Raw genomic sequence first — 71,874 nt, forward strand, 5'->3', positions numbered from 1 at the left:
CGCCAGCTGCTACCCAGCCCGGTGTCGGATGAGGAGTGGTTGTCATCCTCCTCCTCATCGGAGGACGAGATGAGAATGCGGGCCTTGCGGTCAGCTGGCGGGGCTCGGCGCTGCGATTGCCTGAAGGCCAATATGGCCTTCTTCCGGCCAACACTACATCCGGTTCCGGTAGCGTGGGAACCGGAAGCAGTGGGTGGAGCAGAGGGCCGGCGCGAAGGTGGGCTGGGACTACTGTTGGGGGTGTGGTTGGTACCGCCCATCAGAGTCCCACCCAAGGGTGTGCCCACGGAGGTGGGAGGGAAGGATCCCGACGCTGACGTAGTCGACGCTTTAGGTGGGAGGGGACTCGACGGAAGGGTAGAACCCGACAGTTGATTAGCACCCGAAGGGGAGGAGTGGAAAGAGCCGCCATTTTGTGTCCTGTCTTTATAATTTTTCTCTCCCGCCACGTGGCGGGCACCATCTTGAGAATTAACAAGTGAACCGGGATCTAAACTGGGGACAGGGGGTTTAGGTGCAGGGCGACGGGACGATCCCTGCCCAGGGTGGCCAGTCCCGGGCAGAGAAAGGGACTGAGTGGGAAGGGAGGTGGCAGGGAGCAGGTGGCGACCCTGTGCCGGTTGGCAGGATCCAGCACCCAACGCACTCATAGGGGAAGATGGGTTAGGACTGAGGGGGGTGGGAAACAGGGAAGGAGAACTGGGGTCCCCAAACTCCCCCTTTGCCTTGACGGCGCTGTAAATTAAGTCAAAAACAGGAAAATATTTCCCAACCCTATAATTCCCCACAACCTGTAACTCATATATCTTTTTCCCCACTTTTCCCCAAAATGAAACTGATTTAATGTTCTCCCGATTGACTTCAGGAAAATGTTTGTACAGAAATTTAACAAAAGCCTTCAAATCCCCCTTTTTAAAAGAAATGTTTCCCTCAACTAGGGTGGAAGAAACTTGGAGATAAATCCCCTGCTGAGCCACAGTCAGGCGATTGCCCATGGTTATAAAATGTGGCTAGTGGTGTCCCTCCCTCTGAAGAAATCGAAATAAATAAAACTGTCACTCACTCCGAGGTAGAAAGGGCCTTCAGAGGGGCTGGTGGGCTGCTGCCGGTCTCTGGATGCCTGGAAGCTTCCTCGAAGCCGCAGTGGTTACTCAGGGCCAGAGGTTGTCGGCAGCCCGAGGGGAGCAGTCCTCCAAAAAACGAAGGGGGAGCTCGTCTCGGAGCCGGCACCGAACGGCGCTTATTGTCCAAAAGTCCTTGGGTCACAGATCCGAAGGGCTCTGGAGTCGCTCAAGGGGACTTGGGGGATGCCCAAGGTCCCTGTTCGGGCGCCAGGCTGCGGGGGTGTTGTGTCCTTGGGCCGGTCCCGACAGGTCCCTCTGCTGGGAGCCCTCGGCCAACCTTCCGCCCAAGCCCGGATAATATTGATGCCTCACCAGAAATAATGAGCAGGAGGGCTTCTTGCTTGCTAGGTCCGGAGGAGTTTATTCCAAGGAAAGAAGTAGCAGGGAGCAGGGATACAACTCTCACCGAAGGGCAGCAGAGGCAAAAAAGCCCCGACCCCGGGAGGGGTTCGGGTATATAACCAAGGGGAGAAAGGGGTGGAGTTTGGGGAGGAGTCAGGGTGCGTTAACATGACATAGACCAATGGGAAGGAGGGAAGGGAGTGGTTTTGGGCAGGGGACCAATGGAAGACAGAGAACTGCAGAACTTTCTGGAACAAGGGAGTGGGGAGCAGGTGAGTGACACACTGACTGACATGCGGGGACTGCCTCACACACACGTTGTCTCCCAAGGCATCCCCGAGGCTTCTCTCCACCCACCTCCCACAGGCCAACGCTACTTTGGCCGCGTTGGCTGATCTGCTAGCGGACAAAGAGACCACCAGGCATGCAACCCTCCAAAATCAGGCCGCCATTGATTACCTTTTACTCGCCCATGGCCATGGCTGCGAAGATTTCGATGGACTCTGTTGCTTTAATTTAACATTGAGGAGCTCGTCCATTCACAAACACATCCAAGACATCCAAAACAGAGTTTCCAACCTAATGACAGAACTGCAAGCGCGTGACCCCATGAACAATCTGCTCGCGAAGTGGGGTGTTCCTGGCTGGGCTGCACCCATCCTGGAAGGCCTGATTTGGACTGTCATCATTTTACTGATAGTCTCGGTGGCAATCAGGTGCTTTAAAAGAACCATGAACAAGGCGATCAGTAACGTTTTTCTAATAAATAGAAAGGGGGGAGATGTGGGAGGCGGCCTGACAGGGGAAGGTTCCCGCCTACCTTGGGAAACCACATGTGTGTAAGTTCTGTCCATCACCCTGTCAATCCCGCTGCCGATCACATTCTCCCCAACCCCTTGTTCTGGAAAGTTCTCCCGTTCCCATTGGCCCACTGTTCGGAGCCACTCCTTTCCCTTTACCCCATTGGTCCCTTGTATGTCACCCCACCCTGACTCCTCCCTAAACTCCTCCCATACTCCCAGGACTCATATACCCGAACCCCGCCCGGGGTCGGGGCTTCTTTCCACTGCTCCCCTTCAGGAGAGGTCGTGTCCCTTCTTCCCCTCCCTTCTTTCCTCTAATAAACCTCACTGGACTTGGCAGACAAGGAGTCCTCTCACATTTATTCATTTGGTGAGGCATCGACGCAGGGCCTGGATGGAAGGTTGGCTGTGGGTGTCGCCACAAGGTAGCCTGGCAGGACTGGTCCAGGAAGAAAGAGCAACCCTGCAGGGATCCCTTTAAATCGAATGAGTTCCCCCACTTTATAGCTGATTCCATGACTTCCCAATCCCCCCAAAGAGCCACACTCTCCTTCGTGATGTGAGAAGTAAAAGTTCCTGCAGCTAACCCAATGGTTGTCTGGAGGGGCATGATCCAAAAATTAACCCCACTTAATGATGAACCCCTAGAATTTAAGTTACTTGTTTCCTCCAAAGGTTCCTATTGTGTTCAGTTTATGTTTAAGCCCGGCCCACCAAGTAAGTTATTTCATCCTGTCCTGCAGCACAAGAAAAAACATACCGAAAATTTCTGGTGTACTGGTGGCCCACATGAAGATGGCCTCAACCCTAGATTATGAACCCTTCTCTCTCCCCACCCAAGGCATGCTTTTAATTTGTGGGGACCAAGCGTGGGCAGGCATCCCCTCTCGCCTAATCAGAGGTCCATGCACCTTCGGACAGCTGACCCTGTTTGCACCCAATCAAACCCAAATCACAGACTGGCAGACCAAACATAGTTCTCGTAATTCAGTGCATCCTAAAAGAAACCTGAAAAATTTGAACCCAGACTGCGATTCTAAATTTTTCATTGGTCGAAACCAAAAGGTGTTGCAGTTACGGTGTTCTTGCCTTGGGTGGCTGCAGCCAAGGCTCTAGGTGAACTGGCCCACCTAGAATGATGGCGACGAAACAGGCAAACCTTACCACAGCCGCTCTTTCGGATCTCCTATCAGACAACGAAACGACCAGAAAAGCAACTTTAGAAAACAGGGCTGCTATTGACTTCCTTCTCCTACAGCACCACCATTGGTGCAAGGAATTCAAAGGTCTCTGTTGTCTAAACCTGACCACCAAGGCCGAGGACATGCAAAAGACCATTGGCAAAATGCAAGACTTTGTCCAAGACTTGAAACAAGAGACTGCGGATTGGCTGGGGGACATCTTTTCTCGGTGGGGTCTGTCAGGATGGGCCAGGTCTGTTTTAAAAACTGGACTTTTGGTTCTTTTCATTATTTTAGTGGTCTTTATAGCTTCCAGTATCATCTGGAGGACGATAGCTCAGCTGTTAGACAAAGCTCTCTCTCCACCAAGTGCCAACCAAGTGACTGTCTCCGAGACAGCCAAGGACAATCAAAAGGCTTTGGCCCCAACAAACCAACCGTGGTTTGGGGACCTCTATCCAGACTCAGAGTTCAATAAAAAAATTGAGTTTTGAGCATTCTAAAGACTTTACTTTCCCCCTCTCCCTTTTTGTTCTGTTTAAACTAAAAATGGGGAGATGTTGTATTGTGGTTTGTCTGTTTCAGTTGTAGTAAGTTATGCCTTGGTTTGTTCCAGAGTTCTCCTGTTACAATGGTTCTGCCCCTGTTGCCTCCTCCCTCCTCTTCATTGCCAATCTCCCTGCACCCTCCCCCTGTTCCTTAAAAACTGCTACGTCACTCCCACAACCCCTCTCCGGTGTCCTGTCTGTCACTCAACAGCCCATCCGTTCCCTCTAGAAACTTCTACCAAGGGCATCCATTGATAGGTTCAGGCACCAGGGCTCCTAACCCAAATTACCCCCATTGGTTTCCCTAAATGCCTGTTTCCCTGCTCCCCACGCCCTTCTGTAACCCCACTGCCAGATGGCTGAGCCCCTCCCCTGGTTCACTCCCCCCTTTGTAACATACATGTTGCACAACCCATTCCTGGGTCTTCAGCTGGCTGGTCCCTCTGGTTTGAGGATCTCCTTGGAGCTGTCCAATAAACCTGGACTTTACCCCCAATTGGAGTCCACTCCTCCTTCTACCAACATCGTACCAGTGCCTCATCAGCACAAGGCCTCCCTCCCATGGAATGGGAGAGTGTCCCCCACCATCCGCTGTGCCAGAACAAGCCAGGCTGACTCCAAGAGGACTCTTGGAGGGGCACAGTGACACCCTGCTGCTAAATACCAAAAACCAATCTATATGAGAGATGTGTCACCTAATGACAAAACATACAACCAATTTAATTGGTACAATTACACCAGCAGCACACTTTCCGTCTCCACTTGTCATCCCAGAGTGCTACCCCAGGGTGTGTTCCTGATCTCTGGGGACAGAGTAGGGGCCAGGATTCCCTCCCATCTGCAAGGAGGTCCTTGCACACTGGGCCAGCTTACCATCCTCACCCCAAACTCAACAACTATTACTGACTGGCAGAAAAAGAACGAATTGGCCCGCCAAAAACAAGAGCTCACACAATTAGATGAAAATTGTGACAGCGAAATTGTCAATTGGTCATATACCAAGAGGGTGGTGATGTCCATCTTCCTACCTTGGGTTTCTGCCGCCAAAGCCCTCGGTGAGCTTTCTCACCTGGAGTGCTGGCTTTGTAAGCAGGCCAACCTAACATCCACTGTGTTGAGTGACCTCCTGACTGACGAAGAAACCACCCATCACATAAGACTCCAGAACGGGGCCACGATAAGACTTCTTGCTTCTTGCCCATGGACATGGCTGTGAGGAGCTCGATGGGCTGTGCTGCTTCAATCTATCTAGCCATGGCGAAGGCATCCACACCCACATCAAAAAACTCCAAGACATGGTCAAGGAACTTGTGGGAGGTGGGTGGAGAGAAGCTTCGGGGATGCCTTGGGAGGCAACGTGTGTGTGAGGCAGTCCCCGCATGTCAGTCAGTGTGTCACTCACCTGCTCCCCACTCCCTTGTTCCAGAAAGTTCTGCAGTTCTCTTGTCTTCCATTGATCCCCTGCCCAAAACCACTCCCTTCCCTCCTTCTCATTGGTCTATGTCATGTTAACCCACCCTGACTCCTCCCCAAACTCCACCCCTTTCTCCCCTTGGTTATATACCCGAACCCCTCCCGGGGTCGGGGCTTTTTTGCCTCTGCTGCCCTTCGGTGAGAGTTGTATCCCTGCTCCCTGCTACTTCTTTCCTTGGAATAAACTCCTCCGGATCTTGCAAGCAAGAAGCCCTCCTGCTCATTATTTCTGGTGAGGCATCAACATTATCCGGGCTTGGGCGGAAGGTTGGCCGAGGGCTCCCAGCAGAGGGACCTGACGGGACCGGCCCAAGGACACAACACCCCCGCAGGAACTCAAAACTGAGAAGGAACCCCAGTGGTCTGAGGACATCTTTGGAAGCTGGGGACTACTCAAGGGTTGGGTTGGTTCTCTTCTTCAGGATGTTTTTTGGGCTTTTCTAGTCATTGTTATCTCTATATGCATGTTTGGTTCTTTAAAAAGACTGCTCACCAAGTCGCTGGGGGAGGCTTTCTTATTGAATAAAAAAGGGGGAGTTGTGGGCGCCAAGGAATCAGCCAGCAAAGGAATGGTTGCTCTCCCCTGGAGAGCCAACCCTTGAACAAGGCACATTCTATTTAGGGTGAGAAAACCCTCCCAACCAAAATCATTTGCTTGTTGATCCATTGTATCCCATTGGTCCTTTCCCTGTCACCCCACCAAGTTACTTACATCTTATTCATTGCCAGCTTTTCCCCACCCCTCGTGTTCCCCATATAAACCCAAATTTTTCCTGTGAAAAGAAAGCTGCTGTCCCTGGCTCGCTTCACAGAGGGCTGCATTTTTATAAAGGCCTCCCCTCTGTGGAATTGCCAAACAGTGCTCTAGTCAACTCTTTATCTGCATCACTAGCATTGCCGCTGAGCTGAAATCACTCGACCAGGTGGGGGGATTGTGCCCGTGCCCATGGGACATGTTTATTAAGACCCTTCTTTGGGAATGTCACAGCAACTCCTGCCACCAAAACTGGCGCAGCAGGCATCACCTGGCATGTGAGCAGCGCAGTGTCTGCTTGGTGTGAAGAGCTCAGAGCGTGCCTCGCTTCGGCTGGTGCAGTGCAGAAAAGCACTCTGGTTCAAATGAAGGGACTAGGAAGAATCCCAGCAATGCAAGACTGCAAAGGATCTGAGTAGTCTGCCTGAGCAGGAGCAAAGACTCTGATCAACCACACCAGGAGTGTGGCTGCAAGCCTGCCGGCTTGTCCTGCCTCTGTGAAATGCACACAGCATGATTCCCAGGGATGGGGGAGAAAGAACAGGGCCTTGGGTCCTCCCAGCATGGCAGAAGCCCAGAGCAACCCTGGGGACATTTCCAGCTGCCCCAGGTCACTGCTCCCTCCCAGCCACATGTGCTCAGCTCTCCTTCTCCCACTAGGCCATGTCTCCAACACTGACCTTCATCCTGGCCCTGTTAGCCACTCATCCTGGGCTCAAGGTCTCTCATAGTTTTACTTCAACTTGACAAGGATGAGGTTGAGGAGATGCAGCAGTATCAGGAATATCTCCACATAGTGGTTTTTGGTTAGGATGTCCCAGCCCATGCACCCACGGTCAGCGTGGGCATCACCTGGTGTGCGAGCAGCGCAGTGTCTGCTTGGTGTGAAGAGCTCAGAGCGTGCCTCACTTGGGCTGGCGCAGTGCAGAAAAGCACTCGGGTTCAAATGAAGGGACTAGGAAGAATCCCAGCAATGCAAGACTGCAAAGGATCTGAGCAGTCTGCCTGAGCAGGAGCGAAGACAAGCTGTCTTCAACCACACCACGAGTGTCTGGCCAGGGAACTGGCCATGAACTCATGAACACTCTCACCAATCAACTGAACCTTACAGGCTGGACTACGGGCAGCCATGGGAGGGGCCAGAGGAGTTAAACCCCCAGACACAGACTGAAGCTTTTTCCCTCCTACTAGACAGGGTGGAAGTCCTAAGCCGGCATCATAAGGCCATATCTCCAATTAGAGACTTTATAAAAACAAAACCAGCATAAAAGAATCTCTGCTCTCAGGGACATAGTCTACTCCGCTCAATGAGTCTTTGATCTCTGTGTTCCCGCTTTCCTAATTTCTGTTGAAAATGAAGTACAAATATTTTTTAACTAATCTTTTTATAATAAATTACTTTTTTGTTTCAATCCAACAAATGCCCTAATTCCGAACACTGGGCTTCATCCTGGCCCTGTCAGCCACTCATACTGAAGATAGAAATTCAACTTCAAAAGGATGAGGTTGAGGAGATGCAGCAGTGCCAGGAATATCTCCATGTGGTGGTTTAGGTTAGGATTACCCAGACAATGCACCCATGGCCAGCGTGGGCATCACCTGGGCGTGTGAGCAGAGCAGCGTCCGCTTGGTGTGAAGAGCTCAGAGCATGCCTCACTTGGGCTGGCGCAGTGCAGAAAAGCACTCAGGTTCAAATGAAGGGACTAGGAAGAATCCCAGCAATGCAAGACTGCAAAGGATCTGAGTAGTCTGCCTGAGCAGGAGTGAAGACACGCTGTGATCAACCACACCAGGAGTGTGGCTACAGCCCTGCCGGCTTGCTCTGCCTCTGTGAAATGCACACAGCATGGTTCTGAGCATGGGTGAAAAAGAACAGGGCCTTGGGTCCTCCCAGCGTGGCAGAAGCCCAGAGCAACCCTGGGGACATTTCCAGCTGCCCCAGGTCACTGCTCCCTCCCAGCCACATGTGCTCAGCCCTCCTTCTCCCACTTCATCCTGGCCCTGTTAGCCACTCATCTGTGGGAGGTGGGCTGAGAGCAATGGGGTATTCCAGGGTGGGCCACTTCCATCATCAAAAGCCTAATCTGGGTGGTTCTCATTCTTATGATAGTCTCCATAGCCATCATGTGTTTTAAGAAGACCATAAATAAGGCATTCAAAAATGTCTTTTTAGTTAATAGAAAGGGGGGAGATGTGGGAGGTGGGCTGAGAGAAGCCTCGGGGATGCCTTGGGAGGGGACATGTGTATGAGGTAGTCCCCACATGTCAATCAGCGTGCCAATCACCTGCTCCACACTCCCTTGTTCTAGAAGGTTCTACAGTTCTCTGTTTTCCATCGGTCCCCTGCCCTAAACCACTCCCTTCCCTCCTTCCCATTGGTCTGTGCCATGTTAACCCGCCCTAACTCCTCCCCAATCTCCGCCTTTACTCCCCTCGGTTATATACCCGAACCCCTCCCAGGGTCGGGGCTTTTTTGCCTCTGCTGCCCTTCGGGGAGAGTTGTACCCCTGCTCCCTTCTACGTCTTTCCTTGAATAAACTCCTCCGGACTTGGCAAGCAAAGGAGCCCTCCTGCTCGTCATTTCCTGGTGAGGCGTCGATACTATCCGGGCTTGGGCGGAAGGTTGGCTGAGGGCTCCCATCCGAGGGACCTGTCGGGACCGGCCCAAGGACACGACACCCCCGCACTCATCCTGGGCTCATAGTTTTACTTCAACTTGACAAGGATGAGGTTGAGGAGATGCAGCAGTGCCAGGAATATCTCCACGTACTGGTTTTTGGTTAGGATGTCCCAGCCCATGCACCCACGGTCAGCGTGGGCATCACCTGGGCGTGTGAGCAGCGCAGTGTCTGCTTGGTGTGAAGAGCTCAGAGTGTGCCTCACTTGGGCTGGCGCAGTGCAGAAAAGCACTCGGGTTCAAATGAAGGGACTAGGAAGAATCCCAGCAATGCAAGACTGCAAAGGATCTGAGTAGTCTGCCTGAGCAGGAGTGAAGACACGCCGTGTTCAACCACACCAGGAGTGTGGCTGCAACCCTGCCGGCTTGCCCTGCCTCTGTGAAATGCACACATCATGGTTCCCAGGAATGGGGGAGAAAGAACAGGGCCTTGGGTCCTCCCAGCATGGCAGAAGCCCAGAGCAGCCCTGGGGACATTTCCAGCTGCCCCAGGTCACTGCTCCCTCCCAGCCACATGTGCTCAGCCCTCCTTCTCCCACTAGGCCATGTCTCCAACACTGACCTTCATCCTGGCCCCGTTAGCCACTCATCCTGGGCTCAAGGTCTCTCATAGTTTTACTTCAACTTGACAAGGATGAGGTTGAGGAGATGCAGCAGTGCCAGGAGTATCTCCACATAGTGGTTTTTGGTTAGGATGTCCCAGCCCATGCACCCACGGTCAGCATGGGCATCACCTGGTGTGCGAGCAGCGCAGTGTCTGCTTGGTGTGAAGATCTCAGAGCGTGCCTCACTTGGGCTGGCGCAGTGCAGAAAAGCACTCGGGTTCAAATGAAGGGACTAGGAAGAATCCCAGCAATGCAAGACTGCAAAGGATCTGAGTAGTCTGCCCGAGCAGGACTGAAGACACACTGTGTTCAACCACACCAGGAGTGTGGCTGCAAGCCTGCCGGCTTGCCCTGCCTCTGTGAAATGCACACAGCATGGTTCCCAGGGCAGGGTCTTGGGTCCTCCCAGCGTGGCAGAAGCCCAGAGCAGCCCTGGGGACATTTCCAGCTGCCCCAAGTCCCTGCTCCCTCCCAGCCAGATGTACTGATCCCCCTTTTTTATGGGTTCTCACATACTCTGGGTGTTTTTGAAGCAAGACAGAAAGTGCCATCAAGGCTGAGGACATTTTTTGTCACTGGAGTAACATAGTTTTAGCAAAGTCAGAGGTCACAAAAAAGCTTCATCTTTTGTTTATCACATTCCCTCTTGTTTCTCTAAGCTGGTATTTTTTAAGTTATTGCTGCGTGTTTTCTTTTTTTATACACTCCTTAACAAAGCATATAATTAGATCACTGGCCACAATAAAACAGCTCATCATTAGTACAAAGCAATACGCATCAACGTATTTGGCAAGCATTTACAAAAAAAATCTGAAGGCAAGTATTCCTTCTGCTTCTCTAACTGCAAATATCCCCTGCTTTTCTCTGTTCTCTCAGTTAACAACCTTGTCTTCTTCCTTTCTGGGGTAAACACAAATCTTACCTACTTCTGCTAACTCAGTCTTTTGGGTCACAGACCAGATGTCAGCCCCCTTCACATCAGCTCCTGCAGGAGACTGAGGGGAGCAGTGGCACCGTGGAAACACTGCTCTCTTCTGCACTGCATCAGCTGTTTTGGGTCACTGCAGCAGCCCTGGTTGTGGTTCTGGTCACTGTGGGCTGGTCAGGAGACAGAAGCGTTGGCTCTGCCAGCGGCAGGGAGCAGCAAACATTGTGACTAGCAACTACTGCAGCAATACGATGGATGCTTCCAACTAGCTTGTTTTACCACAGTCTACAAGAATTAAAGATGCCATTTGTTCCAGCAGACATTTTGCAGGCACACACAGCATGAGAATTCATTGATTCTAGAGGCACTTCACTCACAGCATCCCTCCAACAAGGAATTCTAAATTAATGACTACATCTGGGAACATATTGAAAAGCTGCGCACTTAAAACTTGTAAACCAATTGGATTTGAGCGCAGCTAAGAATTCTGGCAGTATTTTGATGTGTGTTTCTCTCAGGGCGTAGAGAATGTAGGAACTTATTCTCCATCAGGATACAGCTTCAAGGATGTATTACAGGCTCTGGATTCCCACATACTCTGCTGTTTTCCAAGCAAGATGTAAAACGCCATCAAGACTGAGAACATTTTTTGTCACTGTAATTACACAGTTTTGGGGAAGTCAGAGGTCACAGAAAAGCTTCAGCTTTTGTTCCTTACATTCCCTCTTAACTCTTGTTTCTCTAACTGTTTCTCTAACCTTAAATTTTACTGTGAAATGCAAACACCACAAAGAGAGAAAACCACCTCCTGAAAAAAATCTTGAAATTTGTCTCATTTAGAAGCACTGGGCTTTGCTGAATTTTCCTTAACATCATACACAGATTCAATAGGAGTGTATCTGTCAGGTCCTATTTTCAGACCTTAACTGAGATACACTCCCAATTCCTGTAGTAGCTGGAATAGTTGCTAATGGAATATCAAGCCTGCATGGCATATTTAACCATATAATTTCTTTTTCTCTTGTAGGCAGAAGACGACATCAGAGAGGCTATTCATGTCTACAGTACTGCTGCTGGTGCCCATGCAGCTGACAAGGCTGATGGCCCCTGGGCTGTCCCAGCCCTGGTGTGGCAGCAGGAGCAGGGCAGTGCTGGCCCTGTGCTGGCCCTGCTGAGGCCACAGCTCGAGTGCTGTGTCACCTCTGGGCCCCTCACACAGGGAATGGAAGGGCTGGAGCGTGGCCAGAAAAAGGAATGGAGCTGGGGAACAGTCTCAAACACCAGAGGCTGAAGGAGCTGGTCACAGGCTGGACTCCATAACCTCAAAGGCCTTTCCCACCGTAGTTCACTCTGTGAACACAAGTCACTTCAACCTAGATGTACTTCAAATCTCTACAAATAGAGATCTACACAGGATGCCCGATTGCGTCTTAAGGCTGTCGTTTTAAGGCTGAAGTGTAAGTGCACTACGTAATGCAGACCGACACCCTGCCCAGCCGCTCCCTCACGCCGCCAACGTGGCGCTGCCGCGATCCCGCCCGCGCCGCCGTTATTATATGCGCGCGGAGCGAACCAAGCTGAGGGCGCATGACGGGGGTGCGACCCCCCCGCAAGGGGCCGTTGGACCCGGCCGTGAGAGACGTGGCATGGCGCGGCGGCGGCGGCGCGGAGGATGCTGGGAGTTGAAGTCCGACGCTGTGCCGGCCGCGGCCTCCTTTCGTGTATCCGTGGGACGGGAAAGGCCGGGAAGCGACAACACGGGACGGAAGGGTCAGTCTCGGTGAGGGCGCTTTTGGCGGCGGGAGGAGGCGCAGCGTTGTGACCCGTCGTTGTCGGCGGCGGGGAGGAGCGGCCGGAGGGCTGGGCCGGGCGGTGCCGGGGCCCGGAGCGGCTGCGGGAGGTGCGGGGCTCGCTCCTCGTGTTCTGACCCGGCGCGTCCTTGCAGGGCTGCAGCGGCTCCTGCGCTCCGAGGGCTGCCAGCAGCGCCGGGCTCTGAGGCTCGCTGTGAGGTGAGGGTCGGGGAGCAGCACTGCGCAGAATTCCCGGTGGGATTTATCCCGGTGATTCGCCGGGTCGCCGGTGCCGTCCTGCTCCTGCCTCAGGCCGGGTTTCCTCCTGCGTGGAGAGTCTGGGTGCCGGGCTGTTCGGAACCCTCAGGGCACCGAATTCCAGCCCTGCAGGGAGGAATGGGAGTGCTGGTCCTGTTAAAAATGCCTGCGGGTTCATCCTCACCTTGTGTTAATGCCGGATGGAAATAGTGCTTCAGGAGCCTTGTTGCTTTATTGTGGTGTCTCTGCAGGCATAATTTGCTCTTTATGTGATTTATTTGGTTTTATTATGGTATTTAAAAAAACCACATTGCTTCTTTTGGGAGAATACCTCTGGAAGTGCTGGATCTGTTGCATCACGTCCTGTGATATCCATACCCTGGGAAACGATGGGTGCGGATTGTTGGGATGGGCTGGGTCTGGCTGTTTCTTGGGTGCTGTTATTTCATGGTGTTGTGCAGCTCCAGATCCATAGTTCTCCCACTGCGACCATCACTGATCTATGGGGTTTCGAGAGGGTTTTGTGACACTGAAATATTTGATAGCAAAGGGAGGAGGCGGGGGGAGGTGTTGTCTGCTGCAAATCCTGAGGGTTGACCATGGCATGAAAATGTGCAAAATTAAATAAATGGAATTCTCATGATTCTGATGAGGTCAGACAGCTTTTGGAAAAATGGAGCTTGCTGGGTTTATGATGTCTGTGGAGTCTGTCAGTACTAGTGACAAGGGAAGGCCAACAGCCCTTGCTGTCATGCCTGGTGTTTCTAGCTGTCCTGGTGTGTGTTAGTGCTCCTGCACACTGGTGAAAAGGCTTCTTTGGTGTTGCTTTTTAGGTTTCTTTTAAGGTGAAAAGGTAATGTGGGTGCTGAGGTTAATATAATTTACATGATGAATATAGAATCACAGAATGGTTTGGGTTGGAAGGGGCCTTAAAGATAATTTTGTTCCAGCTCCTGCCATGGGCAGGGACCCTTTCCGCTATCCCAAGTTACTCCAAGCCCTGTCCAGCCTGGCCTTGGACACTTCCAGGGATCCAGAGGCAGCCACAGCTTCTCTGGGCACCCTGTGCCAGTGCCTCACCATCCTCACAGTCAAGGATTTCTTCCTAATATCTGACCTAAACCTACTCTCTTTTAGTGTGAATGTTTTTCATTATCTGCTGATCGTTCAATACATCAGATTCTGCACTAAGCTATACCACAAAATATGTAAATTAGCATATCATACAGTTATTTAATTTGTGGATTTTCCAGCTTATGTCACATCTTTGAAGTGCCCGTGTTAACTTGGAGGAAGCACAGCTTAAACGGAGCCCCAAAATAATATGTGCACAGCAGCATTTACCTGGTGCAATCAGCTTCATTATGGATTGGGAGGAAAGTTGACTTAGCTTCAGTTTCCTCCTCTAAGGCCTTAATCATGAAAAGTTATCTGCCACCTCAGTTTCAAGTCAAGGGATCACCTCACACACAGGTGCATTGTTTGAGATACGACATCCATAAATAGCACAAAGTCTCAGAAATCAGGTGTAGGAGAGTTCTGGGGGGTTGGCTTGTTGGGTTTTTTTGTGTTGTTTATCCCCTCTCCTGATAGATTACCTCTCTTAAAGACTTTGGACTTTGGAACCAGTCGTTCACACGAGGTGATTAAACTGATGGCCTCTCTGTGCACTTTCTTTGCACAGAGAAAAGTGGTCTCCTTAGTGCTCTCCCTTTCTGAAGTAGAGAGAAAAAAAGAAAAACAAAAAAAAAAAAACAAACCCCAAAACCCAAAAAAACACAAGCAAAAAGAAAACAAAAAAAGAAAGAAAAAAAAACAAAACAAAAAAACGAGGAACTTTTGAGATGAAAGTTTTAAATGTACTCAGGGCCCAGTTGACTGGTTTGGTTTCTTTATTTTTGAAGAGTGTTGTCATTTGCTTGGTGTTAGCTGCCCCTTATTCTGGACAGTTGTCAGCGTGTGCTTAGCCACGAGCAGCGTCTGCAGCATGTGAAAACTTAATTAAAAGTTACGCCTACTGTGATTAAAGTCAAAACGTTTAGTGGCATTTCAATTTAGTGTTGCAGCTTAGTGGTTATGTTTCATTTTAGGCTCTATTTAGAGAGCAGTTTCCTCTCTTGGGGTGCTTAAATATATTGTGGTTTCTTTTTGTGGGTTTTGGGAGAGTTGTTTTTTTGTTTTGGTTTTTTGTTTGTTTGGGATTTTTGCTTTTTTTTATTAGCAGGAGCACCTCTTGAAACAGAAGAAGGGATCAAGTAAAGATGACTGAAAATACATCTCATTATGAACTCTGAAGTATAGCTGATTCTAGATAATGTGTTTTTATCCACATGAAATTTGCTAATCTCCATTTGTAGGTAATCTTATCATTAGCTGTGAATATCTGTATTTTAGAGTAATAACCTGAAGAATGCTTTTGAAGTGTGGTTAAGTTGTTAAGATTATTGCAAAATATTAGCACAAATGTAATTACTTTCTATTAAACTAAACTGAAAAGATGAGTAATTTGCCCTTCTAGTCTCTAAATCAAATTATTTACTTCCTGCTTTTAGCACAAGCCCTGTTAAAAATTTCAGTCAGAGTTTTAGTCTGGTTTTCCGTTCAGTATACTCAGCCTAATTACCTAGTTTGAGAATTAGGTTAATGGCTGGGATTTTGTTTTAGATTAATGGATGAGGTTCAGCAGGTGAGAATCAGTAGAAATAGTTCCAGAGACAGACTTTGTGGGTGTACTGTATTTTCTTTGTATAAAATGAGTGTTTAGCAACATCCCTGTAGTGTCTTCATTGTCCTGAAAAGGGTTGGTTTTTTTAAACCAAATAATTGATCAAACAAAATTCATGTTTCCACTTCCTAAAGGAGGGTTTGTTTTAAGGATGACTGATGACTGGAAATGCATTTTTCCTGTATTTCTCGTCACCATATCCCCACTTTTTAATCTCCATTTAAAAACAAACCAGGATTTCCTTCTAGGAAGACGTGGCATTATCGAATTTGCAGTTTCTGGCTACGAATCACTAGATGGCAGTACTGTTAGTGTTTTCACCTAAATTCCATGTGCTTCACTTTCCCTGTCTCTGGGTTTCTCCCTTTTCCCCTTCATTTTAGCAAACCAAAATGTCCTAGTTTGCAAGAAGGCGCAGAAGTCACTTCCTTAAGAAGTCAGGCTGAGTTTCCAGGTGCTCCCTCTTGCAAACTGTGTGTTTGTGGCTTGGATTATGAAGAGTTATTATTATAACTTAGAGGTTTTTTCTCAAATCTCTGAAAAGACAGCCCAGTTCTGCGTCCAGCAGTCATTAAGGAATTGTAGGCTGATCCTACTGGGAAACTTTTTCCTTGCATCTTCCCTGAGGGAAGTTGGGAACCCCCTATGGAATTTTTTTTTTGAGTATTGAACATTGCTAATGGATTTCTTGGGTCCTTTTTTCCATGATTTCTCCTTCCATTCCTCACACACTGCTGCGTCTAGGTATGCCAGTTATGTTCATAAATATCCTGTAGGATCATTTTAATAATCTGTGGTACTGGGTTATTTCAACTCTGTGAGCTATTTTTAAGTTACCCATTGTGCTTTCTGCTTTCCTTTTGCCTATTCCTGTGTCTGGTTTTTACCCTTAATTTTTTTCTTTGAATTATATACTTTTTTCATAATGCAGTACCTGTGAACCACAACTGGATCATGTTGAAAAATCAGTGTACAGAAAGCTGTTGTTTGTGGAGGCTCCATATCAGTCAAGACATCATTGAAGTCAGATCCATAAGGGATTTTTATCCTATTTCAGCAACTGATGTGATTTTTGCACATTTGAAATTACTGTTTCTGTCCTTAATCTTATTGCGAAGTTAATAGCAAAAAACAGCTACAGAGTTATTTATATTTCTACTAATTCCTGATTTTCCGGATGTCAGGTGGCTTTTCGGGGGGTTGCCCCTTCTCCCACCCCCCAGCACTACCACTCTAATAGGTTTCTGAAAATTTGAAAACTCCTTGCACAGAGTTTTTGGAAAGCTGCTCTGTGGAACTTTACCAGTCATTCTGCATGGCCACAGAATTTATTTTAAGTAGTAAGCCCCTCTCAGCAGCTTTTAATCATGGATTTGGGTGAAATCAAGCAGCACATTGGAAGAGCCTCAAAAAATGTTTCTAGGTTTTGGTCAGTGATTACTTTAATTGCACAGTGGAAAATTCTTCATCCTTTGCAGTGTATAACTGGAAGAATAACCTAAGAAATACCTCTGTGCAGAGGAATGTAAACTCCTGTAGACTGATTAAAAGACAAAAATCTTAAATTGCAAGTTCTTGCCCTTAGTTAATGGAAGAGTTTGCATTTCTGTTTTATGGGATGATGAGGTGAACTTTGCAAGGAAAGTCTGTTCCCCACCAGGCAGTTACTGACCCTCTCATCCCATCTGAAGAGAAGCCTTTAAGTGAATTAGAGAAGCTCGGGACCCAAAATCCATCTGTCATAAGAATTTCTTGAAGAGTGCTGCCCATAAGCCTTGTTGACTTGCTTTCCATGGCTGGGCTGATACATTTAATTCTGAATCACTTAATGCAGATCATACTAATTTGTCAGAGGGTCTGTGGCTTCTGCTGTGTGATTTTGATGCTTTCATTTGTTTTGAAAACTCTTAGTGCACTTGTCAAGACTGACATTGATGTCCTGCTGTCCGGATTTTTCAGTTTGGTAATAATAGTAATTTTTCCTTCACATCAAACTAAGGGTTGTATATACCTTTGAAACAGCGATGAGAGGATAAGGAATTTTTACTTCTGTTTTCTTAAACAGAGGACAGCCCCTGTGTTTTTGTAAGTGGAGCTCTTTTATATGTATATATGTGAGTATTTTTATTCAACATATTATCTAAGCCTTTTCCTCTGTGAATTCTGGAAGGGGATAAGCTGGCAGTCTTCAGTAGCCACTATTGTAATGGATGTGGTGGAAAATGTTTAGAGCCTATCTATTTTTTACACATATAATTACTTCATGCAAAAATTTTATTTCAGTAAAAGTTCCTTAAGGACTGCTGCCTCAGAGAGTGGTACAGGTAGTTTACCAGACTTGTGAAGAAGTGTGACTTTTTGTAAGCTGCTGCTGCTGCACTGAAGCATGGAAAATCTCCTGGTGTTCATGAAAATCTTAATTTTTCCACTTTTCTAAGACCTTTTACATAAATACTGTTAATTTTTTTAGAAGTAGTACATCTTAAAAGTTTATTCAGATATGTCACAAGATTCTTCTGGCCTTCAAAATAAAAACCAAAGCCTTCAATTACTTCCACTTCTGTTAACATCACCAGAGAAGTGTGGTGTATGGATTTTACAGGAATTGGCTACACTGGAAAACTTGGTGTCAGTATAATTTTAATCATTCTGGTAGTAACAGGTCCTGGTTTGCATTATTACAGCTCAACAATGCAGCAGAATTGTACCCTGTAGTTTAATTTCTCTTGCAATGGGACATGGGGTTTGTGATGTATAATTACTTCTCTATTATTATTCTTCCAAGTACCACCAGTATATTTTGGAAGCAGTAGCTAGGCAGGCACAGTAAGGTTTTTAAAAAGAGTCTGGGAGTTTGAGGTATTATCACAGTGCTAAAAATAAAGGGAAGATACAGGAGAAGGGGGACAAACCAGATAATTTTGTACTTGAGATAAGTCAGTGGTTTTCTTTTTTTTTTTTTTTTTCCTAGAGTTGATATTTGAATTACCTGCTCTGTTCAGGAATGTAAATAACTGTGTTGTGGCCTTTGCATTCAAATTTAAAATCTTTACTCTTGTTTCTCAAGATGCACTTAGTATTTTTTTTCCCTCGCAGCTTTTTGTAGCTGAAGGAAGATGATGGAAGAGAGTGGGATAGAGACGACTCCGCCTGGCACACCCCCTCCGAGCACAGCAGGGGAGGCTGCTGCTGCTGCTGCTACGCCTGTCACTTTAGGTGCAGAAACCTTTTTTTCAGTCTTTTGAAGCACTACAAAACCAGTTGCAATCAGCATAATTGCAGTTCTCTTCTCCAGGCTAATTGGAAGGATTTAAATTGTTTCTTAATCATGGAAGTGGGCTCCTCATCTGTAAGGCATCTGATATCACACAGAAAATTTTCAGGAGTTTTTTTATTCTTGAATCTATTGTAGGAAGTGATGTGGATGCACTTGTATTTTTTAAGGATGGAAGGCCAGGGAAATAATACCTTCCACTACCTTCCACAGTTAGATGAGCAGCATAGAAGGGAGGTAAAACAGATTTACAGTCCTCTAGGGGATAGTGGTAAACCAGAACAATCCCTTGTGTTTTAAAACTGATAGAATCCCAGAATGGTTTGGCTGGGAACGGACTTGAAGACCATTTTGTTCCACCCCTGCCGTGGGCAGGGACCCCTTCCACTGTCCCAGGCTGCTCCAAGATCTATCCAACCTGGCCTTGGGCACTGCCAGGGTTCCAGGGGCAGCCCCAGCTGCTCTGGGCACCCTGTGCCAGGGCCTGCCCACCCTGCCAGGGAACAATTCTTCCTAATAACTTCCTAATAATTCTTCCCTAAATCTGCCCTCATGCAGCTTGAAGTCATTGCCCCTGTCCTGTCACTCCATCTCTTTGTAAAAAGTCCCTGCAGCTCTCTTGTAGCCCCTTTAAGCAGTGGAAGGTGCTCTAAGGTCTCCCTTGTGAAGGGCAGTCAGGGCACTGTTTCTGATTTTTTTCAAGATTCTGAACACCATATTTGAATATCAGATACTGAATTTTTTGGCAGATGTGGTATTGTGCAGTCTGTTTTCTCAGATGCTGAAGGAGGAATATACTGAAAATATCTCAGCCCGCAACATTAAATGAGTTACATAATAAAAGCAATTATTTTTTTTTTTATTGACACTGTAGAAATGTAACCTATGATGGAGCAGTTGCTTTAGCTAGAATGAAAATGGATTCTAGAGTAGGCTTGCCAGAGATGTTACCACACATGTGATGTACTCACTGCCTCATTCATATAAAAGCAAAGAAACCAGAGACACAAGTGCATGAAGTGCTTCAGGATGTCATCAATAAAGTTAATTTTATTAAAATGGTCTTTTTATAGTACATTTTGGCAGTATTTTCTACTTACATAGTGAGTAACCATGAAAGATTTTTTTTTTATGTGGCAGAGGTTTGCTGGCCACCAGTGGCAAGGTCTGTTAAAAGAGTTGTTGAAATTAACATGGACATGAACTTTTTTTAACAAAAAGTCTCAGATTTGCTGATGTTTTCTGTGGTGACAAGAGGCTGCCAGCAGTGTACTGCCTAGTTGATATTTTCAAAAAAATATGCACTCATAATTGGTCCCATCCAGGTAAAGGTGACATTTCAACAAGGAGTGATATAGGAAGTACTTTTGTAAGAAAATCATGCTTTTGAGAAACCATTTCCAAAATTGATATTTGGAAATAACTTCCATCATTATTCATTCCTGCAGCCAAAACCAATGCAAGTGTTGCATAAAAACTGTCAGATCTGTAGACATCAGCCTGCAAAGAGAATTTCCTGACCTATGTGAACATCTTCCAAACTGTTTCAGTGGGATTTGAACACACTCATTAAAAATACAAAAATGCAGCACGTTCATCTTGCCAGGGCAGTTGATGGACATCAGGGAAGATGAAAATTGGCCAGCTAAATTCCAAGGAAAACTTTTTGCCTGGTTTGTAGGTGGGAATGGGAAATGAATAGCATGGTACAGCAAACACAGCCAGCAAGGTAATTCCTCCATGTGGATCTCTGTGAGGTATTTTCTTCAGCCCTTAAACCCAAGCATCAGAATAGTCTGAATGTAGAACCAGATCTTTACTAAATTCCTGCATCATGAGGTGTTAAACCCAGATGTAAAAATTACTGATGTTTCTTCAGTTGCACTGCTCACCCTAAAAAGTTACTGTCAATGATTGTATTATATAATATGTTAACCATTAGTAATGAACTATATTATTATATTGATAGTATATTTCCAAAACAGTTTCCCGTGTAATCAGAAAATGGTTTGTACTTTTAAGAATTATTTTTTTCATTCTTTATCTCACATTTTTTAAATTTTTGTTGTGTATGTTTTGTAATATACATGACATACTGGTACAGTGGTGCATGTAAACAATATATAAATTGATTTTACGTGGGGGAATGAATGCTTAGGTTTTTTTTACTGGTGGGTGTGTGTGACCAAGTTTCAAGACCATGGCATTAGTGTGATTTGCATATCATTTGACTGTGGTGTTTAGTCTGAGGCCAGTGAGATGCTTAAGCTGGTTTAGCATGTTACACCTATCAAAAAAGGAAGTTTCTGTTTTTCTGACTAAATTTCGTGGCTTAATTTGGTTGTAGACAGGAAAATTGGGTTATCCAAGGATCAGCTGAAGCAGGGAAAGCAGAGGGATCCGGGAGATGAGTGCCAGAGAAGAGAGAGCTGCCTTGAGTTCAGTCCATTTTCCAGTGCCACACCTCTAAAACAGCTCCCACCCTCCCAGATATTAGGAGTGTGTGTTTTATTCCTGAAGATGAGCACTTCCTGCATCCTCAGTGGATGCAGCAGTCACTCAGGAATAACAGAACTAGGTAGAAATTTCTGAGGCAGGTTTCAGCTGCTCTAAACTCAGTAGTTAAATGCTGACTTGTCTTTTTAAGCTAATGACAAGTAGGGTCGTGCAGGAAGAAATGTGTCCTACAAGATGTTATCACCAAGGATTAAGTGCCATTGGTGCTGTGTGAAAACTCAAGCAGAAGTTTCAAATTCACTTTGAATAAAAAAAAACCCCTGACTGGTTAAAAAATTATTTGTGCAATGTCTGAACAATTATATAACTGAATTGCTGAGATTAAGGCTTCTAAAATTCTTTTTTCTCTCTTTTTTTTCTCCCATTATTTTTGTAGCTTTCTCCAGCCCCCTTGCCACACCAAGCATGCCATCTTCTCCTGCCTACTCACCACCCTTGCCAGCTGGAGTGTCCCCAGTTCCTCCTCCCATGATGACTTCGGCCTCTCTCCCACTTGTGCCTTCTGCAACCATTTCTGCAATTGGACCACCCCAAAGCCCTGTCCCACCTCCTGCTGCCCCTGCAGCTTTCAGCACCCCCGTGTCCCAGTTCTCTGCTCCTCCTCTGAGCTCTGCTGCTGGCCCTGGTCTTCCTGCACCTCCCACTGGTCCCCCCACTTCAGGGTTTTCCATGTCTTCCACCTATGATATCACCAGAGGTCACGCTGGCCGAGCACCTCAGAGCCCACTGATGCCTTCATTCTCTGCACCTCCAGTCACAGGTAACTCTTTCTTTATTTGCTGTCCTGTTCGTGGGACAGGCTGAGGATCTACTTGGTGGCTTCTTATTTTTTTGGATATACTTAATTAATTACTTGCACTTAGAGGAAGGGAAAATACTCTTAATTAATGTAGCTCTACTCAGAAGAAGGTTTAATAGCCTTTAAAATACACTCATGGTTCAGGACAGAGTCCACTTTAAGTTCTGGTGGCATTCAGGTTCACAGGAAAATCTTTTGTTTGAGAACTTTTATTTTTGTCACCTTGCACACCTAAGCCCAGCTGAACAGCTTTTCTTCAGCTCAGAGAGCCACCTTCAACCATTATGTTTCCCGAGAATGACAATCAGAGGCTGTAAACTCATCATTTTCAGGGTTTTGTTCTGAAAAATCTGTCTTTTAACAAGCTATCACATGACACCAGCTTCTTTTTTTTGTTGTTTGTTTGGTTTTTTGTTTGTTTGTTTTTGTTTGTTTTGTTGGTTGTTTTTTTTTTGTTTGTTTCCAGCCACAAAATTGCATTGGGAGAGCTAAAAGTACATAATAATACATACCTTCCATGCAGGCAGTTGCTGTGGTTGCTGAAGTGATGTCATTTTCAGCTTGTGGAATGGAAACTTCTCTCCTCAGCTGCAATAGGGCCAAGCTTTTATTATCACTGATGATATCTCTTTTAAGTAGTCTGTAATAGGAGGATGTCTAAAAAGAGCTATCAGTTGTGCAGCATGAAATAAAAATAACTCTCAGTTAAGGCTAGTGTTGGAAAATCTGTTAAAATAAGTTTGAGTAATGGGGCAAAGGGTCTGACTTTATTTTTCTACTGTTTCCTTTTCTTTTGTTTTCCTTCAAAATATGTAAAGCTTCCTCCTTTTTCTGATTTCCAGCACTTGGTGTTAGAAAATTCACTTCTCCTGTTGTATGAGAACATTCCTATGCCTTTGTTCAGAGACTAACACTTGTCCCTCTCTTTACTGAGAGTTTATTATGAAAATTTGAATACAATAAAAAGAACAGCTTTTAAATTAGTGTGATAAGAAAAAGAGTAATTGTTTAACTTCGTACATAATGTGCAAGCAGTCTCAATTTTCGTAGCAGATATGATTGCATTCATTAGATCTGCTAGCCTTTAACAAGCAGAATTGTTCTTGTGCCTCCAAGAAGTGAGGTGAATTTGCCTGGAATTGTTTTAGTCTTCCTGCTATTTTCCTGTTAAACAATTGCGTGTTGCTTCAATATAACAAATTAAACCCTTGTATTTTATATTTATCTCTTACAGGTGTTTTGGCAGATCCCATTACTCAACAGGCAACTTTCTCTTCATCTTTATCTCCTGGGGCTGGTTCTGCAATCACTTTTCCTGAGGAGCATGAAGATCCCAGAGTATCTACTGCCCAGAGTGGAGCACCTGCTGGAGGACTCTGGGGGTTTATAAAGGTAGGGGGTTTGTCTGTTGCCTTCATGAGGAATTACCAGTTTATACTGACTGTAGGAAGACATGTAGCACTCTTTAAGTTCATGCTAATAGAAATCTTTTTTTTTTTTCCCCAGCCTCATGTGCAAGGTGGCTGTTTTTAACAGTGGTCTTTGCTGAAACTATGCTTTCACTTTTTCTCTGTATAAAAGAGAGGGGACTGTACAAATGCAGGTGTTCTAGGTTAGTTTTGATTGCTGTGATACAAACTTGTGATAGAGCCTGTTCCATATGGTATGTTCTTAAACCAGATGAAATTCTAGAACCGTAAAGACCTGAAAAGGTATTTTTTACTTCACAAAGACTGTATGCAGAAAAAGATAAGTCTGTTTTACCTTACCTGAATGGTTTGCATATCCCATTTTTAACTTCCTAATTGAGTTTGATTCCTGTGTGATGGAAGTCATGCTTGTTCTATAACAATCAGGTTATATTTTGTCTGTTTTCAAGGACAGACAAACTACATACTTTTTTCAATCACAAAGAAGCGTCTAGGTATTTTGTAAGATTAGTCTGCTAGAAGGCATGGAATGTATAGTGCAGAACAGATACTCCTTGAGATGCCATCTAACCAGACAGAGGAAATAAGCATCATCATCAACTAGTAGAATTTCATTAGCCTGTAACCTTCCTGGAGCTGTAAAAGATGCTGCATTTAAGTAGCATCATGAAGATTGTGGCAAGAAGGTCTGAGAGCTGTACATCAGCACTGAGCTGTCTTCAAGAGCAGCACCACATTCTGTCCCATCTCACACTGAATGTGAAGGAAGAATAAAGAAGATTATTGTGCCAGTGCACTTGAAGAATTTTGGTTTTCAATCCCTTTTAAGCATGAAAAGGGAGAAGAAGTTGTGTGTGACATGGCAGACTGAACCCTCTGTCTCTCCAGTGATAGAGTCTTAAAGAGAAAGATGAATTCTCCATCAGTACACTGACAGCAGAGTGGTCATGCTGCCATTTTCAGGGAGAAATGTCTTCTCATGATCATAAAAACACATTTTCCTTCTTCCTTTAAATAACAATGTTTTCCTTTCAGTCCTTATATTCCTCCTGATATTTGCAGTGGGTGGCAGTGTTCTAGAAGAGAACATTTTACTTGTAACATGATTCTTTAGCCCTTCTTAGAGTACCAGAGCTTTCAATTGCAAATTAATTGAAAAGCCAATCTCATCCACATTTTAGTGCTGCCATTAGGATCCTGAAGGTGACCTTTTTCTGTTCATGGAGCATTAATAATCTGTATTACTGACTCCAGTAATAAAGACTTTGGTTGAAGTATCAAGCATTCCATGTGCTCTGTGTGTTCAGTAACCACTTCTTGAGAATTTCTTAAGTGGAAGAATGAGGAATCATTATACTGAAACCATCAAGTTCATGATGTATGTAAGCTCACATCAGAGCTTACATGTGAGTATGTGCTTTTTAAAGGTGAATCAGAATCTGGGACATGTGGTGGTAATTTTTATAGAAATGCATCCTGAATTTCCTGTTGAGGAGCTCATGCAGTAGTTGCCACACTTACCATTATTTCTGTTGTTGAAGTATTTTGATATACTCTTTTTCCTGTGGTGTTCTTAAGAAATCATACACCTTCCTTTCAGATTTCCTTCAAGCTCAGTAACACTGAAAACTGTGACAATCTAAAATTGACAAATTAATGGTCTGCAATCAAATGGGACTGTTTCACTTTCTCCAATCATTCAAAGATGCCTGAGCAGTCCCATTGCAGTTCCAACACTGATTGCCATATAATTGTTGCAATAACTTAATGTTTGGGATTGGTGTAAAAACATGGATTATTTCACCCTGTTTGTGCTAGGCAGATGAACAACATAAAGGCATCTCCCACAGGTGGAAGCAGTCCCAGTGTTCAGGAACCATCTGTGTAATGACTTTATGTTAGTTAGGCAGCCAGGATGCTAACTGGAGAAGCACTGCCTGGCTTTGCAAGCGTTGTTTCTGTATTAATGAGGAATCAATATTTAAACTTGAGGTAGTAACAGAAAAGCCATGCACTGATAGTCATATCCTGCAGTGTTTGTGCTGAGTAATGCACAAACAGATGTTACAGAGCAGCTTAATATTTTGTTGGCTTTTTTAACAGTAACATTTTGAATTTCTTGAGGACAAAAAAAACCCAAAAAACCAGAAAATAATATGGAAATGTATTTGCTTAAATTTAGGGTGTAGCTGAGAATCCCATGGTGAAGTCTGTTCTTGATAAAACCAAGCATTCAGTGGAGACCATGATCACAACGCTGGATCCTGGCATGGTTCCATATATCAGTGAGTGTTTATGATAAACCATCAAGTATTGCTTGTAAATCCTGGAGAAGCTACAGCAATAGCCATTATTTCTACACTTGAAGTGTAAAAGTGTTTCAGTTACAGCTTGAAAATTACCAGGAAATAAAAGCTTTGTGTTACTCACTATTTTTTTATTTTACTGGAGGACGCTACATGTCATATGTAGCTGACCTGAGAGTAAAGTAAGCAAGCAAAAGGCACCAGTTTTCCAGGGTGGTGGTTTGGTTTTGTTATTTTGGCATGGCTTTTTTTTTTTCCTAGCAGCCTGATAAGGAGCTCTCCCTCCTAGGTGTGCCAGTACTGACCTTGTTCTGCCTATGAAAAAAGCTGGTCAGGAAGCAGCTAAGACTGAGAAGAAGAAACCATTAAAATGATTTTTTTTATTATTTTGTTTTCCTGAGATTTTTTTTTTCCAGCTGAACCTATTAGGTGACCCAGCTAACTACTGTTGCACTTTTGTACTAGTGCAGAGGACAGGGGAAGATGACCTAATTATTGAGTAGTAGTTAATTGTCTTACATTTATGGGAAAATTTCCCAGCAGCTGTTTAGTGAGGAGGGAGTGGGAATAAAAGCAGTGAGGCCAGCCAGCAGTGCCTTCTAAAAGTATTTGAGAAGAGTAGCAGGATGCAGGGCAAAGCTACAGTAAAATGTTGATTTATGCACAATTTGACAAAGTGTATTTAAGGTTTCTATTGCAGTCATCACTGTCCCTTTTTAGAAACAGGATCTGTTGGTATCCTGGATAGTTTGACCTGATGTTTATTGACAGAACAACTTTATCTGGAGGAGGAAGTAATACTAATAAAATGCTTGGTTTGTAGGATTTCAGTTGAGTAAACTAAGTCAATGGTTACCTCAAAGCGCTCTAAAGTCCTTTAGAGGACTAGAAGGGGGAGCATCTGTATACATCTTGGCCCTTTATGTACTGCATTGGTTTTGTAGTTTCAGGTTGTGAAAATTGGGCAGAGGTTTGTAAACTTAGCCTGCACTTCCTTGTAGAAATGTATTCTACAAAAACCACGTCCTGAACAATAGCCCCACTTCTCTCTGCTCTCCCTTTATTACTGCAATGCCAAAGGACTTTCATGTTCCTCATTGCCAAAATCTGAAATTACCAAAGCTTCTGGATGAGGTGGTTGATTTTTTTTTTCCCCCTTCATCTGAACAAATAGTATTTCTGTAATCTCTTTCTTGAAAAGAGCTGAACTGTTTTCATTGGCACATTGTGAATATGTCATCTGATCTGCACTCCTGGAACGGACAATTTCTATCTAGACAGGAAATGGTCACCTCATGAGCATCAGCAACAGTACTTTTACAACAAAAGACAGCAGGGAATCTTAAATAAAATATGGAACTGTCATTTCAGTTTATAATGCACAAAGTACAATGAAATTTCACAATCAGGTGTCAGAGCTTAACTTGATATATAAGAGTTCTGCCCCTGAATTACCAGGGTGCATCCAGTTCTTACTTACAATTTAGGTTTCCATTTCACTAGATTTTGTCACAGATGGTTTGTTTTAGCCCCTGTAATATCTTTGTTTCAGTTCTGTAGTCTGTGATGAAAAAATAGATGCTTTTGATGTTTGCTGATCCATAATACAAAAGAACACATTCTGTATTCTGCAACCAGACATGAGGCACAGTTGCCTTTCTTAAAACTGTTAGGCAGTAATTTACTAGATGTGTTATGGATTAATTTTTAACTTCATTAAAAGCTGTTCAACAGTATTTCTGTTCCTGAGCAGTCAGGCAAGGCTAACTTCAGTAAAAGCCTGCAGTCAATTTTAAGCACTTGTTTAATTATGTTAAATTGATTTATATCAAGAAGGAATCAATGAAAAAAGATACTCTCAATTATTTTTAGTCCAGTAGTTGCACAGCATTTAAAACAATTGCTCCAAGTTCAGTGATCTGTACACCTAATTCCATTCAGCAAAGTAATTCATAAATAAAACAATAAAAATTACCCTAAACCCCCCAAATAGTAGGTTTTTACTACTGTTCTAGCCTATCTGGTGATTATTTGTAAAAATGATTCCTGTAATTGAGGTCTGCTGAGTAATATGAGCCAAAAAGTTAATTGTTTTCTTTCATTAAAATTTAAGCTTTGGGTTTACCCTGATCATTGAGGGAACTTCTCTGGAATCACAGTAAATATTGCAAACTCTCTAAGCTCATGTGGTTGAGGCAGTTTACTTAGGCAGCTTCCTCTGCTGTCATATTCCACATTTGAGGAAAGATTCAGCTGTTCCTGAGAAAGCTTCTCACAGCAGGGATGGGTTTTATTATGTGTTTCTGCACAATAAAAGTGATCCAGCTGTGACAGACAGATGTGAGGTGTGATTGAGTCTTCTCTGGTAGTTTTAGATTTCTTTTAATTCATGAATCGTTTTGTTTCATTCTGAAAAAGTTCAGTGAAAGCTCATGCTTCTTTAAGGAGATAAAACCCTATGGGAAATGTTAGAACTGTGTACAAGCTTTTTGGTTCCATAGGTATTTAATATCTAAAAAGAGCAATAAAATGACACTGAAGTTTACATTCCAAGGACAGCTAAAAAGTAATGGGAGCATTTCTTTTAAATCTTGTGTAATTTGGCAGCTGTTCACTGGATTTTATGACCTGCATCAGTGTTTTTGAACCCATCCATAAGAGTTTGCAGTATTCCTTGATGCTTCACAGGACACCAAAACATCCTTGGAAAAGGATGTCTTTGAGTTATTTTCCTAAAGCTCTGTGAATTGTCATCCTGAATGAGTGGTATGATTTTTTTTTTTTTGGGTGCTGAACCTGAAAATAGGTCAGTTCCTGCTGCCTGTCTTTCACTCTTGTATCCCTTAGTTATTAATCTGAATTTCAGTTCCTAACTTAAATGATTTCTGCTTCATGGAAGAATTATTGTCCACTGCATGGGAAAGAACAAAAGCAGCTGGAGAAGGTGTAGAACTGTGTTTGAACTACGCTGCAATGGGAAGGAGGAATATTCCATGCGTGGATGTATTTTTTACAGATCACTTTACAAAATTATTTTGCAGGAACTGGGGGAGAGCTGGACATAGTGGTCACTTCTAATAAAGAGGTGAAAGTTGCAGCAATTCGGGATGCTTTTCAAGAAGTCTTTGGGATGGCTGTTGTGACTGGAGAGGATGCACAGTCCAATATTGCACCACAGCCTGTGGGCTATGCTGCAGGCTTAAAGGTAAGTTGATATATAATAGTAGCAAAGAGAAATTCACCCAAAATGATCTAATTTTCTGTGAAGTGAACGTCAGTTTCTGAGGCAGGTAAACATTTTCTTTGGGGATTTTTTTTGTGTTTTGTTGTTGTTGTTTGTTCGTTGGGGTGTTTATGTTTGGTGTTTTTGTTTGGTTGGTTTGGGGTTTTTTTGATTTGTTTTGTTGAGGGTTGAGGGGTTTTTTTTGTTGGTTCGTTGGCTTTGTTATTTTGGGGGTTAAGGGGTTTGGGGGTTTTTTGTATTTTTTTCCCTCAATTTGGACCATTAGATCCAAAGCTCTCTCTTTGAAATATTTTCAAGGTTTCTTGCAAACACATTTGCAGCAAGTGAAGAGTATTTATGTCAGTGTATGATGCCATTTATGTCAATTTCCTTGTACTGTCATTGACTGCCATCACATCTTGCATACATTGTGCTATTACTGTGGTTTCAAAGGATATTTTTTCAATAGTCTGTAACCAGCACATCATGTTGGAAATATTAGAAATTAAAAGTATCCAAGAATGATTTTTCTCCCCACTGATTCTGTAGATCAAAGACAGTTTGATCAACGTTTGATCTTCCTGAACAGATCTGTGTTCTCTTTGAATAATAAGAATTCCCTCTGCAGCCTTGCAAACTGCTGTGCCACCCCAGAGGAAGGGTTAGCAAAGGTTGTTTCGCCAGTTCTGGCCAATAAGTGAAAATCCTGAAAACAGCTGTTTCATACTCTATGTACTAAATGTAAGCAAAAATTTATGAAAAAGGAAGCCTTTCCCCCTAACTGTCGTGGCAGTGTTTGTGGAATAAAGCCTGTCCTCATAGCAGTGTATTATCTGATGCAATTTTATATTGAGATAAAGCAGAACAATGTGCGTGTTCCTTTATTTGTTTATCTCCTGCAGTGTATTGTATATTTCTGTTACAACTTCAGAGTGATAACAGTTTTCAGGGGAATAATTCCTGTGTGTTAGTGGGATATGTAACACAACAAATGGATTTTTTCCCTTGCTCTTACAGAGTTGGCCCAAAGCTCTTAAAGACTCTAAACTCGAGAAGTTTGAGGTTGTAGAAGTGCCAAAGTGACACAAATATATACTGATGCTTTAACTGAGAGTTAAGACCATCACAGGTTAGGAATTCTTGTCACAGATTAGGAATTCTTGGCATGCTGCCCTGGGTATTTTTCTTGGAATGTAAAAAAAAAAAAAAAAAAAAAAAAACAACAAAAAAAAAAAAAAAAAAAAAAAAACCCTAAAAAAATTCAATTAGCTTTATCATAGGTTTTGTTACTGATTGGGATTCCTGGCCTTTCACTAGTTTGGGTTGTTGAGATTTTTCCTACTGAGTCATTTTGAAAAGTGTGTTCTAGGGTTCTTCTGGGATTGATCTGCAAGCATAGCCCTAAGCTGTGGCTCAGAGTTTTGTCTAACAGCTTGTGTTGCCACTCAGGGAGCCCAGGAGAGGATAGACAGCCTGCGCCGGACAGGAGTCATCCACGAGAAGCAGCCTGCTGTGTCAGTGGAAAACTTCATTGAGGAGCTGCTGCCTGACAAGTGAGAGCCTTGCATTTATTCCAGGAGGGTGGGGACACGTTGGGAATATTCCTTGTTGACTCAAAGCCTGTAAGGAGCTGGTGGCAGTTGGAGAGGGAGAGGGAGAAGGAGAAGGAGAAAGAAGGCGAAGGAGAATGAGGAGAAAGAAGCAGAAGATTTGTCTGAAGTATTTTGTCAGGCTTGGTTTTGGTGATAATGTTCAGCTTTCTGTCCACGCATCTTGAGACCTTAATATAAAGAAATCCTTGTCAGGTTTTGAAGATTCACAGTGTAAAAACACAGTGAAGTAAGCTGAAAAAATTAAGGAGCTGTAAAATTTGGAATTTGGCTGATAGTTTGTGCATTCTTGTGTGCATCCTCCCTTCTCTCTCTGAAATTGTATCAGAAGAGATACCGGGAGATATTTCAGCATTTAGAACAGTATGATTTTATCAATTAATGTATTTTCTGTTTTCCTTTTACTGAGAACATACTATTGCATCTAACTTGCACTGCACAGACATAAAAATGCTGTTTCAAAATGCATTGCAGCTTGATTTTGTAACATGTTGTTTGACAGGCAGTTCTTGAAGCAGCTTTATAATTAAATGCCAAAACATTAGGGACAATGCTGTGTTTTTCTTAATACAAACTTAAATAGTTTTCTTCCACTGTTTACCATGCTTGTACATGTCCAAAGGAGAGGAGTTTCAAGTAATCACCCACATTACTAATAATGTCATAGTTAATCCTCTTTGAAAAGACTAGATGGAAATAAATGCTAAATAAAAATTTAAACTTCTTCCTACTCCTATTTAATTGAGAAAATTCCTTATTCATATTGCACTAAAAATACTAAATGAAAAAACAGAGCAAAAGGAGAGTGTATCTGTCAAAAAAACAAATAAGAGCCCATCCCATGGATAAAAATGCAAACATTAGAAGACAAGAAAATGTCAGCAACTTTGTTATTAATTGGAAGCAAGTTATATTTAACCATGAGGCTTTCTCAGTAGTCTTTAATAGCTGCCACTCAAAGCATTTCAGTGCTCTGTTCCCTGCTACAAAGATGATGGAATTGCTTCTTCCTGTCTGGCTCCAATGAAGTCTTACTATGAGGCTTATGTGGCCCAGACAGGCAGAAATGTTTCCCTGAACAAATAATTAAAATTATTGCTATAGCATTAGACTTTCCAAAAAATCTTCTGAATGTAGAACATGAATGATAAATAGACAATTTTCTTTAAAATTGTTAGGGAAGGTTATTTTAATGAGAAATGTTCTTTGAAAGATTGAATGAAAACTGTAGCACAGTAACTGTGGCCAAGGGATTATGTCTGCCCACACACTCATCCCTCCAGCTCTTTTTTTTTTCCTTTGATTTGTAAGTTTCATGTAATTTGTATTTCTGTGTATTTTATGCATTTTACATGCATATACATGCACTATCATGAGAGACAGATAAACAGATAGATAGACAGATGAAAAGTGACACATGCAAATTTCACTTGCACAATACCGCAACGGTTTGATGAGTTTCATTATTACATTATTACTGCAGCTGTATTAGAGCTTGTAAGATGTTCATAATTCAACTTCTAGCATGTTGGTTTTCACCAGAGTGATACTCAGTATTCAGAAATAAAACAATTTGCACATCACTGCAGGTGGTTTGACATTGGATGTCTGATTATTGAGGATCCAATTCATGGAATTCACCTGGAAGCATTCACCCAAGCAACACCAGTGCCTTTGCAATATGTTCAGCAGGTGAGACATATTTTCAGTTTTTTCCTTTTTCAGTTTTCTTACCAATTAACAGCTGAGACAAAACTGAAGTTTTAATTGTAGTTATTATGTTAGTTCTTACTGGAAGTCATTACACTTAAATGTTTTCATTTATGAAATGAGGATACAAAATATTTTTGCATCATGTTTATGAACTAATCTTTAGACGTTTATAGTAAAGCTTTTCTTAGTCAAGAGTCTCATTCTGCTATATCTGTCACTTTGGAGCACAGGTTTTACTCTTCTACTTAAGAAATACTAACCAAGCAGGCAGCATGCTGTACTCTCTGAAAACTTGTTCCTAAAAACAAAAGATTGCCATTTTCCAAATCAATACTTGGGCTTAGGTCCCCTATGAACACACAGAGTGCCACCTAAAAGACAAGGCTGATTTCAAATGGGCTATTTTAACTAGGGTGCCCAATTCTGAAATCAAAATATTTAAATATTGGAAATATTTAAATATTGGAAATTGGTTCATTCAGGTGGAAATAATGGGATGAACTGCAGTAGTGTGCAGTTCTGAAATACCACCAAAAGAAGTTTTTCTGGAGGTGGTTTATTTTTCTTTGGGCACAGACTGGGAATTACTCCAGTCACAGTCACTGCATGTTGCCTGACAGCAGATATGAGTCATGCTTTAGTTTACTCTGGCCTGAAAATTCTTTTAAAATAAATGTTTCCATGAAGAATTTATAACCAGAACTGTTTAGGGTTTGATCCTCAGATGTTGTTTTGGGAGAGCAAATAGTAACTTTGGGGCTTTTTTCAGTAGCACCAATTTCTGAATAGCTAAAATTTGCTTCTCACACCCTTTAATTTGCCACATAGGTCTGTTGATACAAGAATGATTCCTTGCAAAACTCGGTTAAATCTGACAACAGATGCAAATCTACTGATTCCAAACTGTTTCAGTAATCACTTCTCAAACTTCTACATGCAGGCCAAGAGTCTCACCCCTCAGGACTACAGCCTGAGGTGGTCAGGGCTGCTGGTGACGGTGGGCGAGGTGCTGGAGAAAAGCGTGCTGAACGTGAGCAGGACGGACTGGCACGCGGTGTTCACGGGCATGTCCCGCCGGCAGATGATCTACAGCGCGGCCAAGGCCCTGGCAGGGATGTACAAACAGCAGCTGCCACCCAGGACCGTGTGACAGCAGGGACATCCTCATGCCAGGAATGCTGGGTTTGGTTTTAGGATCGAAGTGAAAGCCCTGCGTTCCCATCCTCGGCAACGCGGATTTGTGATTTTAACTCTAAGCCGTCTCTGTTTCTTGAGAAGTGAAGGTGATTTCCAGGAGTGGAAGTGAGCAATTGCAGTTTTTAGCTAATGTGTGATTTCCAGTACGATTCATAAAACAAACATGTATTTATGACTGCTACAGGCAGCATTGCAGTTTTTTAACTGGAATGTGCTGTGGTGTGACACCTTACCAGCCATTTGCTGAGACAGTTAGTTAGTATTCTTTCTAAAGGGGATATTTGTTTAGCTATTTCTATTATATTAGTAATATAAACATGTTGACAGCATAACATGTATGTTATATATGGATTTCAATCCAGAGAGACTACCTTCTGTATTACATGTGGTTTTTGGGGCATGTGTTTAGGGGATACTTACCACCTCCTTGGGTTGGTGTCTGTATGTAGTTCTCAGGAGTGATGCCAAGTAGTCTCTACAGCACCTAAGATTGAGCTGCTGAAGAAGAGCACAAATCCATGCCCTGTTAGTTGAAGTCGTTGCTAAATAATTCTGAATTCTCATTTTCTATGCTGCATCTTTCTGCTTTTTATGTAACAGTAATTGAATTCGTGGCCAGCTGAAGAACCACAGACAAAATTGCAAGTTGCTTCAGTGGGTTTTAGATCAGGTAGTGCACTCCCCACATGAAATCATCTCAGCAGTTTCAGTAACATGATTTACTCCAGTGCTTCCAGACGTCATCTGTTATATGTAATTATGTAATTTTTTTCTATGTATTTACAGTTGTCAGTAATTTGATTATGGAAAACGGTCATGTGTGTATCATTTGCTTTGCTATTCTGGGTTTTCTAAACACTTTTAAGTCTAAAAGCTTTCTTGATGTCATGAGTTCACTGTTTCTCATATACGTTTTCAGTGGTGCCTGATTTTTTTTTGTGGCTATAAATATCTTCCATGTATGCTCACACAATCTTAAATCGTTACTTAGAAATATGGAAGTAATTGTGAAGAAAATATTTTGGTAATAATACTTTTTTAAGAAACAATAAACAAATACTTTTTGTTTGCCTTAAAGAAGCAGTTTTTCAGCTTGTATTGCTCAGCCTTTACCTTTCTTAGATGCTTTCAAAGAACATTTTATATACAATATACTGTTAAGCCAGCTCATATTTGTACCCAGTGAAAGCTTGTCTATTTCCAAGTAATATATTTGGCCTTAATTGGCTTACTCTGTAAAGCAGTTGAATAAATGTTTTCCCTACAGAATTGCATCTATTTTAAAGCCTTGGTTTTTATTACAGATGATGAACATCTTTATTGAAGCTGTATTTGCATGGCCAGTTTGCAGATTTGTCACATGCTAAACAAGCAAACATGATCCAGCTCTCACTCTTGAGGTCCTTCATTGAGACTGCTTCTTTCCCTCTTAAACCAAAAAGGTGATAGAGTTTTCTTTGTCATTATGCAGCAAAGGCATCTTTGCATTTACTGTAATTTCAATTTGCAGTACATAATAAGTTGAATGCTGCTGTTTTATCCCCTGCTTGCAGCATCCATGATGCAAAGGAGGAGGACATGAAGTCATCAGTAGGTTTAGGTGCCCCTGGCATGGCTTAAAATTAAAACTGAGGAGGAACAACCCTTTTCTTTCTCCCTTTCCTGTCCCTGGCCTTCGCTTTTTAAGCGGTGAGAGGAGTAGAGGAAGACAGTGTTGAGTGAATGTTTTTTCTCTGGCTCATGAAGGTCTTGTGATTTATTTTTTGACAGCTCCCAAAAGAATTATGCAGCTTTGCAACTACCTATTAGTTCTTTCCCTTTGGGTAGCATTATTTGCTTCTGTTTTGAAAAGTCACATTGTCACATGAGCTCCACAAGCTCAGCTTGTTCTCTGACAGGGCAAGGGAAGGAAAAAATGTCTGGACTGTGATCTGGGAGGCTAAAAAGTTGGAAATTGCTTTCTGCATGGAGGCATTGCTCAGGGTCTGAGTTACATGGATAAATTCTGAACCGTATTACGGAGACAGTTCAGCTTTTTACCACCCTCCAGGTGTTGTGTTGTGTTGTGGCCAATTAAGTGAGAAAGCTCAACTGGGCGTTAAATTTATACATATATCAATTTAGAAAAGCAGAGACACTTCGGACATGTAACTATTGTTGCAATTCTCAACGGCCACATCATGGCAGGGGGTAACTTGTAGGTGCAGCTGCAGAAGCCATTTCTGCTGAGTTTGCTCCAATGTGAATGTCAGAAGAAATCGTAAAAACTACTAAATGTATTACTATTATACTACCATTTTAAAACTGTTTCACATTAAAAAAACAGCCAAGCTCTTTGAGTTTGCAGTACATTAAGAAGATCTGTGAGGTCCTTAAACTGAGATTCTTTGAAATGCTGGGAAAAGCTCTGTACTTGTTGCTGCTTTTGTTGAGAAGTTACTGCTCTGTTCCCGGCCTCAGTTTTTCATCACAGCACTGCTCAGACCAGCATGGCTCTGATGATGAGAAAAACCATGGATATAAAATTCCACACACATTTCTGTTGAAATTAGTCTGATAGCTTTCCCCCAGCTGCCTCTCTCAAGATTGGCCCTAAATGTCTGTGAAGGGATGGAGCGTGTGGGGTCTGATGGAACAGCAATTACAGCTTGGTGGAACATCTTGGTCCAAAATCAGGAACAAAACAGCCTCAATAACTGCTCATACACTTTCCAGAGTGTTCTCCTTTAACAAAAGGCTTTTAGAAATAATAATACCAGTCACCTTTTTTAGACCCCTGCTCAATTTGGGCAAGATAGTGAGGAGTGGCAGAAGAGGGCAAAGGAAAGAATAGTGTGGAAGGATGTGAAAGCAATCAGAAGAGTGCCAGAGAAATAGGAACGTCTGGTGAGTCCTGAGTGCGGGAGGTCGTAGAGGATAGTTGAGAAATCAGGAATATGGAATAACTTGTGTCTGACTGTCAATTTTGGCCAGCTTTAGAAGGGCACAAACATGGCAAATCTTGCAGCAGAGACAGCACAGATGAGATTCTGTATCTCTGTTTAATAAAGTTTACAAGTTGCTTTTGATGTTTGCCCCTCCATCCAGGGGAGGGGTAAGCCTCCCTCCATAGGGGAGGTTTTCCAGGGGGTGTTTTTCAGGTGGGAGATTTCTGAAGCATTTCTATAAGTTTAAACCCGTGAAAATGAGGATTTTTTGTAACAACTCTTAAGGCTATTTGTAAAAGTATCCCCTTTTTTTTCATAATAGTAAACTTTGCAGATGAAAGTAAGGCATTATCACTGATTAGTGTCCACTCTGCAACACAGAGTGTTTAGTTTGCAATTGCGTTTAATAATTTTGACTGAGCAAATTTTTAAAAAGAAAAAACATATATGTTTTTGTTTATTTCCTACTGTTAGCAGACACAGGGACAAGTAGTAAATTAGAACATTCTGTATCCCATGAAAAGTTGTTAACAGACTTAAAAGCAAGAGTAAAATAGCTTCAAACTTGATTATTTTCTGATGTGGATTTAATTTCAACGCTTCTGTTTGTAACCTGTCAAGAACTCATATTTTGAAATCCTGAATCTTGGAGTCATTCGGCTTTGACTTTATGGCTTTGTTCCATCCATAGTTATATAATTCAGGGGAAAAAAAGTTATAAAACTAATGGTGAATGGATTTAAAGTTCCTAAAAGAAAAAGGGGCCAATTGGTTTGATTTATCATCTCATTGTGCAGAATTCTGTCAAAGCTTTGGATACTCCAGCCAGCTGATTCTGCAAAGTGGCCAGACTATGGACTGTCAGCTAAATTGGGAATACACAGAGGAATAACAAGTCCAAAAACACTAAACAGCTGCTTCTGAACTAACACAGTTAGTTTTTCATGTACTGGATTAAAAGGAGATGCAGCTTTAAGGTTACAGGAAAAAACAGAAATATTTATGTTGAGAAAGTGATTTCCAGCTGTCTTGGTATTCTACATGTGTGAGCACATGTAGCTGTGAAAAAAATAGGGAAGTACCTCACAGAAGTAAAGGAGAAAGCAGGTAAATTGGTTTCCCAAGATTATGTTGGCTGTTTTAATACAAAGTCACATGGCATTCTGTGTTATGCCTGGGGTTTTTTGGTGTTGACCACAAAAACATGCTTCCTGTTAAAGGATGCTCCATGACACGAGTGAATGTGATTTTTTTTTTTTTTTTAATAAAAATTCTGCTATTGGAAATCACGCACCAAAATTTTCAAACTTGTTTTGATCTTTGTTGTCAGGTCAGTGCAACCAGCCTGTGTTTGATAAAGATCAAACTAAAAATTAGCTACTGCTGTAGTTTTGTTGTGAATAATGCATTGAACCACTCAGTCGAGTACCTTACTCAGCTCAGTTTTGTATTCCATCAAGAGCTCTCTGAGTTTTGAACGTTTTCACTTACCTTAGCTTGAATGTTTGTGTATTCATGCCTTGCAGTCGAGTTCACCGCTGTGAGAAGGACCCTAATTTATTTTTTCCTCAAGTATCATCTGCTTTCTCTGCTTTTACAATAACACATTCAATGCACAGTACCCAGGGTCATTTTCATTATGTAATCCTTACATTTGCAGGAGCAACCATTGCAAAGTAAGTGCTGAATGTTCTGCAGGTTCTTGGAAAAGTGCAGTTTTGTGTGACAGTTTTTGACCAGTAGTGGGATTCTGAATAGCTGTGCCATCCAACAAGAGGTGAAAAACAGTATCTGGCACAGCAGCAGGCTTAGAAAGAATTCCCAGGCAGACCAGTTATATAATAACACTAATAATATGCTATATATATTTTTATTTATATATATATATATACACTAATTTTATATATATATAGATATATAATTATAGATTTAATATATATAATATGCAGTATATTATTAATTTTGCTATTAATAGTGGTGGACTTGAGATGTTGCTCTTGGATAATAATGCTCTTTTAATAATCTGGTGTGAATAAAACAGAAAATAATGACGTTTCAGTGCATATATGTTTTCAAGTTTGTAATGTAGGAGGGAAATGTTTCTTGGTAAACAGAATTACACATGCAAGGCAGATACTGAAATCAGTTATTTCGATAAAATGCATTATAACTAAAAATCAACAAACCTGTGTCTGAAAAGGAAAGGGCAGGAGAATATGTTTAACATAATGGGAGTTGCTGTAATAAGTAATTGCACTGTTACCTGGTTCTTTTTGTCTGTGGTTCTCAGAGTACCTTCTATCAGAATATATATCAGTATATATATCAGAAGTGAACATCCCAATATTTAGAAAGTTGTAATTGTGATAAAATAAGCATTGTAAGATTTATCCCATTATCTGATGCACATGAAGCAGTATTGGCAAAATCCACACATTAATTACAAAAAGTCATGGGTTTGAATGCACCCTTTTAGAAAAAGGAAGCAAAAGGAATGCTGCCTCTTCTTAAGATTCATTTCTAGTAGTCAAGTTTCTCCTGCTATGAAAGAAAAAGTTTTATCATTTTGCCCACAAAATATCTCTGTTGCATTTATTTCATTACCTGTTTAATTTATTCTGCTAATCTTAGTTTCCTCTCACTGCAGGCTGTTTATATTCTCTATACACAATTTGCTCTCTGTTTCTTCATAAGGAAGCACATATCTCACTTTTTTGTTGAATGAAACATGACTGGTTTTAGTCAAAGTCACAGTCCTTTGCTAGTTTAAATCAGTGTTTAAACAGCAATTCATGTGGAGTGATAAGATAGCTCCATGTTTTCATTATCTTATTTCATTTAAAGACAGCAGAGGTCATGAGAGATTTTTTTCCAAGATCTGCAGAACTGTCTAACACCAAAGCATTGCTCCCATGCACTTCATTGAATAGGAAAAAAGAAGTGTTTTCTTCGCAGTTTGTTTTGACTTCTGAGTCATGGCAAAACAAACAAACTAGGTTTGAATCCACATCTTAAAAAAAAAAAGTTTTATAAAGCCCACAGAAACCTAAGATTGCAGATTTCTCTTAGTTTTGAGAAGTGAGAGTTCAGACGCTGCCCAGAATTTCCCCAGAAATTAATCTGTCTGCTCATTGGCTGTAACCAAACCCACCCTTCTTCTTGGTGCTGGATGAACTCATCTGGAAGTGAAAGAAGACCTGAATAAACACTATTCTGTGAGAGCAGCCCCTTCCAGTCAGTGTTGACACATGTTTTCAGGATGAACTTGAGCAGAGTGTCCTGCCTCTGCTTCATCCTTCCAACTGTGGAGTTGTCTAATAACCTTTAAATTTAAATTTTTAATGAAAGGTGTGTTGCTGCTGAGAGTTTTTTGAAACCATTCAAAGTACCTACCCAGAAAATTCCTGCTTGTACAGGGAAATTCTAGCAAATTTTATTAATCTGGTGTGAATAAAACAGATAAAATAATGACATTTCAGTGCCTATCTTTTTCTGAAGTTTGTATAGTAGGAGGGAAACGTTTCTTGGCAAAGTATGTAACTGTGTCTTATACACCTCTTCCGTCTGTGCTTGCACTTAGCACTATACACAATCAGCTTTTAGTGCTGTAACGCTATATTAATTTCATGGATTGCATATGCCATGCACTGGGCCGAAAACATTTTGGCATTTTACATTCTGGATGTGTAATCCTTGAGTGTGTGTTTTCTTCTGTGTGCTCCTCTGAAAGGGAGATGAGCTACCCTGAAAACCATCCTGTAATTACCCACCTGAGGGACACTGAGGCCAAAAAACAAGAAAGGGAAATCACAAGAGGTGCCAGACTCCTGTGTGAGGGGTTGCAGATAGAACAGCTGCGTGTGTCTGGTGTCCCTGTCTCTGCTGAGCACAAACACCTGCATAAATCTGCTGTGTCCTGCTTCAGCCGAAGCCAAGGGCATTTCTTTTGCCATTGCACAAGCAGAACTGTTGAAAATTTAAAAATAAAAAAAAAACCACAAGGCATGTGATACGTGTAGATAATAGGTGAACATGGTGACTTAAAACTTCCTGGCATGGGGGGTGGTGGATCCAAGACTTCCTCAGGAAGCCTGTTTCAATGCCTGACAACCCTTTGGGTGAAGAAATTTCCCCTAAATTCCAATCTAAACCTCTCATGGCCCAGCCTGAGTCCGTTCCCTCTGCTCCTGTCCCTGTTCCTGGCAGCACAGCCCGACCCCCCGGCTGTCCCCTCCTGGCAGGAGCTGTGCAGAGCCACAGGGTCCCCCCTGAGCCTCCTTTGCTCCAGGCTGAGCCCCTTCCCAGCTCCCTCAGCCTCTGCTGGGGCTCCAGCCCCTTCCCAGCCCCGTTCCCTTCCCTGGCCACGCTGCAGCCCCTCCATTCCCTGTGAGGGGCCCAGAGGTGACCCAGCACTGGAGCTGTGGCCTCAGCAGGGCCAGCACAGGGCCAGCACTGCCCTGCTCCTGCTGCCACCCCACGGCTGGCACAGCCCAGGGGCCATCGGCCTCTCGGCCACCTGGGCACCCCTGGGCTGTGTCCAGCTGCTGGCACAGCACCCCCAGGGCCTGTCCCGGCCCCTTTCCCCCAGCCTGGAGCTGCAGGGGGTTGCTGTGACCCCAGGGCAGGACCCAACACCTCACGCTGTTGTCCCTCATGCCACTGGCGTGTTCGTGCTTCCCCAGATCCTCCTTCTGGGCCTCTTGGAGGTGGGTAACACGTTTGCCAACTTCCAGTCACCTGGGGCCTTCCTGGGTTGCCAGGACTGCTGGTAAAGGGATGAAAGTGGCTCAGTGAGGCCTTCCTCCAGCTCCTTCAGGATCCTCGGGTGGATCCCACTCAGCCCCACTGATCTGTGGTTGCCACAAGTGAAAACACAAGTCACATGGCACATTACTGACCCCTTCTCCGTGGATTATTTCATCTTCTATTCCATTTCATGAAGGGGAGTATACTATCTCAGCCTTTTCCTGCTCCTGTGTCACTACTTTCCCCTGCATCTAATCAAGATTGTCCTTGGCTCTCCTTTGGATGCTGAGGTATTTTTAAAAATATTTTTGCTTTCTGTTACAGCACTAGCCAGATTAATTTCTGGTTTCTACCTTGGCCCCTCTGAATCATGAGACAGAGCACAGGATGGCATAAACAAGTGAACACTCTCTGAGTATGCTGTGCTTGAGCCTCTTCCTCAGTACTGCTTGTTTACTGATTTGACTGCTGCCCGGAGACTAGTTTACTGGTGCTTCTTTAACAAAGAATCCTCCTGGTTTATTCACCAAGGACACAATCCTGAGGACCTGCCAATTACTGGCCTGGTTTAAACTGGCCCTGTTTAAATTGGCCCACCAAATGAAGAGGCTATAGTTGCCCTGCCTATAAAAGCTTAGGCAAAACAGGGTAGAAATTGTACTCTCATCAAGAAGTCTGGCTGCTTTTTTACTTTGGTCACACACATATATGTATATCAACTTATATATGCATGATTATTAAAATTTTTACTGCATTTTCTATAGTACATTAAAAGGTATATGTATAAAGAAGGCAAATCAACATCCTCATTTGAACGTTTTGCCTTTTTTTTCCTTCTAAAGTGTAAGAGCTGTGTAGAAGGGACTGTACTGCAAGAACAATTCTAAGCTGTTACACACAACCATTCATGGTGCCATGGGCTTCAAGAAGAAAAGTTTCTGCAAAAGGGAAGGAAAGCTGGATTTGTTGTGATTTTCTTTTGCTAATCCAGATTAGTAAAAGGTTTCTTGGCACAGCAAGTCCTTAAAAGTGTCACAGTGGTTTGATTAGGACTTGACTGTATGGGATGATAACCTGTTTGCTTCAGACCTGAGAGATGCTGTCAGTGCTTCCATGTCTGAGGCAGAGTAAGACAAATATAGAATTCCTGCTTCTCTGCTTGTTTCTGTGCATGTTTTTCATTGTGGTTGTATGCATTTGGGGGAAAATTTCAGAATTTCATTTCAGATTTCATTTCTCCCAACATACAGACCTGATCCTAATTCATTGCCTGTTAAGTTAAAAGTGCTTCTGCCAAAGTCATACAAGAAATTGTGGTTACTTCCTGGGCTCTTAATGTTTGGTGAAACATGACCACTTGTTTTCTTTGTTCTGTATCTCCACACTGGATGTTTAGGCTGTGACAGTGGGACAGACTACAGGGTATCATTTTGGATAATGTGCTGTTGCTGTCCTCCGTAATAGATTCTGATAAGCATTGTGGACCTGCTTTAAAGAAGCACTGATACCCTGCTTGTTTGAGGGTCATTTTGACCTCCCTAGAAAACTTGCTGTGCCAGAGCTAAATGTGCTTGTTCTCTGGCAGGAAACACATGGGGCAAAAGGAGTCAGTGCACTGCAGCAACTGACATTTGCTAATAGGACACTCACCTGTCACATGTATTTTCTGTCCAGATGTACAACTTCTGACAATTTGGAAGTGAGCACAAATTGTTTTACTCTTTTATTTCTGCTTCTTCACATGGATTTGCCTTCAGGCCACCATTTAGTCTGAAACCTACCAGGGTGAAGCTCCTGTCTCTGGGCGGTCAAAATGTCTGGTGACCACAAGAAGACCATCATCTCCCCCATAAACTATCTCAAGGTTAAATATTTTTATGGGGTTTTTTTTTGTGTGTGTGTATATAGTTGTATAAGAACGGAAGATAAAACTGATTTCTTTTTTCTTCTCAAGGAAGGAATCTGTGCCTTTGTCCTTGAGGAAAGACAGTGAAAATTTAGTACCAAAAAATAAACTCCAGTGAATGATGCTTTCACACCATTTTAGAAGATTGGAGCAAAAGAAATTCTGTTAGTGTTTTAGAAAATATTCTTTTATTTTAATACATGGAGAAGTCATGGCAGCTGGCAGTACAGATCGGAGGCATTAAGGAGGTTCTTAATAGCCAAGGAAATTTTAACCACCAAACACCTTATTAATGTGAATATTTTCCCCCCAAAAATAGTTTCATTATTGCAAATACAAGATTTTAAGTTAATGTAATTGTTTGTCCTTAGAAAAAGCTCCTCTCAGGCATCCAGAGAGTAACAATTTGTGTCTCCACATGATGGCACTGGATGTCAGGGAGAGTGGACTGGACTAGAGTCCAGCCTGTGAGAAAAAAATTACTTTAATTAGCCAGCAGTAGGGAAATGATCTGCCTGCCATGTGACACATAAATGCAGGCATGGTTTGAAAACCTGAGCTCTCCTGGTCAGTCATGAATCTGAATGGAAGAGCTCAGTAATTGCAATTTTAAAAAGTACATTTAGCTGCTTTCAGCATTAGCAGTGCAGTAACTTCTGCCTAAAAGATTTTGATGTGTTCCAAAAATTGTTTCCCACTGAAAGTGTACCTCTTAAGACAATACCTCAGAGATAACTCAGGCATCTGCTTCCTATAGCTTGGTCAACTCCTTGTAAAAAATACTCTTGCAGTTTGATGGGACTGTTGTAAAATCCTATTGAATGTTTCTCTTAAATTGATAGGAAATGTTCAAAAAGTAAGTTTTGGACCAAAGAGACATGAAAATACTGAAAGTATTTTGACAGATAACTTTAATCTGACTGTGGAGGTATCATAAGTAAAATTGGCTAAGTTTTGTTTTATAAATAAACAAACCAAAAAATTCTAATAAAAAATCAAAAGAATCATTACACTGAGATGATGCACATTCCCATCTGCAGGAAATGTCTCAACCTCTTATCCTTCCTATTGTTTCTGAAGATATTTCTTTAATTGAAACATTCATTTCTTTTCAAGGCCGCAGAAATATCTTCCTTTTTTTTTTCTTCTTGGATTTTTTATCATGTAGTGCCAAAGAAAGGAAAACTCACTGTATCAACAGTGGTAGGCAGGTATTTTTAAACTGAAGAAAATAATTGAAATTTAAAAGTAAAACTATTTTTAACAGTCCTCTGTGTTTCACATGTAACCCACTCCTTGGAGATCCTTGGATAGCTTAAATGCATATGAAAATTGGGGAAGCATAATTAATTCCAGCAGTATTTAGCCAATTGTTTTAGGCTTCTGGAGAAAATGCTGGAAATAATGCTTGTTTAATAAAAGGTCTTCAATAGAAGCTATGGCAGATAAAATTCATGACCATAACTTCCACTAGCCATATTTATATATATTTATCACCTCTCTCTGTTCCAACTGTGACTCCAAACTGCATCAATGTCAGCCTTGCTGCATTGATAGTGCTTCTTCTCCTGTAACTTAAATAATTTGCAGAAATCTTCTTCCACTTATACAGCAGAGATATCCTATTCTTGGATTTTCAGCTAAATGGAAAAGAAAATACCATTTTTCAGCATTTTTAAAAAATAAATATACATGAGAAAATATAAGCCTGTTAAGTATCTTAGTGCTGTGGATCTTTGCAAAGACATTTATATAACAGTGTGCATTTGACCTGAATGTTTCACTTGATTAGATGTAGGTGGTGATGTTTTTCAGAGCTCAGCCATCAGCCCTGGCTAGTTATTTCTCTGCTAATGAAAAAGCAAATGTCATGTTTCTTTCTGTCCCTATTAACCCCATGCATATTCCTGTTCAGGAATGCATGCCTGGATACAAAACCTCCACTTCCTCCGGAGCGGGCAGGAACTCTTGGGAAAGAAGACAAAAACAAACAAAACAAACAAAAACAAAACCAAAAACAACTAAAAAAAAAAAAAAAACCAACAAAAACAAGACAAAACAAACAAAAAAACCCCCAAACATTTCAGACACTCTGTGCCATTTACTCCCATCCTGTTACTGCTGTGGAAATACAAGTTATGGTTCACAAACCACAGTGCAGCCACTGAAACAAGAGGAAGCACCTGGGTCCCAGCACAGCCAGCAAGGAAACGTGTGCCTCATGTCCACCCCAGTGAACGCTGAGAGGCTGCCTGACCTCAGGGTGAGGAAACCCTGTTCCTACCACCATCCTTACAGGAAAAATGTCAGTGATTACCCACTTGAGAAAATATTTCCCCAGAGGGAGCACCCATGCCCACCAATCCAGCAAGTTCACAGTGCCAAATTTTCATCTCTCCTTCACTGACTGCTTTAAGGAGTTATAAAGTTAGAATAATGCCCTATCCTGCACCTTAAATTTTATCTTGTCTTACTTTTTATATGTTACTATAAAACAATATGAATTTCAACCAACTTTGTAGGTAAAAGCTGGTAAAATCAGACTAAGTAGTTTGTTAAGCAGAGGCACCTAGGATAGACTGTGGGAACCAGAGAGGATGGTTCTCTTCTAATGTTAAAGTTGTGCTTGCACTTCTTCATTAAATTAGAGCCATGTTTACGCTCAGTCATCTTGTGTTTCCCCAGGGCTGCCTGGACATTCTGCCGAAGTAGCAAATAATGAAAACTCAGTGTAGCATCTGACAAGACTTAGTAGTGCACAGCTTTTTCTGGTTGCTTGTTTAAAGTCTTTTTCCCCACAGAAATTAGTAAGGATTTAATTGGTTAATGTTATTGTTCACATAAATATCTGAGCTATCTTTTGTTGCTGGGCCCACCCATGACCAACAAGGGCTTACGAGACTCAGAGTTTCCTCTGTGGTCTCTAGAGACGGATAGCCATATGAAGGCACATCAAATTAATCTAGTTTGAGTGCTCCAAGTCATTATCTGGAGTACTTGTATTCATCCTGTGGTCAGATGCATATTTTCAGGTCTTTCCCTTCACTTTTTAGTCAATTCTCAGCTTGAATGGAAACAGAAGTTTTCCATTTGACCCTGTGTGCATAGCAGAGGTCTCTATTTTAAAATTAAATCAGGTTTCAGTTATTTGTGTCCTCAAGTTTACTCACTTCTTATTTGACAAGGTGTTCTCTCTTCACAAATATCTTTGTGCTATCCCTCTCCTATTTTATTTTGTAAGGGTATTCACACTTCTGTGTCTTCACTGTTTCTCTTCTATATACAGACTGGAGAAAAAGTATCAGCATGCTCAAATTATTCCTAGGGCTAATGTCCAGATTTATTCTTTACCAAACACTATGACAGCAAAAGGCCACTGTACTTGCTCTTGTCATTACTAAGGGCATAAACTGAAAACAGAAAATCACTTTAGATTTTTTCTGGGTTCTTCTTCCAGCTAAGTTTAAGAGACTTCAGGACTCACCTAGTCCACCCATTGAGAAGGTAAAACTTACCACCAGACACATCTCATTCTGTTGTGCTACTTCAGCTCTTTTTCCTCCAGGGAGAAAATTCCTTGCCTTAGAGATAATATTCTTTATCAGTCCTCCACAACACATCTAGGCTCGGCGCATTTCATGGTAGCAGTAGGGCTTTAAAGTCCTCTTTGTGAAAAGGCCATTTTGTGTTGTGGTCCCTCTTAAACCTTTTAACCTGCTCAGTTCCGCTTTTCTTGAGTCCTAATCTCCGTTTTGTCAAAATCATAGGAACATGGAGTTGAAAGATCATGGGTTTGGGTTGGGAGGGGCCTTAAAGCCCATCCAGTCCCACCCTTGCCATGTCAGGGACACCTTCCCCTGTCCCAGGCTGCTCCCAGCCCCAGTGTCCAGCCTGGCCTTGGGCACTGCCAGGGATCCAGGGGCAGCCCCAGCTGCTCTGGGCACCCTGTGCCAGGGCCTGCCCACCCTGCCAAGATGCCATCCAGCCCTGCCCTCTGGCAGTGGGAGCCATTCCCCCTTGTGCTGCTACTACATCTTATTAAAAAAATCCCTCTCCAGCTCTCCTGGAGCCCCTTTAGGCCCTGGAAGGGGCTCTGAGCTCTCCCTGGAGCCTTCTCCTCTCCAGGTGAACACCCCCAGCTCTCCCAGCCTGGCTCCAGCCCTCAGAGCATCTTTGTGGCCTCCTCTGGACCCGCTCCAGGAACTCCACATCTTTCTTGCACTGAGGACCCCAAACCTGGATGCAATTGAGTTTTGTAATTTTCTCCATCACACCTTCAAGTCCATATCTTGTTTGCTGCTGACTACAGTTGTATTTGTGGTCACACTTGAGCATCTGATAGTATTTTAGCTTATTCAATATGCTTATGTGGACAATCAGTTTTATCAGGTACCTCTTTATCTTGTGCCGCACCATCCTTACTTGGGGTTTTTTTTGCCCCGATTCCCAAGAACTTATGGCATTTTCTTTAAGGATGAGGCATTTTCAAAATCATAATTATCTTCTTTTATAATTGTTACTTTTGTTCGTAAGGACACCGGGAGAACAGAGAGCCTATCCACAAATGTCTGGTGGATATTTCAGCAGGTGAAACACAGCCTTTTTCATCACAGCATTACAACTGCACCTTAAAGTCAGTCAGCCAGTCACAGATTCAGTGATTTGTGGTGAGTTGTGCACAGTTCTTGTTTAAACATTTCTGTGAAGTTTTTATTTGTACTATGAGGGGCATTTGATGTGGAGTTCAAAGCATTTCTGAGCAAACCTGTGCCAGAAGAAGGGATGTAAGAAAGTCCCACAACATGGTGCCTGTTTTTCTTGGTAACTAAGGACCGAAATGACATTGATTTATGACACTTCTGAAAACCAGTTGGGCCCCAGGACTGCCAAATTAGAATAATGTGCACAGAGAAGCTCTCAAAACAATGTCGTGTGTTTTCCCTCTGTGTGAGTCAGAGCTCCACTTGAGAGCCTCCAGCTACTCAAAAACTTGCCTGCTTTTCTCTCTCAGCAAGTTCAGGGGGTGCTGCCAGCTCCAGAAATTCAATTACGGCCATTTGATGTTTTACTTAAAACCCAGTTCCTACTGGCTTGTGGCCACGTGAGAACTTCAGCTTCCATTTAGAGAAAAATGAAGATTCTGGCCACCAAAAAGGCAGGATTTAAGGGCAAGTGGGACCTAAACACACAGAACCATCTCACAAAACGAAGGAGGAGGAGGAGGAGGAGGAGAAACATTCTTTGTTGCATGTCACACAAACGTCTACCAGAGTAATTCTGCTGTAATTGGTTTTGCCCTGGGAAAAACTCATGTTGGCTCCAAATAGTGCACTGAAAAAACATTGATTTCAAGTTTTTGTTTGTAATGACAAGAATAGGCTGTGAATGGGACAATGAGATTTTCATCACTATTTTTATGTTTTAAAGAAGACGTCACTTTGGTATTTTTAGTCGCTTAATATGAAACTTTTTGGAGAATTTTCAGAGAAATGCCTTTCATTGAAAAATGCAGTATCTGCAGGATCAAAATCCTCTACAGGGGACCACCTTCTAAAAGGACAGCAAACTCAGAGAATTTTTTAGACAATTAAGAGTTTATTATAAGTATCTATCAAAAGAGAGTGTCTTTTCTTTCTCAGTGAAGAAGCCCTCTATGCTAAACATTTTGTTAGGATGTTGTGCAGAAAAATGATATCATTCAAGTCTACCAGCAAAGCAGGTTCTTCTGAATTGGACCTGGAAAAAATCAAAGTGAGTGTGATATTGGCCCCCCTCAATTGTGATGTAGAACCAGGTGGATGCTGAAGACAGTAAATTTAAGCTGAAATATTCATGTGACCATTTGGAATTCTCTGAAATGAAATATAAGTAGGCAAGCAGCATATGAAGGGGAGAAATAGCTGATTTTGCAGCTGTTCCTAATATGATTGCAGCAGTGACAAAGCAAGGCTGTGCCTTGTGGTGTGAGGGCATTGCCTTGCTGAAAATCCAGCACCTTTGCATTCCAGGCGCCCTCAGTGCCCTGCAGGTGTGGATGCTGTGCTGACGAGCAGGGACTGATCAATTGTTTACGGATGGGTTGGCTGCTCTCTATGAAGCCAGGGTGACTTGGAGACGCGACTCAAGTGCAGCTCTTTGGCACAGGTCCTTGGTAGATGCCCAGAGAAGAGGATGCTGAGGTGTCTCTGCTGACAGCAGGTGCAATTGGAAGTGGTGAAAGCCTGCTGAGGGTGACAGCTTCTGTGCCAGGCAGGGCTCCTGAGGTGGCAGGAGAGGTGGGACAGCAGGACGAGACAGAGAGGGCTGTGCATCCAGATTGTCAGAATGGCTGGGCATGGAGAAAGAGAGCAAGGTTAATATGTGTGTTGCTTTGAGTGAGCAATTGCCAGATCCTTGGAGGGCTGATCACAGGGCAGGTTGACTGAGGAGGGGGAAGCTCTGCCCCTTCACATGCTGGGAGAACAGGCTGTGGCACATCACCAGGCACTGCTGGGCTGTGAGTTTTTATTGCTCACCCCTTCAAAAGGAAGTACTTCAAATAATGTCTGTCAGTAGGAAAAAGGTAAAGTGGATTTGTTAGATAAACTCTCTGACCAGTGCTAACAGCAGTATTGGCTTGCTGTGTATTTCTTTGCAGTATATACCCCAATTAATTTTTTTTTTTTAATTAAAAAGCCTGAGGCCTCTATTTGAAGTCAAGTGAGGGTTTTGAACAATATCTCTTCTGTCTTACAGTTGACTGGCAATAAAGGAGTGAATTAATGAATCAATATTAGCTCCCACCAAACCAGAGCAAAGCTACCCAGGCAGGCAACAGGGAAAAGATCTGTCATACCACTGAAAAGCATGAGAAACAAAAATGGAGAGTCTCCAGTTCTGATAAGCCACCTTCTCTCTTAAATTTCACAAGTGTTTCAGTATTATTTTATGTCTCAGTTTTTCATGCATTTCATGTGAAATGTGATTTCATAATGTGGAAGGCCTTAAGGGCTACTAAGATGTAACACCATCAAGTAGGTTTATTGATAAATAATCTTGTGCTGGTGAAAGTGATGACACCCCCATTTAATAACATTTTCAGTGTTCATTGCTGCAACCTTTATTTAGAAATCATGCCAGTACCCTTCTTGAACTTGCCTTCAATGAGGCTGAATGTTGAGATACTGGAAGGAGATTTGAAAACCAGTGGTTGAGATTAATCAGAACCATTTAAGAGTAATGAAAGCATTTTTTCATCTTTATGGTGTTTAACAAGATCTCCCAAAGCAAAGATTTTTGCTCCTCTCTTTTTAAATTTTGACAGATCAGATATATCAAATGAGTGATAGAATCACAGGAGACACCAGGCTGGGAGATCCCTTTTGTGGTAAAGCAGCATCAAGGAGATTATCCAGCACCTTGTCCAATCCCACTTCAAAACCTCCAGAGATGGAGACCCCACCATGTCTGCAGGGAGTTTGTTCCAGTGTTTGATAGTTCTCTCCGTGAGAAAAAAAAAAAAAAAAAAAAGTCTTATTTCTTATTAAAATTTCTTATTAAAATATTTAAGAAGGACAGAAAACACAAGGAAGACGTTTAAATAGTCCATTTATTTTCTTAAAGTGCTTAAGCCATGAAAGTAGTTCACCATTTAAAGCTTTAGCTTTATCACATAAATTTAAAAACACTACACTCACGCTTTTCAGCCTGCAAGTAAGTGATAGATAAATAACCCCCCAGAATTCGGGCCCTGGAGTTTTCCCCTTGTTTTGTCTCATGGTCTCACAAGAAGAACATGAGAAAGGTTACTGCTGGTGGTGTCAGGGGATGTTCAATGAGTGTAAAGAAGTGTGGGTATGGATGGCTGAGACTCTTGCAGTTTGCCATTCATAATCTGCTCCGTTACCAGATATGCCTTTGGTTTATGGCACTAAAATGTGTCTCCAAGTATGCACACATCCTCTGAGCTGGTGTTTTCTGGTGCTTTCTCCCTAGGTGTTTTGATATGCAGGAAACTTCTGCCCCTCCTTTCAGTCATTACGCTTTTCTCCTGCTCTCGCGTGCACTTATGTGAAACCATGATTTTGCAATGCTCTGTCCCCTGAGTCTTCTCTGCCTTCAGCCTTTTTTCCTACGGCTTCTCCCTATCCCCTCCCACAGCTGCTTTCCCCCTCTCTCCACGCTCACAGACTGCTGAAACCACTGTGTCTGTCTGCTCCCGTCCTGCTGCAGGTGTGGTTCCCACAGCTCTGCCACACCCGTGGGTCCTCCCCTCTGCTCTAACCTTTTGTTTCTAAGAAGAGGTGACTGCACAGTCGTTTTCCTCCCCAGCTCTGCACCAAGGCTCAGGATGCACTTTCAATCTGCAGCCTAAAGCCAATTTAATAATCAGCTGCTCTGCTGGAAGAGGCAGCCCTGCTCCTCTGTCTTCAGTTTCCCCGCTCTGTGCCCATCTCTCGAGATGCTGACTGGCCTGATGACAATGTCTTGGTTTTGCTTCATTTTTAATTCCTCAGGTGAATTTTCCACACCTGATTTATGCTGCAGTTGCACAACAGCTGTGTCTGATGCAAAGGGAGTGGTGGCAGCCTTTGGGGCTGGCAGGTGGGGTGGCAGTGAGTTCGCCTGTTTCTGTCACACACACAATGACTTTGTTCTGGAGGACTGTGAAAAGCCTCTCTCAAAGCAAGAAGCAGGGAGGTGAATGGCTGGCTGCAGATTTTTCCAGCAGAAAAGGTCCTCAGTTCCTTTGTGGAAGCAACAAGATATGGACAACCTGGAGGAGATCGGAGGAGGGAGTAGAAACGGAGTGGAACTTCTCACTGCTGCCTGTCCAAAAGCATTCCACAGTAGCTTAGGTTCTCTTTATTGGTTTGGTGGTTTTTCATTAATGCTTCAAAGCAAAGGAAAAAGGCAGAAAAAACAGTGTTATTTGAGACCGTTGCTGATTTTTGAAATATCAGGCTAAAGAAGGTGAGGGCTGTATTAACCAATTGCTTTTCAGAACGGGAATGTAGATTAACTTTATTGACCTATTGTATGATTCAAGTTAATAGTTATAAATTTTTTTGTGTATTTCTATTAGTAAATAGAAGATTTTTTTTGACACAGAAAAATGTAATAATACACAGTGAAGCTTTGCTGCTTTTGAAATATTTTTTTCAATTTACCATAGTTTTCCCTTGTTTGTCACAGTTCAAGAGTATGCTCTGTTTAGTACAGAATCCTTCAGATTAATTTTAATTAATGTGTTGTGGGCCTTTCAAATAAAACCCATTACATTTGTTATTACCTTTTAAAACAGAATTAAGTCATTTTCCCCAGTCATGGAAAATGTGAGCTTATCTTGAATGTAAATTAACTGCAGTAGTAAATAGCTCTGTCTGTGTGTGTTTCCTTATGTGGGCTCACATGCTTTTAGCTTTAATTAAGGACACTAATTTTACTTTTAGAGAATTATAAATTCCATGAGTCAGAACATTAAGTGGTTAGCATGAAGATATGCTAGTTACTATTCTATTTGGAAAAGAGAATTGCATAACTGATCTTTTGTCACGTGAAATCTTCATGCTCCCAGCTGAAATGTTTGCAGCCTTTGTTCAAGTATTCTTTACACTGAATAACTGCTTTTATGACCATTTTCCTAAATTGTTGTACATTATATTCAGTTATTTCCTGCCCCAAATGCAGTGTATGACATTAGATCAGTGACAACAGCAAACTGTGGGGGGAGAAGTCCCAGTTTGGCTGTGTGAGCTGTTGCATTGCTGGGTGTGTAAAATATTCATCATGGAATTTCCATGGGTTTCACTGAGAAAGCACTGTCACCTTTGGCATCTCTGGGTTAGCCAGAAGGGTGACTTTAATTTCTTTAAAGCCCAAATTTAACCAAAACGGTGAGTAACAATCACTGGGGCGTTACCAGCTTCCTCATCTGGGATTCTGCAGCCATTGTGTAGAAATATTAGCTGTATGGGTTTGCTTCAGGGAGCTACTTCTTCCTTTCATGACACACTCTCAAAGGATGACATCATTGTGAGAAGGGGCACTTTTTTGTAAAGGAAGCAGGATTCTTGAAAGGGAAAAACATACTCATCATCCCAAATGGCTCCGGAGGTCAGCAATTGTGTCGCTGCAACAGCCAGCCTTTCTGCTGAGGCAATCCTGTCTCACTTCTCAGCAGCAGCTCTCAGCTCTGCAAAGTTATTGAAAACCAGGGCAAAATCAAACTGCAGGAAAGCCAGGAGCCTGCTCATTAAGCTTTCACATGTCTCTTCATCCTCGTTATTCCAAAGGCCATATTATGTTATTTTGAGATGACTTTTAAGGCAAGCTAACTAACGTGGGTTAGGTAGTGGTTATAATTCCTTGCTAAAATCTGTTCAGTGATGTTATTCTGGGGTTATTTTAATGAGAGTTGGACATAAAATGTGTCTTGGCTGACATTACTGAACTGCATCACACCAAATCACAATTCCTACATAATGCCTTTTGGAAAGCATCCTTCTTCAATCTTTAGAATTATAGCAATAAAATTGCACATTACTTGTTTAATTACCAGCAAGCCTATGGATTAAACATAGATCTGTCTGCCCACTCTTATTCTGCTGTGTCCATGCAAAGCATAAGTTTAAATCAGTGTTTTTCTGGAGTTGCCAGCCACCAGATATCTAGTAATCTCTTACTTGCACACACCACCCAAATTTTACCCAGCTGCCTGCATAATGCAGCTGAAGGAAGAGAAGCAGAATCTTTTACAAACCTTTATATTTTTGGCAGCTGAATTGCTGTCATGTTATGCTAGGTTTCACATCTAGGCTGTATTGAGGCAAAATTGGGAAGTAGAGGAAAATATGAAAAAAGTAAATTAACTCTGAAATCTTGGCTTTTAAGATGAGTTATGTAAATGATGTTAGGGATGTTTTTGGTATCATCACAGTGCACACTAAGGAATACAAATGAAGGAAAAAGAAATCAGTATGAGTGCAGGATAATTTGCAAACTCTACTTCTGCATCCAATGCCACCTCTGGGTTAAGATGATTTAAAGCTGCCTGTATCATACTGATGGTTTGAGGAGATGCTGTCACCCCACAACTTATCCTTATTTCTTTTTCTCCCTTCCCCCTGCAGACAGACAAAACAGCCTTCTCTGCCTCAATATTTGCTGTTTTCACCTTGTTCTTAGGCAGATTTTAGGAGTTTCCTTAGGCTGAGATCGTATAAACACACATCGGTGTTGACCATTAGATTATTAATTATATTTACACTGAGTCCAAAACAAAATCTCTCACATCTTCCTCTGGCCAAGCCAGGATTCCAGGCTCTCTGTTTTGTTCACAGGCTGAGGCAGAGTTACAGCAGTGGATGCAAAAGTGAGACAATCATTTATGTTAGGACAGGAGAGCAGCGAAGATACAATCTCCAAAGTAAACCATATTTATAGTGTGACCGTTCCTTCAGATTTCTGAACATTTTTAACCTCCCCAATACTTCATCCTTCTCATTTGGCCTGGCAGGGGTACATATTTCCTGTCCAGGCTGAGCCATTCTTTAAAAATGCTCCATTTTTTAAAATGTTTTCAGTTTTACACTGCTCTACCAAAAAAAAAAACAAAACCAAAAAAAAAAAAAAATCAAATAAAAACCCCAAAAAACCCCCAACAAAACCCACAAAAAAACCCCCCACCAAACCAAACAAAAAACAAACAACAACAAAAAACCCCAAAATAAACAAAAACCCAAACAAACAAAAAACCCCAAAACACCAACAAAAAAAAACAACAAAAAAACCCCAAACCCTAGCAATCTGAGCATAAGTGGAAGAGCACAAGCAATTGTTGTGGAAAATGCTGGATGATATCTGGATCACATGGATGAAATTCCAATGTAGAAGTGTGCTGAATAGGCAAGGCAGAGATAGAGGTTGTGCCATTTCAAGGTTTTCTTCTGAGGTTACCACACGGGAGCCAGGTGTGCTTCAGATAGTGCTACAAATGAGAAGTTAGGAGTCCTGCTGCTTGCTTAATACCCTCAGATAATGTCTAAATTACATTTTGAATGGCTTATATTAAGGCAGATATTTCATGCACCTTCACACACCTGCCAAAGGAAACATTCCCAAAACAGGAAATGTATCAGTGAGAGGAACCTCTGCAGGAAAAATCAGGTTTACGTGGTCCTTTCCCCTCTGAGTGGGGTGGCAGAGGACCTGCAAGAGGGAAACCTGGTACAGAGTGTGTGGCACACTGCTGCATGTCCTTCTTGTGGGAGCAGCAATTCAGGACCCCCACCTCCAGCACCCAAATGTAAGTAACAGATTCTGTGAGCAGACAAAAATAGAAGCACACTAACAAACTGGCAGGAGCATCTCTGAAGTTGCAGTGAATGTCTCAGTATTGCAGTTATGGCTTTTAATCAAAATTAGTTATTGGTTTTGGTTGGGTTTTCTTGTTTGTTTTTTGGTTTGTTTTTTTTTTCCCTGAAAGGCTGCATTAATTTACATTATTTGAAATGGATGTGGAGTTTGGAACTGAAGGACATGTAAATATTAAACATAATTGTCATCAAGTCTCCATTTTCAAAAAGGGTAGGATACAGCTTCATAGCAAAGCAAGTCAAGGCTATGGAAAATATTTTAATGACATTGGCTCAGAAAAAAAGCTTTCTTTGAAGGGCACTAAAGGAACTTTTCCATTAAATACCTGGAGATGCAAAATCACCCCATTACCAGTGCTGCAGGAAATTACCTGAAATACCAATGTTTTATGGTATTTATTGAAGAATTTTACATTTTTTTCATTCAAAGGCATCTGTGAAGCATAATATTTTCAAATCAAATACGAGTCTTGGAGTTTGCCATGTCTGGGAGTGGAAGCCAGGATATGATGTACTCATTGCAAGCCCTACTACAACTGACCCTATAGCATCTGTGAAACCCAAAAGTCACACCCAAAAACTTTAGATGCCCAAAGCAACGTTAAGGGCACTATATGAGCATAACTCTGAAATCCCAAACCTTCCCTGGCTAATGACTGCTGGAACTCACAGGACTGTTTTCCTGACTCCTAGCTTGGTCAGAGGCCCCTCAGGGTTTTTCCTTCTTATTTCCTGGCTCCTGCTTTGACCTTACTGGGACCAGCTCCTCGCACAAACACTGCTGCCTCTGAGGTCCAGCTCACAGTGTGGCAGCAACATCCTGCTTTTGCATATTCATAAAATGTCTCCTGGGATTTCTGGTAATCTGGTAATTTTTTTTTTTAATCCAATATTTACTTAATATAAAATGCATGTAAAGTATAGGAGCAAATCTTCCCTTCCTTGGGAGTTCCTTCATTTACAGGATTTATGGATTTATAGATTCTCACTATTATATGATAATTTTTCCTTGAAGAGATTAATCATTACCCTTTTTTTTTTTTTGCAGACATGCTGGGTTTCTTAGAGCTGAGTGGATAACAATTTTTTTTCACAATAAGGATTGTTTAAAGGGAAGTGTGTGATGACGAGTTTCTTCCTGACAAAAAGGTACTCCCAGGAAGAACAACACCAGCTTGCCTGGATCACAGAGAAGCAGTGCTGCAGAAATGTGTTACTGAGTCTGTGACACCTTGTGTGATCTCAGAGTACTTAAAGGCAAAATATAAAGCTTCTGTCCAATATTATGAAACCTCTATGTCAGAGATCTTCTGGGAATTCAGTTCAGCATCTTTTGTCAAGTCTCATCATAAATCTTCCAGACAAGGAGAGGTTTCTAAACCTTGTGAGTTACCCTTACAGAAGTTGCTTCCTGTAGCAAAGGGGCCATGGGACACCCTTTGTGAAGCTCATCAAGAGAAACAGATCCTCAGGAAGGAGAACAAGAAGCTGAAAAATCTTTCCTGAAACACTTTCCTGCAGAGGCATACCATGATGTGAGATTAATGTATTCACAGAGCAGACAGCCTTGTGATTTTACTGAGGTATGTTCTCTTGTAAATGCTCTGCAAAGAGATGTGCAGGCAGCTGAAATAATGGTCACGTTCCCTCAGAGAGTGTGCCAGGCCTATGTCCCTGGATAGCTCTGGCTACCTGCAAAGGACAAGGCTCTGAGGGAGGCATGGATGGAGGTTTTTATGTGACAGCAGGAGGAGGTGCTTTCGTCCTTGTTTATATTTGTGTATGACGCCTTGGAGTGGCTGCCCAGAAGAGAGGCTAGACAGAGTTAAGAGAATAAAGGGAGTATTTATTAAAGGCCTTCAATAGCTACACCTTAGGCAGTGCAAAAGCCTTGCAGAAGCTACACCCTAAATGGATGGTGGTCATGAGTTTTTCACACGATTATAAGTTTGGTCCATTTGCATATCTGGGTCAATTCTCTAATTACAGCTTCAGGTAATGAAGTCACATTCCCCCAGTTTGCTCCTCTCCAATTCACTTTTGTTTATGCTTTTTGGGGCCTGAAGCAGAGGGTGGCCTTGGTTCTCAGGCCTGGAAGTATGGTTGTGTCTGACCAAAATGTGAAGAGAGGTTACCAACCCTCTAAATGGAGTTCAGAGCTACACACTAATGCAGCACAGGACCTGAAAAATATAGAAGCTAAAATCTTAGGGCATCACGTAAAGCATGAGAAGCCAGGTGGTGAACCATTCCAAACCAGACCGCCCACAGGGTGCAAAGGGGCGTCCACAGAATGAGAATCTCTGGTGACCTGAGTGGCAGCTCTGCATCATCTCTGCAAGCACAGTTTGTCCTGTTACGTGCACAAAACCGCGGTCCCACGCTCCATGAGGTTGACCCTGACAACCACAACGCAGCTGACACAGTTGATGTTTAAAAATAAAAGATGCCTCCACGGGAAAATCCTCTTGGGTCAGAAAAAAAGAAGATAGTTCTGATGAGCTTCAAATCTATTGTCCATAGGAGAAGTCTGAAAGAAATATGAGAGAAGAATAATATCCCGTATTCTTTCTCTGGTCTGTGAAAATATGGAATATCTGAAAACTGAACTTCCCTATAAGAGGACAAAGCAAATGACCAGCCTAAAATGGTTTGGGGTCTCTGTGTGAGAATAGACCTATTTGTCTGCTTTTAAGTAGAAACTCTTAGTGAAAAAAAAAAAACAAACCAACCCTCACATTTTTTAATCACTCTATCTGACTGACATTCTAAAACTGACTTCTTTTTTCTCATGGGAAAGGGAAACAGGGGCCTTTTTACTTTAGTCATGTATTTTCCCCTCAAAATAAAAAGCAGCTAGATCAAGGGCAGCTTTAGGGCACAGAAACGAGTAAAGCTCCAAGGGCAAAAACACCTAGAGAGAAGTTCAGGAGTTAAGCAGCAAATGTTACTGACTATACCTGTCCCATTGCATGGTCAAATAATTTTCTAAATAAAGTACACCACTGGCATCCTATCTTCCACTATATTTTAAGGTAAGGGATTGGGGAATTTGTCTGAAGACCATAAATTGTCATCAGTATTCAGAATGAGTGATACAAATTGTATTAATTGCAGTTAAACAGGTGGATTACTGGCAACAATCAATAGAGTAGAAGAGAGAAGGAGATTTTTTGCTCTGATTTTGCAGAGATATGAGAGTAGCCTGTGGGTTTTTTCATCTTTTTTTTTTTTGGTGGGTTTTGGGGTTTTTTTTGGTACACCTTTTGAATGTTAATATTCTGCTGAAGAATGTTTCAGACTGGGTGGCTGCTGTACTCAGCCAAATAGGATCCTCTGCAAAGCTTCAGGGCTGAAATTATAGTCTTGCTTTAAGAAAAGGACAGCACTGTGAGCTAATTGCTTGTTACACAGAAATAGAGTTTTCAGTTGGGTTTGGGGGGGCTTTTTTCTTGCAAAATTCTAAGCCTTAAAAATGCAGATTTTTAACTTGGGTATTCACCATTCCTTTGACAGACCCTGATCATTTATGTTTAGGAATACAAGTGCGGAAGAAGAAAACTAAAGATCATTGTAACTACCTCTGACTGCTGTGGGAAATGGTTCAAGTTCCTTCACAACTAGATGAAAGTATCTCCTTTCAGGGAAGTTGTCTAATTTTCTTCATTTATTTAATAAAGCTGTAACTGTCTATTATGTCCTATATAGCAGGGCAAAATACTGACATCAGGCTTAAAAACAGCAATAATTAAATTAATGTGCACTGACTATCTTGTTGTGTATTCCTTGTTTCTCTTGTGGAAAGTATATTACAGTTCATCTTTCACTCATACCAAAAAGCACAGTGTTAAACCCATTTATTGAAATTTTCAGCTGCAAATATTTTTTGGTGTAGATTTATGGCTGGTAAGATAACAGGTTTTCAGCTTGCTGATTCATCTGGATGTCAGCCATATTGGTGCCTCTAAAAGATTTAGCGATTTTGGTTATGTTATTACAAGTACAAATTTAAGGTATTTGCTGTGGAGAAGGGTTGCAGGGCTGGTGTCTGTTGTACCTGCAAATGCAGTGAGTAATTCAAGCTTTTAGAATAACTTTGACTCTTTTTATGTATAAATCATCCCAACACACCTTACGTAGATGAATTCAAAATAATTTTTTTGTGCACATTTACACATTAAAGGGGAGTTTGCATTTTAAACATTCCACAGTGCATTAAGTAAAACTGTATTGGGGGTCTACAGAAAAAAAGAACACATCCATTTCTAGCACTGCTTTATTGTTGAAATTAAACCCATCAACTTCCTTTAACAATGCCAACACCTGAAGAGTGCACCAAGAGGCTCTTTTTGTGCAGAGATCTGTCTTTAAAAGCTGTTCAAAGAAGGGGAATATGTGCCTGCAGGAGGAGGGCAATTTCAGCCTGATATCAAATTTTCAAGAAGAAAAGGATGAAGCACAGTTGAATAGGGCAGTGCTGGTGTATCCATTTAGACCGTGCAGCAGACTGCAGTACAGGATACCTTATGGAGGGATGTAATTTAATTTGTTAGCCTGGTGTTTTCTGTAATCTAGTTTTGTTTGGTTAAGGTAGGTTTAAAATGTCAGTCACAGCAACGGAGGTGTGAGTGTATGGAAACATCTTTGCCCAAATAGTTTGTGTACAGATGTTTGAGCCTGAAGAAACTTGCCATGTGTTTTTGTAGCTAAGGAAGTGAGTAATCAGTGAAACTAGTATGGGTGGTATAGGAAAATCATGCACATGGTCTTGGCACAGCTGTGTGCTTGCTACATTCCGTGAGATATTTCATAATGGAAAACCAATTGCTCCACTAATATAGGATACCTGCATATCAGGATTGTGTTGTGGAGCACCCAGGGATGTCATGGGACTGGTCAGATCCCTCCAATCCATCTCAGGTGGAAGAGAAGGGCAAAAGAAGTCCCCAGGCCTTAACTTAAAAGAGAGAGAAGAAGATCTTCTTGGGTGTGTTTATTGCTTAATTGCAATTTTTATCTACCAAAGTTTGAAAGGCCAAAAAGTGTAAGTGGTTGTTAAGTCAGCAGAGCAGTACAAATAACCTGCAGTGGCAGAGTATTTGAGTCTGCTTGGCAAGACTGCAGGCCCCAGTGCCTCAAATGGTTTTCTGCTGATCACATTCCTTCTTTGAATTTGCTTGTTTCAGAGGCTTATCTATCTCTTGCATGTAATTTACACTGAACATTGTGAAGTGAATGCCCTATCAAGAAATAGCAACAAGTAGGTGCTGCCAGTCCACTGTTAACGTTTCTAGTTTAAATATTTGCTTTCAATTCATGCACACGTACATTGTGTGTGTCACATTTCAACCTGGATGCCTTCAACAGTTTCTGGAGTTACCAGTATCTCACTATTGCTAATCTGTGTGTACCTCTGATTATACTGGAGCAATTTATGGCAGCTGAAGGTCAGCTCCAGAGCTTTTGTGTCTCAGAGAAATGTGTGGTGTATTGCAGCAACATGGCTGGAGTGATACACAAGTATTAATAGCTATTACCCCCCTCAGGTGTTTAGCCTGATCCTAAAAGGAAAATAATGGTCTGCATGTGCTTATCACTGAGTCATTAACTACTTTTGTCTTTTTAAAATCAGGTTTCTTCAGAAGTGGAAAGATATTGTGTACAAAACTTTGTCTATTCTAAGTTTTGCCATTTAAAACCAGGGTATCAAAAGCTGATCTTTCCTGGCACTCACAGATTTTCCATGTGCTGCACTTTTCTCCCATGGTTGTTAACTGCATTCAGATAATTCCTAGGATAAAATGCCAGGAAAACCTTTTCTGAAGCAGCTTGGTCTGTGGAAGCAAGCACAGTTACTGTGTTGTGTGATGGCAGCCTCAAGACAGACTTCTAATTGTGTATGATGTGTGTATGATGCTTAAATAACATTAAAGGCTGTGACATAATGTGTGTGCTGAAAAGCTTCCTGTAGCCAGAATACCAGAGGTCTTTTAGAATTGGGCACCACCACCTTTGGCCACAGTGGTACGCTCAGTTTATGTCTTTCTTCTTTTTTAATAACAATGTTATTTATCATCAGAATTCTGTATTTCCTTCACCAGGTGACCAACTCCTCAGGAAAAAAAGAAAAAAAAAACCAAACCAAAAGCAAACAATTAAAAAAAAAAAAAACAAAAAAAACCAAAAAAACAAAAAAACCAAAAAACAACAACAAAAAAAAACCAAACCAAAAAAACCCACAACCACCAAAAAAAAAAAAACAACAAAACAAAACAAAAAAACAAATACAAAACCAAAACAAACAAAAAAACCCAAAAACAAAACAACAACAAAAAAAACTTTACTAAACTGATAATTCCTAAAGTTTTATCTCCTTCTGACTGACTCCTTCTGACTCCTTCTGAGTCAGTCCTCTGCAATTTTTTCAGTTGGTGGCTGAGACGTTGTTACTGAGGTTTATAAATCTTTATTGCCCCCAGTCCCATGAAAGAGTGGTTGTAATCCTGTGAACGTTTCACCTGTCCATCCTTCATGCTGCTTTGTGTTCTATTTCTTTTCCTTCCTCCCACCCCTAATACAAAGTTCAGCTGATATAGCCCTATTCTTCAACCACTTTTGAGGCATTTCTTTTCCTGGGAATATTTTGCAGGTAATTTCAGAGGTGCCAATGACCAGGCCTGGACTTGCCTGCAGCATCCAGTGTTTCCTCCTTCCTGCTGGAAGGAAGATCCAGTGTACAAGGGAGGAGAAAGTAAAGGTGGGCAGACTCCCAGACAGACATTTTAGGGAGCAGACATGCCAGGCAGGCAGTAGCACGGCATATGCTCTGCTCTCTAGAAACAGCCAAGTTGAATCCCAAATCCTGGCAATTCTCTTGATGTGGCAGATCTGGTGATATAAAAAATATTTTCTTGCTAACTGTCTGAAAGCCTGACTCTGGTTTTAAGTAAGAAGAGGAAACGTTTGACCTTGAACTAAAACCACTACTTGACTTACTTCAGGCTTCTTTCCAAAAGCTTTTCTCATTTCAAACACAAGTTATTTATGCCTCTGGATAAATGCTGCAGTGCTACAGGCACCGAGTGGCTGCTGCCTTCCATCGTGGGGGGCACATTAATTTTGTCAGCCTGCAGCAGATCCTGGTCCATCCCACATCCAAACATTTCTGGTCATTGTGTATGAAACCACAGCTACATTTGCTTTTTTAGCCTCTACCCCCAGCTTAGAGGAGGATCAGCTTAGAGGAGGTTCATCCATCCTGCAGCAATGCTCTTGCTTAAAGACTAGAATTATGGAGGTTTATTTAGCACCCAGATAAAGAAATATCCGAGGATGTCTCATTATTTTGTTTCTGTTTCATGTTTTTCCAAATATTGCAGGAGTTGCAATGTACAAATACTCACAAAATTATTTTAATTAAATACAAAAGCAAACTAAGTTATTGGAAGTAGATTAATGACTATTCTCACTGTGAAAAACATAAAAGTTTGTGTTAGCAGAACACTTCAGAATCCATTGGAATAATATGTACTGTATGTGATCTCTTGCAAAAAGCTAGGAAACACTAGCGTACATAATCTCTTTTTACACTAACAAGAGTTTGTAGAGAAAAGTACAATTTAGCTTTTCAAGCTCCACAAGGCTCTTCTTACTCTATAGCCAAACACAAGTAAGGAAGTGTTCCATTCCATAAGATTTAAAGACCTAGAAGACGTCCAGAAAAAATTCTCTGTTTTCCCATGTATTCAATAAGATGCTCTTTCTTAGCATTAAGCAGTGATTAATATTAGCACATCACTGTAGTCTTTGTTGCAATTAAGATATGTAATTATTTTGGCCTATTTTTTGTCTTTTTCTGCCCAAACGGGTTTCTACTAAGATAGATTTTTTGCTTTGTTCTTGCAACAACATATGCAAATGAATTTCAGTCTTGCATGTGTTTCAAACCCTGCGTTTCCATCAGTCTGTTTATTTGGTGAACTCAGTCTGTTTATATGAGTGAAACATTGGTGCTAAGAATCCACAAATAACCATCACCCACCTTTATCTAGAAATGACTTTGAAAGCATTTCTAAAAGCAAGATCCATTCCTGGGAGTCAACGTAAACAAAAACCTGTCTGCAGGACATGTCAGGGAAAGAAATGTTTTAAAGATTGCTTAAAATTTAGTAGATCTATTTGTAGTCCAAGTGGATATTTGCAAGCATTGTTGAGCAGCATTGGAACACTATAGCAGTAACAGCATCTGTTGTCCTGCCAGGAGGGAAAAAACCCACACTCCTGCACACAGATGAGTCTTGAAAAAGTTCCTCATGATGCCAGGCTTCTTAAACATCATGAAGAGGGGAGGGAAGGCACACGCTGCCTGTTTTCAGACAAAGTTTTGGATGTAGCTATTTCGCTCATCCTCTAATAACACCAAGCAGTTGGGAGGTTTTCCTTTGTGCTTTGGCTGGCAGTCTGCAAGGGGAGAATAAAAGCCAGCCCTGTAGCTGGTACAGCTGGTGCTGTGCTGACTCATCCCAGCCGAGGCTCTGGCTCTAGCTGTGGCACTTGGAGTTATTTATTTCCCTTTGCTGCATGTCCCGTCCATCAGGTGAAGGTTGCCGCTATTTGTAGCACAGGCAGTGAAAGGAGGGGTGGCTCTCAGCGATGGCTATCACAGTTCACAGCAGGGCAACCAGACCCCAAACACAGCTCCCTGATGAGCTCACATGAAGGAGCTGGGCTGTGACTTGTCACCACTGAAATTCGAGCACAGCTCGCTGCAGGGGTGATAACCTTTGGCAGGAGGTAACCTGGGCGGAGGGGACAAGAACACAGCCACCTTCGCCAGAAGCCAAGAGGTACTGGCACTAACTGCATCTCTGCTGGTGCCAGGGTGCCCAGATCATAGCAAAGCAAAGCTTTCAGATAATTTCCCAAAGGCAGTGACAAGCAAGGTTCCTGTTGGCGCACTAAACGCCGCCTAAAGCCATGTGCTGACAATATTTATGAAGGAGCAGTAACAGCGTTTCTCCCACTCGCCTGGGATTTCTCTCCTGTGTCAGGTTCTGTTTATTTGAGGGCTCCATAAATGTTGTTTTCTTTTAAAAGAGAAAGACGTTTCCTTATAATGGTACCCCAAAGGGGGAGGTGATGATTCTGATCGAGGAGATGTGGAACAAGTGGAACAAATGCTCAAGTGAAGCAATTTGTTTCTTATGTGGAGTATGAAAGTTGCAAACTGAGGACTATTTTGGAGAACTTGGTTGGCCAGCATCTCTGGTATGTTTGGAAGCATCCTAAAGAGATATTTTTGTAAACCACTGGGATAAGGCAGTCTATTAAGGGTAATTTAATACTGCTGGGCAGTCACTTCAAGCCAGCATATCTGTGGATATTGCCAAATTGACTGTAGCAAAGATAGGAAACTCACACCAGTTCCTCCACTGCAGCAGAGAATTTTTCCATCACACTCCCAAAGTCTAGCAGAAGCTTTCTGAAAACATGATGGTGATTCAGTCTTGTGACACTTCACTTTCTCTTTTCTCCTCTTGAGAAACCTTACCAGACTTCGAATGGAAAGATTTTTATTCCAGCCCTCAGAAGAGTCTCTGGCACATCACTACATCTCACAAGGATATGTATTTGCTCTGGAAAGACTGAAATATTAATAAGATTGGAAAGGGAGGGCTTTTTTTTGCTAATGCAGCTGTGCTCAGGCAGCTCTGCATCACTCTGCTATGGGCTTTTGTTTATTCTATCACTTTCTGTAGAAAATCCTGTGCAACCTTTAAAAATTCTTTTTTTTTAATTAAAATTTCTTTATGTAATTAAAGCAAATATACTATATTTCCTGCAGAATTGGAGGGAATATGTATTATTTTTTACTTTAATTTTTTTAAATACCACATTTATGTTAGTTTCCTCGGTGTCAGTACAAGGAGTTCCAGTGAAAGGGTTACTCTCACCCTGGAGAGATAAGGCCAAATAAGGACAGGCTGAAACTCTTTATTGGAAGACACCAGGGAGCAAAGCTCTTTTAATCCAGTGAGGATTTCAGGAGTTTTATATCTCAGCCATGACCTTTAAATGAAAGTGCTGGACTAGCAGCAGGGAGCTGAGAGGGGATTCTGTTCTCAGTGACGTCTGGGGGGGTGTGTGTGAGAACAGCCCTTTTCTGTACTGCAGTCAGTGTTGTCCCAAAAATGGGTTGTACCCAGAGTGCAAGAAGATAAGTAGATAGACAGATAGATTAGATAGATAGATAGATAGATAGATAGATAGATAGATAGATAGATAGATAGATAGATAGCTAATACATAGTTGAAGAAGAAATATTTGTTTACAGATGGGTGCTGGGGTAAATCCACAGAGCAGCACCCTCTCTGCATGCTAGCTCCCCACTTTCACACCCTTCAAACAGTGACTGGTCAACATCTCCCCTGCAGAGAACAATATGAAACTACATTCATTGGCTAAATATTTTCTTACCTTCATTTAAACACCACTGATTTTACCCCTCGTGCTCTGTGTGGAAGGGGATTATGTGACTAAGAAGCATCTACGGCCAATGGGTGTGAGCTTGGCTGTGCCAATGGTGAGCACAAAAGTTCAACCCAAAATCTTGTTTGTTCTTATCAACTGCTTGTTCCTGCTTTTTCTCCTTTCTTGGTGGATTTATGTTGCCATCCTCCTCCGCTTCTCACTTTTTTTGGTAGATTTGTGGCATTGTCTTGTTCTCAGGTCTCCTCACATGGACCTTCACCCATGGTTCCATATTTCTCTCCTGCAGAGAGAGCAATTTGATTCTTCTCTGTCTTACACACACAACGAGAGGTCTGGGTGCAACGTGTGTGGGCATGAGCTGACTCCAGAGCAGCTCATGTGTCAGGAATGACACGCAGAAATCCACAGCTCCCTGCCAGAACCACGCAGGGATTACTGATGGGTATGTGTTGGACCTTCAGGAAAGTGCACCCACCCTTGCCACACAACTGGCAGGATCTGAGCTCTCTTTTAAAGGAAGGATCCACCATTAACAGCTGACTGGGAGAGAAAAATAACTCATCAGTTGACTGATGCAGCTGTCAGCAGGGCAAACTTCTTCTCTAGAAACCAGAGATGGGGTTTGTGAGATTGAATAGACTTAAATAATGCTTCTAAAAAGAGGGTTTTGTGTGAATTAAAGGAAATATTAATAAAAAACATGTCTTAGTTGGGTTTTTTTGTGAACTTATTTGTCTTAATTGGGTTTTGGTTTTTTGGGGTTTTTTTTGTGAATTTTTCTGCTGTGAACTCCGAAACAATGTGTAATGTTTAATTTTGACAAAGTGGTCCATGAAGCATGAATTACTGATCTTTTAACACATACAGCTCCCAAAGGAGGCCTGGAGGTACCTGAAGTGTGGCTGCCTGGCCTGTGAGCCTGTTGGGATGGGCACACAAGGATTTTGCAGATTTAGAGCCCTACACAGAGGTATTAGACCTACCCACATGAGTTGTGATCTCTTGGGATAATTTCAAGGAATCTAGGTAAGGAATTGTAACTTCTTCTCTGATCTGGAGACTGGTAGGACTTTATATTAAATGTGGCTCAAAAATCAACAGACTTGCCCGTGTCAATGACCACAGAGAAGCAGCGCACAGACCCCCACAAACTGCATGGAAGGAGACAAAACCTTTGATCTACAGCAAGACTGGGATTGTGGCAGTGACCTGAATTTTCTTCAACAGAGAATCTAATTTTTTTTTCAGCCTTGTTTATTATTAAATATGCTTAGTCATATGTCTGTGCTTATGGCAAATGTTCTATTCATACTGATGTCGTCTGCATTAAAATAAAGCTTTTGGCTTCCCACCTTGCACATCCTGTTTTCAGTGCTTCTGGAGTTCTGCTGCAGAGTTTTGGATTCTTCTAATAGACAGATTTGGTGATATTTCTGCAGCATTAACTTGTGAAGCTGTCATAGCTCCTCTTCTTTCATTGGCATCGCTCTAAAAGCAGCTGACATCAAACCAATTTCTCTATTTTCCCCTCTTGGCACACCAATGAACAGTCCCCATCATGCCCTTTAAACATCTGCATCATCATCTTCATGATCTAGAAGGAGCAGCAAGGAGTGAAAGGTCTTTCTCAAGGCAGCAGAGACAAAGAAGGCTTATAATCAGCTTTAAAGCAGAATGTGTGAAGTGTTTTCCATGTTGAAGTGCTTAACACATGTACAGTCAATTTTTAAAATATTTTTCTTTTTTTTTTTTTTTAGGAGCAACGTCACTGGTTGTTAAGCTCCAACAGTTCCTATAAATGCCACAGCGTTGCCATGGTGACAGTATGTTTTCACAAGCTTTCAGATATAGCAGAACATATCTTTATTCATGATGTTGGGCTGCTACTTTAGTCTCATAAAGCAAGCATTAAATTTACCATTGATAGCACCACTTATGTATTCTATCACTATTTTTGATTAGGATTTGCAGCAGAATAAGATGGTTTGATTTTTTTGTTTTGCTTTTTTGTTTATTTATTCTTGCTTTGGACAGGTTTTTTTTACAGCTTGAAAATTGTCCTTTTTTTCTATACAATCTCATTTTGAGGTTTTTGGAACATTTTTATTAATGCCTTCTAATCAATTTGGGTAGATTAAACAAAAAAAATCTCACTCATGCAAAGTTTAACAACCTCTTAAAAAAAAAAAAAAAGTCTTGCTGGTATTTTCTGTGTTTTGTCTTTTAGGGTGAACAGCAAAATTGCATAACCAGAAAGGAGTGACAACAGAGCATTACTGTGCATGGGGCAGTTGTGGAGTAAAAATGAGTTTCCTCCACTGTTTACCATCTGGATTTCCTGGTGCCAGAAATGCCTGTGCACTGCACATTGCTGCTTTTCTTTCTTAAACATGATTGGCACAAGGCAATTTTTTTTCTCCTCCTACCTTGTCATTTCGGAGTGTTATGCCTTAGGTAGAGTTTTATGCCTTAGCACTTTTTTTTCCCCATAGTTTTTTTTTTTTTTTTTTCTTCTGTTTAGGGTTCCAAGTTCTATCTGCCTGTTGCCAAAGCTTTTCTTCTCCCAGGAAGGGTGATTGTCAGATGTAATCAAGCACACTGCAGTGGCCCAGGTAAGAAAATATAAAATCAGAGCTTTAAATGTGTTGAAGAGTTGTGATTTTCATTTCATCTTTCCTTTCCCCTATAGTTTGCAGGCTACCTGGTCAAGATTATTATTTTTAGTCATTGTAGTTCTACTGTAAACATGGAAAAATCACTTCCTTTAATGTGAAATCACATCCATTAATCCACCCTGAGTGGGTTGTGCACAAAAATGCAGCTTATTTCCCTGAGGTACTCTGGTATGTTGGCCCTACATATCTCACTGGCAATTATTTTAATACAGTGTAAATTTATCATATGATGCAATGCTCTCAGCTTTTCTGAGCTTCTCTCTGGACCATATAGAAAACGGGTGTTATTAAAGTAGCATAACGCTTGTGTACAGATTAATGAAAATGAAAGGTTTGAGTTGAGCACAACATAAAGTTGTGTGGAGTTTCAGTGATCGGTGTGTGTGTTGCTGGTTACACAGCAGCAGGCACACAAATTATAAACAGAACTACAATTTGCTAAATATATCCTCAAAATCAACACAGACAGAGAAATTCCTTGCCTGAAAGAAAAGGATAAAGCAGAAATGCCATAAACAGCAGTATATCAAGACCAGGAAGTCTCCAATGTGTTTAGGAAATAATTATTTACAACTAAAATGTGGAGTAACAAGATTTCTAGTGGCCCAGGTACAGCATGTTTTGTTTCAGCACTGAATACTGATTTAGTAGTCCTTGCTAGGCTCCTTGTCAGGCACTTGGTACTGATATCCAAGATACAGATTTCACAGTTAAATGGTATAAACTGCACAAAAATCCCCACGTAGCGCTCACCACAGCCCATGTAACTCTCAGAGTAAAAAGCCCTTGTTCCTAATTCTCTTTAGAGGTGTCTGGGAAGTGTAGGTTATGCTAACTTTAAAAGGATGCATCAACATTAGAGGTGAATACAGGATTTTTTTTTAAATTTTTTTTTTTTGTCTACACATTAGTATTAGCATTAGTAGAGGTTGTTGATAAACACATTAAGTCAGACTCAGCTCAGCAGACTTGTTCTCCCCAGTGCAGAGCAGAGAATCCTCAGTGCCCTGGACCTGCAAGAGAGCCTGGGATGTGCTTGGCTGCCTTCACCACAAGGGCACACTGCTGGCTTTATGGTTTTTTTTCACAGCAGCACTGTTCAGTCATTTCAAGTGCATTTTCTTGCAATCACACTGGAGGCAGATCAGCTGCCTGAAGTCTGCCCTCACAGAGGCTAATTTCTGGGGGGTTTCTTTCACATAGGCTGATTTAAATAGTAGGGACATTTTCTCTTTGAAATTTTAATCTGCAAATTTTCAAATTACAAAACCAGAGAGCTGATTGCAGGTAACCTAATTTTCTTTCTTTTCTCTTCGTGGAGAAGTATAAGAAGAATAATTTGATGACTGAATAATGGAAGATAAGAAAATAGGAAAACAATATATTTCCTTTTATTTAAAGCCCCTTTCAAATCCTCCTTTCAGTTATTACCTGTTCCAAACTCCACCCTGACCAAATAAAAGAAAAAAAAAAAGTAAAAAAGAAAAAAAAAAAGAAAAAACCTGAGAGAGAAATACAAGACCAGAATAAAAAGCCCTTTTCTGCTTTGCCCAAATCTATTTCCATGGCTCCTTGGGCATGCAAGAATAGTTATTAATACTGGAAGGATACTGATCTACAGTTTACTTCTACTTCATAAAGCCATTTGGTAAATTCTTTCAAATTACCTGAATACCTAACTATATTACTCACACTAGTATAGCTCATTACTTCTCCCTATACTTTGCCTGATGTGTTTAGACCATTTTGTCTCCAGCAACATTAAAGCTATGAAATGCCAAGGTATTATGTAGCAACTCGTGGCAGAACTGACCTTTTCCACAGCGCAACAGGACAGTCTCCCATGTGGTGGTTTGATGAGTGTTGCCTACACACCTTTTCATTTCAGGAGCCAGCTTTTGAGAGCAAGGATTAGTGACAAATCATTGTAGCTGCTGAAATGCAAACCCGCCCAGAAGTAATCAAGAAGCTGCTTTCCTCACTCTGTCTGATATCTATTTCAAATACTGAGTATACTAGAGACTTTTGGACAGGTTTCCTGGTTTTATTTATCTTGGTATAGGGTTTCAGCACCTACACTCTGCTTAGATTGTGTGGATCCAGGGAAAGTGCCTTTCTGGTTTATGTGAAGAATTACAGCTACCATCTATAGTTCGAATAACAGCTTTTCAAAAAGAAAGATTTGTATTGGTTTAGGCTAGGTCCACATTACCTCAGTTTTTAGAAAACTCATTTTTTTCTTTTTCCTCTACAGATCCCCAGTATTCTTTTTCTTTTTTTTCTTTTTTTCTTTTTTTTTTTTGAAAAGCTGTCATTTTCTGTAATTTTTCATTCAGAAATTTGGAGTAGAATGGGAATAGAAAGAGGTCCCTATTTCTCAAACCCTTCCCAAATTAGAGAACAGGGTCAATGGAAGTTCTCTCAGTTAGGACTCACCTTCTGCCTCATTACTTGTGAGAATTAATTATTGCTCTGGTAAAGTTATTTTGAAATCTATAAGCCCTCCACGGAAAAAAAAGATCTCATCTCAGTAGAATGATGACACAGGAAGATGAATAGCCAAATACACTGCAAAGCAGAAGTTGCTAGGAGAGTGTTGTTTGTTCATGACCTGTGAGCTGTTGATGTAATTCAATTAAGTTTATTTTTATTGATCCAGAACAATTTCATAGCTTTCAAGTTGCAAAATCAAGACAAGCATGTAGGATCTGTACTTTGACTTTGCTTCTTCCAGGCCCACCTCTGATTTTCACTGGTTCATTACGGGTAGAGTAAGTTCACCTAAGGGTCAGCTCTGTGCTGCTGAGTCTGAGTGTCCTCAGCTTCAGGCTCTGTCACACTGAATGCAAAATATGCTTTTAGAGATCGCAATCCCATTGGGGAGGGGGAGTGTGGAGGTAAGAGAACATCAGGGAATTTTCACGAAGTGGTTAGCAGACAAAATGCACCTCCTGCCAGCTGAAACCCTGTCTCCTGTAGATTCAGAGCTGGACACACTGGGCATTACAAACCCAAAAGTCGTAACATGTACAAACCTAAGAGGGAACCTATGAAAGCACCACTTTTCTTTCAAACAGGATTGCCTGCCTTCTCAGAAATGGTCAAGATTTGCCCTTTGTAGTTTATCATGGAGGGCTTTTGTATGGTGAGGCTACTAGTGTGTTTCTGTTGAGGTTGTTGTAGAGGTGTGATCACTGACACTCTGTTCTTTTTGTCCACTCATCTGTTCCTTTGAATTGTATAAAAATAAATAACAATATAACAATAAAGCAAAATTGTACTCTGTGCCTGATGATAGAATCGAAGGACAGTACAAACTGAAGGCTTACAACAATGGGTGCTTGATAATTAAAACTATGGTTTTGTGTAACTTGGAAGAAGTTGAGCGCTATTGCTAGGACAAAAAACCCTTTATTCCAACTTTAAACACCAGGTCAAGCAAGCTCTTTTTCACCTTGATAAATGTAAAGAAACAATTACTTCGTTGTTTGTTTTT

General features: G+C 41.9%; 1 protein-coding gene across 3 annotated transcripts; it reads left to right on the forward strand.

The window, feature by feature from the left end:
- Positions 1–10,114: 10,114 nt before the first annotated feature.
- Positions 10,115–34,551, forward strand: PRRC1 (proline rich coiled-coil 1). 3 transcript variants are annotated; one of them, XM_038125022.1, is made up of 9 exons: positions 10,115–12,205; positions 18,305–18,424; positions 21,376–21,759; positions 23,033–23,190; positions 25,411–25,513; positions 28,576–28,739; positions 30,207–30,310; positions 31,957–32,059; positions 33,021–34,551. In XM_038125022.1, the coding sequence occupies exons 2-9, from the start codon at positions 18,325–18,327 to the stop codon at positions 33,228–33,230; spliced, it is 1,326 nt and encodes a 441-aa protein (XP_037980950.1). In that variant the 5' UTR covers positions 10,115–12,205; positions 18,305–18,324; the 3' UTR covers positions 33,231–34,551. The 3 variants fall into 3 exon arrangements, with proteins under 3 accessions (XP_037980950.1, XP_037980948.1, XP_037980947.1); XM_038125020.1 differs by having other exon boundaries at positions 10,116–12,215; XM_038125019.1 differs by lacking the exon at positions 10,115–12,205 and adding an exon at positions 12,230–12,444.
- Positions 34,552–71,874: the final 37,323 nt, after the last annotated feature.

This window comes from Motacilla alba, chromosome Z (assembly GCF_015832195.1).
Source record: "Motacilla alba alba isolate MOTALB_02 chromosome Z, Motacilla_alba_V1.0_pri, whole genome shotgun sequence".
Classification (NCBI taxonomy): Eukaryota; Metazoa; Chordata; class Aves; order Passeriformes; family Motacillidae; genus Motacilla; species Motacilla alba.

Bases quoted from the DNA above. Each gene is read 5' to 3' on its own strand.
- PRRC1 (XM_038125022.1), top strand. From the start codon at position 18,325: ATGATGGAAGAGAGTGGGATAGAGACGACTCCGCCTGGCACACCCCCT. The intron at 21,760-23,032 runs GTAACTCTTTCT...TATCTCTTACAG, and splicing joins CTCTGCACCTCCAGTCACAG to GTGTTTTGGCAGATCCCATT. The intron at 30,311-31,956 runs GTGAGAGCCTTG...ACATCACTGCAG, and splicing joins GAGGAGCTGCTGCCTGACAA to GTGGTTTGACATTGGATGTC.